Source organism: Neoarius graeffei, chromosome 12 (assembly GCF_027579695.1).
Source record: "Neoarius graeffei isolate fNeoGra1 chromosome 12, fNeoGra1.pri, whole genome shotgun sequence".
NCBI classification, from domain to species: domain Eukaryota; kingdom Metazoa; phylum Chordata; class Actinopteri; order Siluriformes; family Ariidae; genus Neoarius; species Neoarius graeffei.
Window position 1 is genome coordinate 63,909,534 of NC_083580.1, and position 72,089 is coordinate 63,981,622.

The 72,089-nt window shown below is 42.3% G+C and overlaps 6 protein-coding genes across 6 annotated transcripts; 5 read left to right on the plus strand and 1 right to left on the minus strand.

The window, feature by feature from the left end:
- Nucleotides 1–1,435: 1,435 nt before the first annotated feature.
- Nucleotides 1,436–3,307, plus strand: cldnb (claudin b). Its single transcript, XM_060936200.1, has one exon. The coding sequence runs from the start codon at nt 1,528–1,530 to the stop codon at nt 2,170–2,172; it is 645 nt and encodes a 214-aa protein (XP_060792183.1). The 5' UTR covers nt 1,436–1,527; the 3' UTR covers nt 2,173–3,307.
- Nucleotides 3,308–5,472: 2,165 nt separating this feature from the next.
- On the plus strand, nt 5,473–6,576 carry LOC132895501 (claudin-4). Its single transcript, XM_060936201.1, has one exon. It carries the CDS (start codon nt 5,797–5,799, stop codon nt 6,430–6,432), a length of 636 nt encoding a protein of 211 aa, XP_060792184.1. The 5' UTR covers nt 5,473–5,796; the 3' UTR covers nt 6,433–6,576.
- Nucleotides 6,577–12,265: 5,689 nt separating this feature from the next.
- On the minus strand, nt 12,266–13,807 carry LOC132894797 (general transcription factor II-I repeat domain-containing protein 2A-like). Its single transcript, XM_060934910.1, has one exon. The coding sequence runs from the start codon at nt 13,805–13,807 to the stop codon at nt 12,266–12,268; it is 1,542 nt and encodes a 513-aa protein (XP_060790893.1).
- Nucleotides 13,808–18,485: 4,678 nt separating this feature from the next.
- Nucleotides 18,486–19,121, plus strand: cldnd (claudin d). The gene has a single exon (XM_060936202.1). The coding sequence runs from the start codon at nt 18,486–18,488 to the stop codon at nt 19,119–19,121; it is 636 nt and encodes a 211-aa protein (XP_060792185.1).
- Nucleotides 19,122–23,959: 4,838 nt separating this feature from the next.
- On the plus strand, nt 23,960–50,251 carry LOC132894798 (claudin-4-like). The gene is made up of 2 exons (XM_060934911.1): nt 23,960–24,716; nt 47,919–50,251. Exons 1-2 carry the CDS (start codon nt 24,158–24,160, stop codon nt 48,614–48,616), a joined length of 1,257 nt encoding a protein of 418 aa, XP_060790894.1. The 5' UTR covers nt 23,960–24,157; the 3' UTR covers nt 48,617–50,251.
- A 20,335-nt stretch (nt 50,252–70,586) lies between these two features.
- Nucleotides 70,587–71,675, plus strand: LOC132895004 (claudin-4-like). Its single transcript, XM_060935160.1, has one exon. The coding sequence runs from the start codon at nt 70,587–70,589 to the stop codon at nt 71,514–71,516; it is 930 nt and encodes a 309-aa protein (XP_060791143.1). The 3' UTR covers nt 71,517–71,675.
- Nucleotides 71,676–72,089: the final 414 nt, after the last annotated feature.

Here is a 72,089-nt window from a genome sequence, read left to right on the forward strand (position 1 = left end):
GTCTAAATATTGAATGTGTAATTTTTGGAATAACAGCTAATGGTTTAACTGATGCTTTCAACATTTTCTTAATTATAGCTAAGTATCACATTTGCACCAGCAAATTTTCTGAGCAAAAGTTTCATTTTGATCTCTTTTTTTTTCTTCAGAACATTTTTGTATCTATTTAAAACTACAGTAAGGATTGTGACCCTCTTAAATGTGTAACATCTGTAAATTTTTAAAAATCAAATAACCTTGCCATGCCCAGATAGCACACCTACGTCAGCCCAACGTCGGCCCACCGTTGGCTGCGCTGATGGTCCATCAGAGGTATGACCAGTGGGCCTTCATCGGGCCAACGTCGGTAAGCCGATAAAGGGAAAACAACAAGATCTCATTATTCTCGCATGTCCTGCCACCCGTGAGCCATTGGTAGTCCGATAACAAACTACCAGATGTGTTTGCTGCTCACTGTCGCTAGCGGGCTGCCGGATTCTGAAAATATTCTGCAGATTCTGAAAAGAAAAAGTTATAATACTACCCTGCTGTTGTTATAATTGAATAATCTTTAGAATAAAAAAATATGAGAGCAGTTAAACTGAATATCTGCATCCTTTTTTTTTCCTTTATCGGCTTGCTGACGTCGGCCGGACAAAGGCCCTCTGGCCATACCTCTGATGGACTGTCAGCACAGCCAACAGTGGACCGACATAGGTGTGCTATCTGGGTAGTATATGATATTCTCCTGTTATTAGCTTCTTTTTTTTTTTGGTTGGTATAGTTGTCCTGTAGTTGTAAATGAACTAACTGCATAGCCAGATAGCCATGAGGATAGTATGAGGAATAACAAACACACATTTGAATAAGCAATGCTTTTGAATGCCTAAAGGCTTTACCTGAGTTTCTGCCACAGTATGAACGCCAGACAGTCTGGGTGAGGAAAGAGTAAATGATTCTTCAACTTTTAGTCTGGTTTTTAAAAGAATAGCAGTGCCTCATTTTCTTATCTAGACACGTGTGGCTTTATTAAATGTCTTCAGTGTTCGGCAGAAAAGAGCAAGTAAAGAGCACATAGAAACTCAGTCCTTCATTTCATTTGTTTATATCAATTTCCTGTCTAGCAGAATTGATTGAAAGGTTAAAGCTACTATCAGGACCTATTTTGTCTAGCAATAATATTTCTGTCTTTAAAAATATCACTGGTCATTGGATTACTTACAACACCAAAATACTTGCGAACATGACTCACACACTCAGTTTCTGATGTAAAAAGTTCAGCAGTAAAAAGATTTGACTATATGTTGAAAGTAGGTAGGAAATTATCAGATGAGTCACAGTCTCATGGGGGGGACGTTACATCCTCGCAATGAACATGACAAAACAGCCAAACCAGAAGAGTGAGTTGTGAGGTGGTGCTTGTGTCACAAACCCCACCCCCTTTCTCTTTTATAGTATCTGCCCTCACTGTGTTTGTCAGAAGCTTGCCCAGAAAACACAGAGTGCTGTCTGAATAGCAAACAAGGAAGCCAAAAGAAGTAGAGCAAAATGGTGTCAGCTGGATTGCAGATGCTGGGTGTTGCCCTGGGTATCATTGGCTGGATTGGGGTTATCGTGGTCTGTGCTCTCCCTATGTGGAGGGTCTCGGCATTCATTGGCAGCAACATTGTCACGTCGCAGATCCAATGGGAAGGCATATGGATGAACTGTATAGTCCAGAGTACAGGGCAGATGCAGTGCAAAGTGTACGACTCCATGCTGGCCCTGACCTCGGATCTCCAAGCCGCACGTGCTCTCACTATCATCTCCATCATGGTGGGCATCATGGGCATCTTGCTGTCCGTAGCTGGAGGAAAGTGTACCAACTGCGTGGAAGATGAGAAGGCCAAGGCAAAGGTTGCTGTGGCAGCGGGCGTGGTCTTCATTATTTCTGGGATACTGTGTTTGATCCCTGTGTGCTGGACTGCCCAAACCATCATCCGTGACTTCTACAACCCACTGGTCAACCAGGCAATGAAGAAGGAGCTGGGGGCATCGCTGTTCATTGGCTGGGGAGCTTCTGCCCTGCTGATCATTGGAGGAGCTCTGCTGTGCTCCAGCTGCCCACGTGATGACACTGAAGGATACACAGCCAAATACACAGCCGCTAGTCGCTCCAACGCCTCTGCACCCTCCACCAAGGATTACGTTTAAGATCAAACAATGATTTTACTCCATGCACAAGTACTGAGCAGTTGTCATGAGGACTTGATGGACAGTTGTAAGAGATAATGTTACTTGTTTTGTTTAATTTTGTTTTAAATATACACAACGTGCAGTAGATACTCCTGCATAATGTTTTTCCAAAGTTTCTTTCTTAATTGGAAATTTAAGTATATCATTTTATCTCTTTCCATTTTTCCTCATTCTCTACATTTTTAGGAATTCATGGTTTTGTAAATACATATTTTTGTACAGTCTGCATCATTCTTATTTTTCTCAGGTATCTAAAGAGGAAAAAGACTAAAATCAAAATTGTATGTCTAACACGGACTTTTGTTTTTACTTTGAAACTGGAAAAATATTAATCATGTGTTTTGATTAAAGGTGTCTGGACTTTTCATGTGTTTGGATTTTTACAGAGAAATTCAAGTCAGTGACTGAACAAAACATTTCCAAGGGGAGTTGTCTTACCTTGACAATCCAGTTCAGGTGTGGCTCAGTTGAAAAAGAATCCAGGTCATGTAACACGTAACTGCATGACATGTAACTACAAATATGTTAGAAAAACCTTTCAAAAGACAAAAGTATTTTATCTATTTATCAAGGCACTATGTATTACTGACAAGAAAGTGAACAAGAAAAACACCTGACTAGTTATGACTTCCATACACCTTTTTTAGTAAGTAAATCATAATTTTTGCTTGTGTTGTAACATCAAGCACATCTAAGATAGCACCTTTTGGACTCAGTTGATGCTTTTTACAAGACACACATACACAAAGGCAACGATTATATTGTAGCATGAACTACACAATCGTTCTTTTTATACCTGTGTATTGTTAAGTTGTAATCACTGTTAGAGCTGTCGGAAAAAAAAACATTACTAATAGTCCTGGTACTCTAAAGTAAAAGCAGGTGCTCTTGGAGGGTAACTCAGCTAAGCTTGTAGATTAAATGCACATAGATAGTGCTGATATCAACTAATGAATATATTGTATGTGATCAGGTTTTTCCAAGGAGACTCCAAAACAAACATTTTATAATGTTTTTATTATATTTAAAGTTTATTTGTAATGTTTTCCAATGTTTTCAATACAAATATGAAATAAATAAAAAGTCCAACTTATGTATACATGTTCTTTACAGTACCTTTAAAAAGAGAGCCCATTTCTTGTTGAAACAAAAACTCTTAAAAAAAAAAAAAGTGGTCCAGAACTTTTTACTGGAAGTTTTTCTGTTAATGATCTTTCTGGTCAAATGACAATCAATCAATCAATCAATCAATCTGTTGGTCATTCAAGCAACCAAACAACATATCAATCAACAAACAAACAAATAAACCAACCAATCAATCCATCAAGCAATCACTAACCAACAAATCAATCAACTAATCAATCGCTAACTAACCAACAAACCAATCTATCTATCCATCAATCAATTAATTAATTAACCAATCAACCAATCTGTCGGTCATTCAACCAACTAACCAACATATCAGTTAATCAATCAATCAATCAATCAATCAATCAATCAATCAATCAATCAATCAATCACCAACAAATCACAATCAACTAACAAAATAAACCACTAACCAAAAAAACCCAATCACTAACCAAAAAATCAATCAGTCTATCTATCAATCAATTAACCAATCACAGAAATCAATCAGCCATTCAACCAACTAACCAACATACCAATCAATCAACCCACCAGTCAATCAATCAATCAATCAATCAATCAACCCACCAGTCAGTTAATCAATCAATCAATCAATCAAAATATCTGCATGCCATTAAAAAAAATGCGAGCTGGCCTAGTGGTTAGGATGTTCACATCTCAACCGGGAGCTCATGAGTTCTACTCGCAATCAGGTCATACCAAAGACCATTATAAAAATGGTACCTACTGCCATCTGGTGAGGCTCGCTGCAATATAGATGCAAATCAGGAGCCAAACTCTCATGGTTACCAGAGGACCGGCCCCCCACTGTAACCCTAGCTTTGTAATAGGTGAGAGGCCGAGGGCTATGGAAACGGAGATCAATGCCACCCAGTGTGCCTTAAAAGAATGGTTAGTACTAGGACAGGAGACTGCCTGGAAAGACCAGGTCCTGGCATGGGAGGGACTTTGGTAAAACCAAAAAAAAAAAAGTAAAACAACATTTTAACATAAACCATCAAACTTTATTTTCCAACTGAGCTGAAAAACAGTCACTGTAATAATGATGTTTTGATGCTGTTTTGTTGCCATTGTTGTATACCAACGAACTCATGAAAATCAAGATTATATTTGAAAATCTACAAACAAAAATCCAACTGTGGCAGTGGGGCGTGGCCTAGCATCAGGTTGCGAATGGAGGGCGGGGCCAGGGAAGGTGAGTGGCAAAGTCAGTGCACCTGTGGTTAATTAATGTTGTTTGTCTGTGTTGTTGCAGTGACAGAGGATAGGAAAGGAGGGAGAGAGCAGAGAGGGGGAAGCTCTCCCGACCAGAATGTGTGTGTGTATGAGAATGTGCGTGAGCAGTGAGTGAGTAAAGCTGAAAAGCAAGAAAATAAGTAAAATAAAGAGTGTGTGTGAACATCAGCTCCTGCCTGCTGTGCTTCTGTACTCCACTCACATCAGGGACATATTACACCAATCAATCATTAAGTTTAGATGGACTGCCAGATTGTAGACACACTTTCCTGTACTGAGTACTTTTTTTTCCAGTACATTCAAAATGCACTTATATTGCTGTCAAAAAAGTTTTAAAAATGCAACTATATGAAGCAAATTTTATAAATATAAAAGTAAAATGGACTTTAGTGAACAGCTCAGCAAAACTGTCTTTAAATATCATTAGTTTTCTTTTGTTTCAGACATGTAAAAGTTTTTACCTTTACCTGACATGTTTCGACGGTGTAACTTCCGTCTTCATCAGAGGGTCACCTTCATAAGGTGACCCTCTGATGAAGACGGAAGTTACACCGTCGAAACATGTCAGGTAAAGGTAAAAACTTTTACATGTCTGAAACAAAAGAAAACTAATGATTTGATTTAAGAAGAAGACATAATGAATGTAATATATTTATTTGTCTTTAAATAGCTTTATCCAACGTTCCACCAATGGAAGATTACAGTAAAATGTAGTAAAAGGTTTCATGGTATCCAAGTGCAGTCAGGCATGTGTGCTTTGCCTAAATGCTTATTGAACTCAACAACAGGCCTTTTGATTCCCATCATTAGTGAATTTTGTGTACAGGCTTTTTTCTCAGCACAGGTCTTGGAAAAAGTCTAGATTGAAAAGCACTGAACTATTCCTTTAAGTAAAAGTAAGTAATTGCATACAAATATGTGTGTACAAATTACTAGTGGTGAATATAATTTTAAAAATGTCAACTTGAGTACATGCATTTTAGAGTCTGCTAGGGTCGCTCAGGTTGTAGGTGGAAACAGACTTTCAAAACAGTGGATGGAACAGATATTATGTATCAAATATCTGCTTATTCTGTTCTTTGAATGAGCAGAAGAACTGCACCCTTTAAGTATGGAGTATAAAAACAGTGTGTTAAGAACAAACGCAGACACATTTCTGAAAATATCCCAAGGAGCACTGATTGCAGACCGTCAATAACAATGGCATCTCAAGGACTCCAGATCCTGGGCGTTATGCTATCTGTAACAGGGTGGCTGGGGACAATCGTCACCTGCGCTCTGCCTATGTGGAGAGCGACAGCTTTCATTGGAGCTAACATTGTCACGGCGCAAGTCATCTGGGAGGGTTTATGGATGAACTGTGTGGTTCAGAGTACTGGACAGATGCAATGTAAGGTCTATAGCTCACTGCTTGCCCTTCCTCAAGATCTTCAGGCGGCCCGAGCTATGAGCATCATCTCCATCATAGTGGGCATCTTTGGTGGGCTAATGGCTGCGATTGGAGGAAAGTGTACCAACTGTATGGAGGATGAATCAGCAAAAGCTAAAGCCTGCATTGTCTCAGGGGTGATCTTCATCATCGCCGCCTTCCTCATCATCATACCTGTGAGCTGGTCCGCCCATAACCTGATCAGGGACTTCTACAACCCTCTGGTGGTAGAAGCCCAGCGTCGAGAGTTAGGAGCTTCTCTGTATATTGGCTGGGGATCTGGAGCTCTCCTGCTGCTGGGTGGAGGACTGCTTTGTTGGAATTGCCTTCCAAAGGAGAGCCAGTCGTATACAGCAGCCAAGTTTTCCCCTGCTATATCACTGTCCCCAGGGATGAATTATGTGTGAGCAACATGATGCATGTTTCCATGAGAACTCCAAACAAAAGTAGATTCATCTACCATGATTACTATGTCTATGGAAAGGCATGTATTCCTTTACTTTTGAAATCACATATATTTTCCAATCACATGATTGTAAAACTTTGATAATGATGAGATGGACACTTGTTTTAATAAACGACTGTGAACAAATTCTGTACATAAATGAAAATTAATTGCCTGAAAATCTTGTTCATTTGAGATTTTGTAATTAAAAGTCTGAAACAAAGTAATATGTGAGTCTTTAATTAGCACCTCTACTGAAATTGATATTTAAAAAATCAAATTATTTTACCTATTAGAAATCTATATTCTCAGTTCTTTAGCTGCACAAAATGACAAATTGTGATATGAAGGCAAATTTTGTCATGATTTTGTCAGGCATGTTTCCTTTGCACGCACACTTTTTTTCTTCTTAAGATATAAGCATGAATTATAATCCTCACTGTAGTAAAATACAAAGAGAAGCGTGACAAAAAAACTATTATCTTGGATGAACAAGGGGGGGGGGGGGGGGGTTGTAACCCTGTATGTTTGAATTGTGCCACTGGTTTAAAAAAAAAAAAAAAAAAAGTGCTGTTATTGTATAGAGCAGAATACAATATACAGAAAATTGCACTATGGTAATCTCCCTGGACAACAGATTTATTCACTTCCAGCGAGCCTCATTCTTCAACATCAATAGACTGTGCACATCAGGTCTGTAACAGAGTAAAAACTACTTTGTATATTATATAGCAGATAATACTGTGGTAAGTTCCCTGGACAAAATATTACTCAGTTCCACTAGTAGCAGTGTTTCGTTCTATATTCACACCCAATAACTTTAACTGAGTGTAAAATGAATTTTGTCCAGGGAGCTTATAATGTACACAACTGTCTGAAATTCATTTGAAATGGAATGTAGGAATAAATAAATAAAATTATGAGTGTAATGCTTGTGAGTAGTACATAATCTCATCTCATCTCATTATCTCTAGCCGCTTTATCCTTCTACAGGGTCGCAGGCAAGCTGGAGCCTATCCCAGCTGACTACGGGCGAAAGGCGGGATACACCCTGGACAAGTCGCCAGGTCATCACAGGGCTAGTAGTACATAATCCTATACTAAATAATAACATCCTTTGGCTCCGTAATGGTATCATCTTGTGCCAAGTCAACATATGGTTTTTAACAATGAGAAATATATACTGTATTAAAATATCGCAGATTAAATTTTACTCACTTATTATGATAAATCTATTTTTGGCAATTGGAAAATATCTGAAAATGGTGTTTTAAGGGCACAGGAAACAGAGACAGCTGGAAGTGGTATCAAAGCACAAGCAAATGGAATCAAAATGGCCACCAGTGCGTCAGTCATGTGACCAACTGAAGACGCGATTGCTCTTACTCTTTTAAAATATTACATCATTCTTTATCACATTTAAGGTGAAAGTGGTAAGTGGCTATAAAAGGGTATGTCACTGAGAGAGGGTAAAAGATGCTTTGGGGAATAGAATAGAATAGAATAGAATAGAATAGAATAGAATAGAATAGAATACTGTTCTTAGGAAATAACAAGACTGATATCGTAATTATCCATCCCAAATAGATTTTATCAAGCTTATGCATTACACTTAGAGTTACTACCGACTCTGCGCCACCTGTCTGATCTGTGGCTGCTGATAATGGGAATAAACTGAACAAAGAGTTGTCATCTGTAATGAGCAGAAAAACAGTATTCAAATATTCATATGTATATCCCTCATGATTCACTGCGCTGTAAGCAGGCATATCAGGTGAAAATTTAAATTCAATTCAAATTGCTTGAAAGTCTCATTGCACTCATTGAATTCAGAATTAAATGCAGAACAACATACTTTTTTTTACAGAATTAAAATATGTTTATCCGTTCTTGAGATATTACAAATCAAAGATTGAAGAAGCGGCTTAATTTTTAGAAAACAGCCATAATATTCTGTATGAGGATCACATGGTCCAAAAGGGGTCTCATTAACGAATGAGATCAAACATTTTTTTTTCTTAATAGCTTTTCTATTTTTCAAGATATTTACATGGAAATTGGCAGGCACACAGATGGTAGTATACTGAATACACAATTATTTGGAAAAATGAGTAAAAACAAATTATGCAAATTAGTATTTAATTAGCATTAATTATGTTAATTAGGTAAACCCGTTAAATTGGTAAACTCAATAAAAAAATAATAAAAGATTATTTCTAATACCCTCTTTGTGCTCTGTAGGCCTTTGCATTTCTCAAAAGTAGGGCCTACTAGTGTTTATATGAAAAAAATATAAATGATAATAGTCACAGCTTTCAAGTCTAACCTCGAAAAAACTGTGTGAGTTACATCCAATAAACACTTCTAATTAACTGAATTGAAATTGACACTCGTGTTTCTGACTTCCGTTTTTTTTTATCTCATTCCGACCACTAAGATCTCAATATTTTTCATCAAAACAACTACAGTTATATTCTAAAATAGTTATTTATTTACATGAATCAGTTTGATTTGAAAAAATAAGTAGGTAAAGCTATGAAAACTCACTTCAAAGTCTCCCGTGAATCGTAACTTCAAAACTAGCTGACGGAAAATTTTGCCGAATACTTCATCAGAAACAGTGAGAGCGAGAGAACATCCCTATAAAAGTTATCTGATTGATATTCATGAGTAATTCAGTCGGAAACCGATCAGAAGAAAGAGCACTTTCCTGTGACTCAAAAAGCACCAGCAGTTTCCTGACGTCCTGCGAGCAGAGAGTGCACTCTGTTGTATCAACTTCAACCTGCTGTTACTCCCAAAGTACTGAACAGATCTTAACAAGATAAATTTCTTTGGAAAGCAGAGATTATAAACTTTTTAATGAGAGTACTCATGATAGAAAATATTCAAGCATTAAGCAATGATAGATTTGGAAACTCAGATGAGCATCTGCATGAACAATTTTCACAGCACGGCCAGCGAGCATCTGATATGCCTACTGTAAGTTACTTACTTAAAATGTGATGTCATGAAATAGCATAACCCTTTCAGACATAATGTGTACAATACAGATTAAGTTCCATAGCATTTTTCCTTGTGTCCGAAGGGGATAAAATAACAAAAAGAGCCATCTTTTCTTGTTTCCAAACAGTTCCACGTTGATAGAGATATTTGTTCGGTATGCTTGCAACTTGTGTTGGCTAGTTCAACCTGAAACTTATCTTTGCTCACACATCTGCTTCTTGTTTTTGATAAGCCTATCTTGCTCAGTACCTTTCATCATCCACTGAAACTATCCTACCACACTTAGCCAACTCGGCTTCCTGAAATTACATTTTCCAATCATATTGCTACACCACACTCGAATGTGGATATATATTCATATTTATCCTTCAATAAACTGAGAAACATCTCTGAACACCTGTGTCTGAGTCAGTGCCTGTCACTTCCAGATCCGTGAGGCAGAATCTCCTAGGCAGCAGACATCTTATTCCATCTTATTCCCCGATTCCAAAAAAGTTGGGACAAAGTACAAATTGTAAATAAAAACGGAATGCAATAATTTACAAATCTCAAAAACTGATATTGTATTCACAATAGAACATAGACAACATATCAAATGTCGAAAGTGAGACATTTTGAAATTTCATGCCAAATATTGGCTCATTTGAAATTTCATGACAGCAACACATCTCAAAAAAGTTGGGACAGGGGCAATAAGAGGCTGGAAAAGTTAAAGGTACAAAAAAGGAACAGCTGGAGGACCAAATTGCAACTCATTAGGTCAATTGGCAATAGGTCATTAACATGACTGGGTATAAAAAGAGCATCTTGGAGTGGCAGCAGCTTTCAGAAGTAAAGATGGGAGGAGGATCACCAATCCCCCTAATTCTGCTCCGACAAATAGTGGAGCAATATCAGAAAGGAGTTCGACAGTGTAAAATTGCAAAGAGTTTGAACATATCATCATCTACGGTGCATAATATCATCAAAAGATTCAGAGAATCTGGAAGAATCTCTGTGCGTAAGGGTCAAGGCCAGAAAACCATACTGGGTGCCCGTGATCTTCAGGCCCTTAGACGGCACTGCATCACATACAGGCATGCTTCTGTATTGGAAATCACAAAATGGGGCTCAGTAATATTTCCATAGAACATTATCTGTGAACGGGCGGCAGGGTGGTGTAGTGGTTAGCACTGTCGCCTCTCAGTAAGAAAGTCCGGGTTCGAGCCCCGTGGCCGGCGAGGGCCTTTCTGTGTGGAGTTTGCACACCGTTTGCTCCCCGTGTCCGCGTGGGTTTCCTCTGGGTGCTCTGGTTTCCCCCACAGTCCAAAGACATGCAGGTTAGGTTAACTGGTGACTCTAAATTGACCGTAGGTGTGAGTGTGAATGGTTGTCTGTGTCTATGTGTCAGCCCTGTGATGACCTGGAGACTTGTCCAGGGTGTACCCCGCCTTTCGCCCGTAGTCAGCTGGGATAGGCTCCAGCTTGCCTGCGACCCTGTAGAACAGGATAAAGTGGCTAGAGATAATGAGAATGAGAGATTATCTGTGAACACAAATTCACCGTGCCATCTGCCGTTGCCAGCTAAAACTCTATAGTTCAAAGAAGAAGCCGTATCTAAACATGATCCAGAAGCGTAGACGTCTTCTCTGGGCCAAGGCTCATTTAAAATGGACTGTGGCAAAGTGGAAAACTGTTCTGTGGTCAGGTGAATCAAAATTTGAAGTTATTTATGGAAATCAGGGACGCCGTGTCATTCGGACTAAAGAGAAGGACAACCCAAGTTGTTATAAGCGCTCAGTTCAGAAGCCTGCATCTCTGATGGTATGGGGTTGCATTAGTGCGTGTGGCATGGGCAGCTTACACATCTGGAAAGACACCATCAATGCTGAAAGGTATATCCAGGTTCTAGAGCAGTGGTCGGCAATTAGGAGCCCACAGGCCAAAACTGGCCCGCCATCAATTCTATCTGGCCTGCGAGATGACGTTAATTTATTGTTTAAAAAATATGATTTTTAATATATTTTTTAAACCTCATGTTTTATTTAAAAAAATACAACAATTCCACCGATTTCGTAACATTTATTGAAGTGTAGCTGATAAGTAACGTGACAAAAGCAACAGGTAGAACATCCTTGCAGCCTGTTTAGCCTTACTTGACGCACAGGTCGGAACGGTAATTGGCACGCGTGTGCGCGTAATCTTATGGAAAACAAAAGTGTCCTGTCTCCCTCTCGCAATGGACAAGGTGAAAAAATAGCCTATGTTTCATTAGGCTACATTAAAAAAAACATAACAAGGTCGGCTCAAATATCAAATAGCCTAATTTAAAAAAAAAGAAAAGAAAAAAGTGAATGCACATCAGCGGCGTGGAAGAAGGATCTGCGCTGCTCCTGAATAAAGAAAGAAAAAAGAGGAGATTACGATTTAAATAAGATCAAACAATATGACTATTTAAAAAGACTATTAACAAGGCCAGTACTCACTTAATGGGAAAAGTGACACTTCCCTTCGGTCACAATTTTGTGGATGTCGGGCGACAGGGATGTCACTTTTATCCTCAAGCAGTTCTCCAGGTTTGTATTGGTCAGACGGTTCCTCTCGTGTGTTTTGATTGCGTTCATTGAAGAAAAGCTTGACTCACAAGTGTAGGTAGATGGAAACATCGTCAGCACATAAAGGGCAAGTTTCTTAATCCCCGTGTACTCCTCCGAGCATCTGATCCAGAAATCCTCCACGGAATGCTCACTAAATGCATCACGGACGAGGGAGCTTGTCTGGAAATCAATGAGCTCCAACTGAAACGTTGTCTAGTCTAACAAGCTGATGGTTTTTTTCGCCAGTGAGGAGAATTCCTCGCTTCGGATGGAGAATGGGTCGCGGACAAAACCAACAATTTCCCTTGGGACACAGTAGTGTTGGAACCGTGACTGAAAGTTGGCCTGTAGCTTTTCGATGAATTCAGTCATTATTCCTGTCACTCGCCCCCCTCCCTGTGATTTTAATGTTGCGAAGTGCAAGAGCCTTCCACTTGATATATCTGACTGGAACAACTCCAGTTTCCTTGTAAACGAATCCATCTTCTCAATCAGGTCCACAATGGTTTTCCCTCTCCCTTGTAGCTGCAGGTTCAGCTGGTTCAGGTGGCCAAAAATGTCCGTTAAAAACGCGATGTTTGAAATGGACATTTCATCTTCTAGAAAAGCCAGGTGGTCGTCTGAAGCACGCATCTTGCTCAATCGCAGGAAGGCTTTAACTTGCTCTAGTAGCGCACAGAAGCGCTCCAGCGCTTTTCCTTTACTTAACCAGCGCACATCATTGTGAAGCAGCAGATCCTCGTAGCAGGCCTCTGACTCAGCCACAAGTTGGCGGAAAAGACGGTGCTGAGTGCTTGATGCACCCCGGACAAAATTAATGACTCGCATCACTTTATCCATAACACTCTTTAGCCCGCCACTGAGTCTGGCGCACAGAACACTCTGGTGAATTAGGCAATGCAATGCGTGCATTTGGGGTGCTATCTCCTTCAATCGGGCCACCAGACCTCTGTGGCAACCAACCATGGCAGGTGCCCCGTCTGTCACGATGAGGTTTATTTTCTCAAATGGCAATGCATGTAGTTTAAACAATTCCTCCACTTTGGCAAACATAACATCCCCAGTGGTGTTCCCTTCTAATGGAATTAGAGACAACAACTCCTCCCTGAACTCCTTCCCATCAAAATACCGCACGTAGATGCACATCTGGCTTATATCAGTGTTGTCTGTACTCTCATCAATGGCAACTGAAAAGTAATTGGCCTGACTCAGGCCACTCATAATTGATCCCCACACAGCGTCAGACATGCTTTCTATGCGTCGGGAAGCTGACCTCACAGAGAGCGGCATCTGTTTCACTGAGGCAATCACGCCATCCATCGACTTATCAGTGACCAGCTCCTCCAAAACAGCCACCATCACTTCCTTAAAAACCTCTGTGTCAGTAAATGGTTTGTTGTGACGGGTAAGAACCCATGCTGCTTTAAGGGATGCACTTGTAACCTTTTGCTGCTCGGTGAGTGACTGAATCAGGATCTTGCTGCTGTGTGCATATCCAGCCTCCAAGGCTTTAATTTTCTGTGTTCGCATCTCTGTCCCAGGAGGATATGCGTTTTTGAAGTGGCCATGCTTTGTCTCATGGTGTCTTCTAATATTGTATTCTTTACAAACGGCAACAACCTCGTTGCAAATGAGACACGTCGGCTTGGCATTAATAAATGCAGGCAGGATGAACGCATACCTTTGCTTCCATTCTTCTTTGTAGGTCCTGCATTCGGAATCAACTTTTCTTTTCATGGCTTTTGACAACGACATTTTGCATCGATAGCTAGCAATCTTCAGCTAATCATTTACATGTCATCCAAAAGAATAAACAACCGGCAATTGTATGCATTAGTTACGGCAGGTTGCTAGGCAGGTCGCCTGTTTCATGAGAAACGCCAGGAGATGCAGCAGTAGGCATAATAACAGCGCATAGAAGCAAATTAATGTTTTAAATGAAATTAAATTAAATGCATTTTAAAAGTTAAATAACGTTTATTTTTAATATAATAGAAAAAACATAACAACTTTTTTCCCCCAATAGAAAAGCATGGCCATGGCCTGCGATGCCATTGTCAGAAAAAAATTTGGCCTGGGTCCAAACTTAATTGCCGACCCCTGTTCTAGAGCAACATATACTCCCATCCAGACGACGTCTCTTTCAGGGAAGACCTTGCATTGTCCAACATGACAATGCCAAACCACATACTGCATCAATTACAGCATCATGGCTGCGTAGAAGAAGGGTCCGGGTACTGAACTGGCCAGCCTGCAGTCCAGATCTTTCACCCATAAAAAACATTTGCCGCATCATAAAACGGAAGATACGACAAAAACGACCCAAGACAGTTGAGCAACTAGAATCCTACATTAGACAAGAATGGGTTAACATTCCTATCTCTAAACTTGAGCAACTTGTCTCCTCAGTCCCCAGACGTTTACAGACTGTTGTAAAGAGAAAAGGGGATGTCTCACAGTGGTAAACATGGCCTTGTCCCAACTTTTTTGAGATCTATTGTTGTCATGAAATTTAAAATCACCTAATTTTTCTCTTTAAATGATACATTTTCTCAGTTTAGACATTTGATATGTCATCTATGTTCTATTCTGAATAAAATATGGAATTTTGAAACTTCCACATCATTGCATTCCGTTTTTATTTACAATTTGTACTTTGTCCCAACTTTTTTGGAATCGGGGTTGTATTTCTATAATGTTACAGGCATTTAGTAGACACTCTTATCCAGAGTGGGCAGCCCGGGGAGCAGTTGGGGGTTTGGTGCCTTGCTCAAGGCCACTTCAGCCATTCCTGCTGGTCCAGGGAATCAAACCGATGACCTTTTGGTCCCAAAGCTACTTCTTTAACCTTTAGGCCATGGCTTCCACCAACTCATACTTTAGCAATTCAACTTTCTTCAGTACAGACAAATCAAAACCTATCACACATTTTGTAGCATTGTCAACTTTTCTAAAATAAAAGTGCCCATGTGGCTTTTCTCTGGGTTTTCTGGTTTCATCCCTGCTCCTAGAAACATGCATGTGATGTATGAAGATGAATTAATGTAAAAATAAATAATAAAAAGTATGCTTGTTTATTTTGGCCTATTACATTTTGATTGCATCCCTGATAGATAGATAGATAGATAGATAGATAGATAGATAGATAGATAGATAGATAGATAGATAGATAGATAGATAGATAGATGGTGGCACGGTGGTGTAGTGGTTAGCGCTGTCGCCTCACAGCAAGAAGGTCTGGGTTCAAGCCCCATGGCCGATGAGGGCCTTTCTGTGCGGAGTTTGCATGTTCTCCCCATGTCCGTGTGGGTTTCCTCCGGGTGCTCCGGTTTCCCCCACAGTCCAAAGACATGCATGTTAGGTTAACTGGTGACTCTAAATTGACCGTAGGTGTGAATGTGAGTGTGAATGGTTGTCTGTGTCTATGTGTCAGCCCTGTGATGACCTGGCGACTTGTCCAGGGTGTACCCTGCCTCTCGCCCATAGTCAGCTGGGATAGGCTCCAGCTTGCCTGTGACCCTGCAGAACAGGATAAAGCGGCTAGAGATAATGAGATGAGATAGATAGATAGATAGATAGATAGATAGATAGATAGATAGATAGATAGATAGATAGATAGATAGATAGATAAACCATTACCATGTTTCATCAATTGGACATTAAATTATTCAGATTCCATATTGCAGTTTCCCAACCTTGGTCCTGGAGTACCCACTGTCCTACACATTTTAGTGTCTTCCCTCCTCCCAGCACACTTGATTGAAATACTCAGGTGAGTAACAGCCCTTCCTGAGTTGACACTGATGTTAGAGCAGGGAAAACAGGACAGTGCATACTCCAGGACCAGGGCTGGGAACCTGTACTTATGGGATTCTATGAGAGTGTGGGATTTTTCACTGTTCTATTTCGAGATTACCAAACAGGACAGACGAGCTCTCCAGAGAGTGGCGCGATCAGCCGAACGCATCATCCACACCGAGCTCCCTGACCTGGAATCTATTTACACCAGGTGGTGCTGGACCAAAGCCAGGAAGATAATGAAAGACCTCAGCCACCCCAACCACGGACTCTTTTCTCTGTTGAGGTCAAGGAAGCGCTTTTGCTCCCTTAAGGCCAACACGGAGAGAATGAGTAGGAGCTTCTTCCCTCAGGCCATTCAGGTTCTTAATCAGGACAATAACAGTAACAATAATGAACAATAAAGGACAACAACAGACAACTACTAGGTATCGTCACCACTGCACTCTCACCCCCTCCAACTCTTACATCCTCCTCACATAAATTCATCTAACTATTGTACAATATATACAGTACATTTCTATCACAGTTATACCTCTTTGTTCAACCTAATTACAGTGCAATATACATTTCAGTTTATTCCATCCAAATTCACTGGATATGAGCAATCACGCGTTCTGATTGGCTAATCTACTACTTGGCTATCAGCTCATATACCGTTAGTATAGAAAAACAAAATGGTGGAGCGTGTTGCTGAACCAATTGAGAATGAAATAAAAACTCTACTTGAAAACAAAACTCCCAAAAAATACATATTGAATGAAAGTATTTGATGGTAAGAACATCCATCCATCCATTATCTGTAGCCTCTTATCCTGCTCTACAGGGTCGCAGGCAAGCTGGAGTCTATCCCAGCTGACTATGGGCGAGAGGCGGGGTGCACCCTGGAAAAGTCGCCAGGTCATCACAGAGCCGGCACATAGAGGCAAACAACCATTCACACTCACACCTACGGTCAATATAGAGCCACCAATTAGCCTAACCTGCATGTCTTTGGACTGTGGGGGAAACTGGAGCACCCAGAGGAAACCCACGCAGGCACGGGGAGAACATGCAAATTCCGCACAGAAAGGCCCTCGCCGACTGCTGGGCTCGAACCCGGGACCTTCTTGCTGTGAGGTGACAGTGCTAACCACTACACCACCATGCCACCCCAATGGTAAAAACATATCTTTTTTTATTTTCAAGAATTACTATTATTATTATAGCATTTTTCACAAATTGCTACTGTTATTTCACCAGTTTGTTTGCATTCTAAGCAGAAATGATTTTGCCGGATGTTTTGTATAAAGTTTTCATTTATTGAATTTGCAAAAAAATAAAAATAAAAAATGCTTTGTTTCTCAAAAGCCAGTGAATGTGGATAGAATAAAACAGTTATTCCACTCAATCTCGTCGTACATAGCTAACTCGGTGCTACATGCCTCATCAGCTACTAGCTCATATACGACTCGATTTCTTGGAATAACTTAAATATTCATTAGAGTGCAATATATTTATTGTGTGCAATACATTTATACATATTCTGTATATTGTATATTCTACAGTGTATATTGTAGAACTATATATATGTGTATACATATTCTGTATATTGTGATTATTCAGGGTGGCACGGTGGTGTAGTGGTTAGCACTGTCGCCTCACAGCAAGAAGGTTCTGGGTTCAAGGCCGGTGGCTGGCGAGGGTCTTTCTGTGTGGAGTTTGCATGTTCTCCCCGTGTCCGCGTGGGTTTCCTCCGGGTGCTCCGGTTTCCCCCACAGTCCAAAGTCATGCAGGTTAGGCTAATTGGTGGCTCTAAATTGACCGTAGGTGTGAATGTGAATGGTTGTTTGTCTCTGTGTCAGCCTTGTGATGACCTGGCGACTTTTCCAGGGTGTACCCCGCCTCTCACCCATCGTCAGCTGGGATAGGCTCCAGCTTGCCTGTGACCCTGTACAGGATAAGTGGCTACAGACAATGGATGGATGGATGGATGGATGTGTATATTCAAGTTCAAGTTCAAAGTGTTTATTGTCATATGCACAGTAAGGACATGTCCTCTTGCACAATGAAATTCTTAGTTTGCTGTCCACCATGAATGCCAATTACAAATAATTAAATAGGTGGAAGAAATAATACAAAGTAAAGGCAATATAGTGTAAAAAAAAACACCTATAGTACAAAATAAAGGTGAATGTAGTGCAAAATAGGTTGTGTAATACAAAAATAAGGCAATGATCGGACGTAGCAGCAAAAAGGGCAGCTATTCTGCAAGCGCTCCACGTTCTTATTTTTTAAATTATATTTATTACATTCTATTTTACTCCCTCTCCTTTTTTTTTTACCACCCAACAACTATCCTCACAACCTAAGGAGCAGGTTCACTGCATGTTGTCCTCTGGATGATTATGGATGCGACAAATAAAATTTGAATTTGAGATTACGAACAAAATGACAAATCCTCCACACTATATAGTAGTGAGTGCGCTTTGGGCTTGGGCTTTAATTGGTAAGGGCTGAATGCAGTCACGTGGTACAATTAGTCATAATGATTAGCACCTTTGCATGATTACCATGAGGTGTACAAAAAGGGCACAGACACACGCAGTTAATCAGGCCTCTGGGAATCTTTGTGTTTATCAGTCAGTGAGAAACGATGGCGGCTTCAGGTCTACAGATTCTGGGTTTGGTTCTGGCGCTCCTCGGCTTCCTGGGTGAGATCCTCACCTGCGCTCTGCCCATGTGGAAAGTGACAGCCTTCATCGGGCAGAACATCGTGACCGCACAGACTTTCTGGGAGGGCCTGTGGATGAACTGTGTGATGCAGAGCACAGGACAGATCCAGTGCAAGGTCTATGAGTCCATGCTGGCTCTGCCCCGGGACCTGCAGGCCGCGCGCGCGCTTATAGTCCTTGCCATCCTCGTGACGCTGCTCGGTGTCCTGCTCGCGGTCGCCGGTGGGAAGTGCACCAACTGCATCGAGGATGAGCAGAGCAAGGCGCGGGTGTCCGTGGTGGCCGGAGTGTTCTTCCTGGTCAGCGCTGTACTCTGCTTGATCCCTGTGTGTTGGTCCGCTCATACGGTCATCAGGAACTTCTATAGCCCGACGCTGGCGGCTGCTCAGAAGCGCGAGCTCGGCGCGTCGCTGTTCATTGGCTGGGGCGCCGCCGCGCTGCTGCTGCTCGGGGGCGGGCTCTTCTGCGGCCACTGTCCCAACAAGGAGTCTCGGGGTTATTCAGCCAGATACACAGCGCCAAGGTCGAACACGCATGCGCGAAGCAACTATGTGTAGCTCTAACCGAAGCACTACACTGGACTGTCGAGTGGGGTGGTTTTGTTTTCTTTTTTTAAGAGTGTCTTATTGGACAGTTTTTACGAAATAAACCTGCTTTTTTTTATGCAATCTGTCTTTTTGTCTTCTCTTGTATGGAATCAACTTTGTGCCAAAATGTTCATACAATCGTTTTGAAATATCAAACGAAAACGACAAATCAAAGTGGTGGCTTTTTTTTTTTAGACTGGCAAACAAATTATTCGTGTAATCGTGCAAAATGAGTATTACTCTTCAGAAACCTTTTTTATTCCGCGTCTGTTTTGCTTGACGTAATTTTATTTTGGTTGCGATTCCAGCTTTCTCGTTTGCGCTCCCTGACTTTTTGGTGGGCTGTCCAGGAACGCATTCCTATTGGCTAACTTTTGTTTGACTGACAGCTACGCTCAGCCATTCCCTACTCGGATTCTGGCGGACTGTTTGACGAGTGACCGATCCATTGACTAAACAAGGATCGAGTGGACTTCAGTGGCGACTATGATATTGAATTAATTCAACAAAGTGTAAATTCAATATCATAGTCGCCACTGAAGTCCACTCGATCCTTGTTTAGTCAATGGATCGGGTCACTCGTCAAACAGTCCGCCAGAATCCGAGTAGGGAATGACTGACAGCTACGCTCAGCCAAACAAGTTGGCCAATGGGAATGCATTCCTGAACAGCCCACCCACACGAAGTTTGTGCCAAAACTGCAAGCAAAAAGTCAGGGAGCGCAAACGAGAGAGCTGGAATCGCAACCAAAATAAATTACGTCAAGCAAAACTGAGACGCGGAACAAAAATAAAAGGTTTCTGAAGAGTAATAGACTATTTTGCACGATTACATGAATTTGTTTCAGTCTAAAATTGACTTTTGTATTGATTTTTCGTTTGATATTTCAAAAGTATCGTATGAACATTTTGGTACAATTGCTTCCATACTCTTGGGGATTGAAACTTCATGGAAAGAAGGCACAACTTCATTGTGTGTGTGGGTTTCCTCCCCAATCTGTCCCTCTAACCTGTCAGTCCTGGGACTGAGATGCTGACCTCTTCTGCTTCTTGGACCTGCTTGGTGCCCTGTGTCTGGAGTCTCATCGCATTGCTCCTGTGGAGGGTGGCCCCATGTGGGCAGTTGGGGGTTGTGCCTGGAGGATGCTCTGGACTCTTGTAGGGTGCTTTTGTGGCTGCGGCTGACTTTAGGGCTATGGTTGTTGACTGGTTTTGTGCTCAGGTTTGTCGGTGGGGGGTTTATAGCATCAACGAAGCTGACTTTGTTAGGACTGTTAATGCTGGTCATGTTGTCTGTTGCCCAGATGGGGATGGGTTCCCTTTTGAGTCTGGTTCCTCTTGAGGTTTCTTTCTCAGGTCATCTGAAGGAGTTTTTCCTTGCCACAGATATGCTTGTTGGATTGATTAGGGATAAAATTAGCTCATTAAGTTCAAATTCTGTAAAGCTGCTTTGCAACGTTTTGTTTAAAAGTGCTATACAAATTGACTTGTGCATTTAACCCCTCTGAAGTGACAGACATGCTAACAGCACCCAGGGAGCAGTTGGGTGCCTCACTCAAGGGCACCTCAGCCCAAGGCTGTCCCATATTAACCTAACTGCATGCCTGTGGAGGGAAACCCATGCAGACTCCACACAGAAGGGCCCTCACCAGCTGCTGAGCTTGAACCCAGAACCTTCTTGCTGTGAGGTGACTATGCTACCCAAAGTGGAGTAGGCTAAAATGGGCTAGATAAAGAGCTATGATATTCCTGGAAAAAAAAAAAAACTCAGCACTTTCATTGGTTCTGAAAAAGAGCCACCTCTTTTGCTTGCTCAATGCAATGGTATAGATTGTCACATGATGCTCTGATTTTGTTTGCTATCTTTGCAGGATGGTATCCATGGTGACTGAGGGGAGTACACTGCTGTACGGATCCACCCTGAGCATGCTTATCTTTATCTGACCTTGTCACTATTATTCAATTTGTGGTAAAACTGCAAAAAAAAAAATTACAGCTCACCAATGAGTATGAAAATGTATGGATGTGGCTGAGTGTGAATTACACTGATGACTAACCTAGTGTTAACTGCTAGCTTTCTCACTGGAAAGTATGCACAAGTTTACTGTAAGGATCTAGTAGGTTCCTGATGTGGGCAAATGTTACCCAAAAAAAATCTAATTACTGACCTAAGGCACCATTTTACTGGGGCTTTGTGCATGCATTTGTAACTGCAATATAAATTGGAGTAGTGCTTACATGCATCTCATCTTTATATTTTGTCTATGGTTCACATAAATGGTAGAAATATAAATTTGGCATAAATTATGAAATGATCTGCACACACTTGTACAGATTTGTAGCTGGCCTCTGTCAAATCTGTTTAGATTTGCAAGCCACTGTTTGTCATCTATGGGTTATAGCTTCCAGTTGGGGGGGGGGTTCTTGCATTTAAACAGTGGGTAAACTAAATCTGAATCCAGCCTTAGCAGAACTGTGAGCAGCTGATAACTGCACAAAGTTGCGTTTTGTATTAACGTGCTTGTTGCTACGCATGTGTTATTCCACAAAGATGGACACAGCTACGTAGATCAGAGGTCATGTGCAAATGTTCAATTGTGCATGTTAAGGCAGCTTACTGTAACTTGGTTCTTTTAATGCTTAGAACTGTGTGTGGTGTGGTTTTTTTTTTTTTTTTAAACAAAAATGCAGTGCTACACTCTAATTTGGGTGACCTAGCAATTTACTTGCCCAACGATTTCTAAAATTAAATAAACTAAAGTGCAACTTAAATTTATGGTAATTGTCTTCCTGTCATTCTGTGAGGTTTTTTTTTTTTTTTTAAATAAGTAGTCCAATTTTATAACCCCAATTCCAAAAAAGTTGGAACACTATGCTGTTGGGTGGCATGGTGGTGTACGTGGTTAGCACGGTTGCCTCACAGCAAGAAGGTTCTGGGTTCGAGCCCAGCAGCCGGCAGGGGCCTTTCTGTGTGGAGTTTGCATGTTCTCCCCATGTCTGTGTGTTTCCGCCGGGTGCTCTGGTTTCCCCCACAGTTCAAAGACATGTGGTTAAGTTAATATGGGATGGCCTTGAGTGAGGCACCTAACTTCGTGTGTGTTTTCACTGCTTCAGATGGGTTAAATGCAGAGGGGAATTTCATGAGCGTGTGATGAATAAAGTTGTTGTTCTTAAAACACAATGTGGTGATTTGCAAATCATGGAAACACTATATTTCATTGAAAATAGTACAAAGACTTTGTATTATTTATGTGTATCAAATGTTGAAACTGATATATTTCTTAAATATATGCTCATTTTAAATTTAGTGCTATTTAATACAGTTCAAAAAAATTTGGGACAGGGTCAACAAAAGCCTGGAAAAGTTGTACAATGTTTAAAAAAAAAAGGCAACCTAATTAGATTAATTGGCAACAGGTCAGTAACATGATTGTGTATAAAAAGAGCATCCCAGAGAGGCAGAGTCCCTCAGGAGTAAAGATGGGGAGGGGTTCACTGCTCTGTGAAAGACTGTGTGGGCAAACCGTGCAACAATTTAAGAACAACATTCCTCAGTGTAAAATTGCAAAGAATTTTTGGATCACATCATGTATGGTACATATCATTAAAAGATTCACAGAATCTGGAGAAATCTCTGTATGCAAGAGACAAGGCCAAAAACCAATATTGTGATCTTCGGGCCCTTGGGTGGTACTGTATTAATAACAGACATGATTGTGTAGTGGAAATCACTGCATGAGCTCAGGAACACTTCAGAAAACCATCATCTGTGAACACACTGTATCCACAAATGCAAGTTAAAGCCATATATAAACAATATCCAGAAACACCGCCACCTTCTCTGGGCCCGAACTCACTTATGATGGACTGAGACGAAGTGGAAAACTGTTCGTTGATCTGATGAATTGAAGTTTGAAATCTTTTTGGAAATTGTGGACACTGTGGCCTCCAGGTTAAAGAGGAGAGGGACCATCCAGCTGGTTATCAGTTCACAGTTCAAACGGCGGCATCTGTGATGGTATGAGGGTGCATTAGTGCACATGGCATGGGTAGCTTGCACTTTTCGGAAGGCATCATTAATGCTGAATGATATATCTAGGTTTTGGAGCAACATCCTGTCATTCAGACAGCAAATACTAATCTGTGTGAGATGATTTTGATCTATAAAGTGATGATTGAATTAAAGCTGTATTTACCATTTGAAAGAATCCATCAAAGTTTGTTTAAAAAGGTAACAAACTGGCATAATTTAGTTTGTCATAGCCCTTTAATGTAGATTAGTTTTGATGATCCCATAAATAAAAATGTGAAAATATACTTAAGACTATTAACATCCAGCTACCATGAATAGCCATGTTTGTTCTTGCATACTAGTTATTAATCACAAATGTGTTTGCATTCAGTCTTGGTCAATGAAAGGCCATGTTTGTTCAGCTAATATGCACAGACGCGTTCCCATATCAGTCATTTTAAGCACTAGGTGAGATCTAGCTTGAAATAAATGCTTTAATATTACAATCTCCATCCATGTAAAAAAACAAACAAACCCTGCTCTGTTCATAGTGGGCTTCGTGCTTTGGTTAATGGTCATCCATTTTCAGGTCACAGGAACACTGGAGAGGAATTTTGATACCTGCATTAAGGATGAACAATGAAGTCTTTTCATTCAGCTCTATGTCCACCCTCCTCTCTGAACTACTCTTGTGTTCTTTTTTTAGTGCGCACATACTTGTTTGCCGTCTCTCTCTCTCTCGCTCCTCCCCTCATCTCTCTTGCGCTTTCTCTCTAACACAAACATGCAACAAAGAATCAAGTCAAGCAGGAAACTGGAATCCTGATAAACAAAACTCCACCCCTTCTTTCCTTCAACATTCAAAACATCTATCAGGCACAACAAGAATATTTTTCAAAAGTGAATCGTTCTCACTGCTACGTGGTTTTTTTTTTAGTCTCATGCATTGATTTTACTGTAAAAACTGAAAGGGTAGGCTGAGATATTTGACAGAGATGGGACGGCAACTCTTGGCAGCCTTCCTGGCTTTGGTGGGCTTCATGGGTACCATCCTGATAGCTGCTCTGCCCATGTGGAAGATGTCGGCTTTCATCGGCTCCAACATTGTGACGGCACAGGTTTTCTATGAAGGCTTGTGGATGAACTGTGTGTTGCAGAGCACTGGACATATGCAGTGCAAGGCATATTACTCAATATTGGCTCTGCCTCAATACCTCCAGGCCACTCAGGCCTTGATCTGCGTCTCCCTTGCTGTTGCCGTTTTTGGCATTGGCTTAATGGTTGTCGGAGCCAGATGTACCAAATTCTTCCGTGACGACTGGAATAAGAAAGCCATGATTGGTATAATAGCTGGGGTGGTCTACATCATCGCAGGGATTCTGTGTTTGATTGCTGTGAGCTGGTCAGCATATACCATCATCCAGAGCTTCTACAATCCTCAAGACATCTCGGCAAGGAAGGGAGAGATGGGGGCCTGCATCTATATTGGATGGGTAGCTGGATTCCTCCTAGTTCTGGGTGGTGGACTATTCATCAGCACATACAGCAACAGCTGTTGAGCTTTAGAACAGACACACATTTTAAATGTGTTCGTAAAGTACTGGAAGAACAAAGGAGCTGAATTTTGTCACAGAACTGACTGGTTTAATGAAATGGTACTGATAAATCTAAAGCCTTAATCAAAAGGCTTGAACATTTTGGCTCTTTATGGGAATCTATCAAAGGGAACTGGACCAATGAATATAATAATGGACATATACTGAGACTTCATTCATTTATCTTCAGTAAATGAACATCTTCAGTACTTTTTCCTGATCAGGGATGTGGTGAATCTATCTGAGGCAGGAATACACCCTAGATGGAAAGTCAAGAGACATCACAGGGCAAATATTGAGACTTTATAAAGACATTTCAGCATTTCTAATTCAAGTTAAATGACAAAAAATCACTTTCTATCAGTTTTAAATTGAAGCATAGACCTGAGGACAATTTTAAATGGCTCTTTCATGGTTTCATGGAGAAGTAAAGGTTCTTGCCTTCTTAAAAATAGTATTACTTAGAAACCTTTCTGTTAGGAAAACATTCTTTTGTAAGGTTTGACAGAGAATCATTCAGGGTTCCCTCAGGTTGGGACAACCTCGATTTAATTTAAAGCATACATCTTAAGGAGTTTTTTCATGTTTTTTTAATGGTTTCTTGGATAATTAAGGGTTCTTGGTTTCTTTTAAAAAAGTTCCCAGTTCCCCACAGTTTTAAATTGAAGCATACACCTTAAAGGTAGACTGCCTTTCAGATTTTTCCAATTATTTTTGTTTAGTGGACTGAAAGCTACTGAATACGAATTACAGACTTCCAATTTTATTAGTTTTTTTTAAATAGAACAATTAATGAATTTAGAGCCACATGGCCCTAAATTCTCCGCTATATTTTCCTGCTTCACCATGACCCAATTCAAGCTACTACATCATGCATCACGTGGTGGGCTTTCCCTGTTCATGTAGAGCATTGTGGGATACAAATTTGAAACAGGAGAGAAAAGTTGAGGTTGTGAGTGTGCGAATGAAATGTGAAAGACTGACTACAGTAACAGAAAGTGAGAAGAAAAGACGTTATGTTGCGAAGGAAAGGAAACACAGGACCAAACTAATAAATATCAGCAGTTGGCGAGCACCTTGGTGTGATCAGCTGTTCGTTTAGCAACAAAATGATATAACTGTCAATGCGTGGTCAAGGTAAACCTGTGCATGCACACACGGACTTCCTCTGTCTGCTTGACTGCGCAAAGTGAGCGATTTAACCTCCTAAGGCCCAAGCTGTTTTTTTTTACATGCATTTTTTATTTCTCTTTGCTATTTGGGCTTATTAGAACCTGATTAGAATAAAACTAAGCATCATCTTTTGATAAGATGTACTTTTAGAGAAAAAGTATGTCCACATATGTGGATTCTTGTTCCGAATTTCCATAAAGTGCTGTCCACGCATGTGACCGCTAAGCCCTAGGAGGTTAATGCACATTATTTGCTCGGGAATCCCCTCAAATTAAATAACTTCCCAGCCACAGAATAGCCTGATATTTTGTGAGATATTACAGAAATAAACATATATCACAATGACCGAATTTCAGAGGGAACTAAATTTCACCGATTTTATGAAATCGAAAGGCCGTCTAGCTTTAAAAGTTCTTTAATGTTTTTTTTAATGGTTTCTTGAATAATTAAGGGTTCTTGATTTCTTTTTTAAAAAGTGATACTTAGAAGCCTTTCTGTTAGGTAAACACTCTGTTCTAGGGTTCAGCAGAGAAACTTCAAGGGTTCCCACAGGGGGGACAATCGGAGAACCCAGCTCTCCAGTTGGGGTTCTCCATTTTAACTGTTTTTTTTTTCTAAGAAAGTCTCTTTATGTGGACTATAATTGCAAGTGGGACCAGTTGATGTCACTTGCAAGTGTGGATTTGTAATATTTAGCAATATTCTCCTCATATTCTGATACTTAAAGGGATTGGCTGTACAAATTACTTGTATGAATATTGTCATTCCATAAAAAAAGCTTGCTTCAGCTAACATCCACAAAATCTCAGACTACACCTTTAAGGCCTTCAACCATATATCACATATTGTCAGTATACTGGGTACGACGATTCACTCAAGTAATGCACTCAAGGATGCGTCAATACCATTTTTTCCCCCAGACTGAGTATGAGTGCAAGTTCATGCTTTTTGGTACTTGTTAATATTAATACGAATACTGATACCAAAAATAGTAGCCTACATTGTATTAAAGCTAGAGTAGGTAATATTGGAGAAACCAACAAGAGTTTGGATTTTGAAAGTGTCCATAGGGAAAAAAAAACACCTGTCACTTCAGCCCTCCCTCCAAATCCACTCCTCCAAAACACATGAATGCGCACTGCCTGACTACTGCTGGAGATCGAGTCCATGACAGAGAGTGTTGGGGAGGGGGAATGTAGCACGTCATTGTCATATCCAACTACCTCATGTCTCATTCAGATGTAAGAAAACATCTAACTTTTTCCATAATGAATGTAAACAATGAACATGGCTATTGTTATTACTCACAGCTGTCAACTAGCTCACTAGATTTAGGAATATGACTGTGATATGTCTGCCTAGCCTTGTGGAAATCTCTGGTCACACAGAATGGGTGCATGGGCAGAGTGCATGCAGGTTGGCAGGTAGGCCATCCAGTCGTTTCATTCGGACTGAATGAAATGATTACACAGGCTTTTTACAGCCCTGTGACTACCACAGATGACAGATTTTTATTCTTTTTATCGTAAGAGCATTTGATTTATTCGTTCCTGTCAGGATGTCAAAAGAATTTCAATAAAGATAATAAAAAATACTTGTAAAAAGTTACCTATACTAGCTTTAAGCAATTAGGAATATCACGGAACATTTTATTTTGCTCTGTTTTTTTTAATGTTAAAAATTAACACAGTGCGTCATGAATTGCACCTTGATTCTCAAGCAAAGTGTAGATGGTGGAGATCAAGGGGAAAGGAAATGTGCTTGTCTCAGTGATCACAGAACTGAAGTGTTTTTATGTGTTGCAGTTTCTCTGCATGCTCAGTTCATTACACCATGCCTGTGAATACCTTTGTGGGAAGACAATTCATGGAACTTTCATTTCTTTTAATGTCATTTTAGTGTTTGCACAACAGCTACGAGGCAACAGTATGTTATGAGCACAATCTCACCTACCGGTAAATTATATTTCTGCAAATGCATCCCGATATTTTCAAAAACATACAGTGCCTTTCACAATTATTGGCACTCCTTGTAAAGATTATTTAAAAGGGTTAGAAAAAATCCACCTTCTGGTGAAGTCGCTTCATCTCACACTGAAAAAAAAAGAGAAAAATCCAGCTTTCAATTGAAATAAATTTATTCAGAGAAAAACAAATCCCTCATCAAGAAATAATTATTTTCAACAAAACACATGTACCACTATTATTGGCACCCCTGGAAATGATAATGAAAACAATGTAACCGAAGCATGTTTCCCATTTGTACATGTTTGAGTTGATTGGAGTGTGTAGGAACTTTCAAGCTGTAATCCATAACTTCCTGATTATCTGGGGTACAAATATGAGGTGACACAGAGGCCAAATTCCCTTAGTCATCCATCAACATAGGAAAGATAAGAAAACACACAAACCAAATGAAGAAGTGTGCTGACCTTCATAAGTCAGGGAATGGTTATACAAAAAATAGTGACTCACCTGAAAATGTCCATTTCTACTGTTAGTGCAAGAATAAAAAAGTGGACACCGAATGGAACTGTTACAAACTTGCTTGGAAGAGGACCCAAGTTTATTTTGCCCCCACAAAACAGTGAGAAGGATGGTTAAAGAAGCAAAAAAAATCCCCAAGGATCATTATTGATGAAATACAAGAAAAAGTTAAATCTTGGGGTTTCCAAGTCTCCAAAACCACAATCACACACCATCTTCATGGCAACAGACTAGCAAAGATTTGGATATTTTCCCAGAAAAAAAGCCTTTTCTGTCAGTTAACCGCAAACATAAGCGCCTGAAGTTTGTGAACCGGTACTACAACTTTGACTGGAACAATGTTCTATGGAGCCTTTTGGCAATAAACACTCAAGGTGGGTTTGGTGTAAAAAGAAGGATGGCTATAATGAAAAGAACCCTTTTCAACTGTAAAATATGGTGGAGGTTCTGTGATGTTTTGGGGCTGATTTTCCTCCAAAGGCCCTGGAAACCTTGTTAAGGTACATGGCATCATGGACTCCATGAAATTCTAGGACATTTTAAATCAAAACCTGCCTGCATCTGCCAGGAAACTAAAATTTAATCATCATTGGATCTTCCAGCAGGACAGTGATCTGAAGCATATGTCCAAATCAACACAAAAATAGTTCGCTGACCAGAGAATCAAGCTCCTGCTATAGCCATCTCAGCCCCCTGACCTGAACCCCAGTGAAAACCTGTGGGGTGAGCTGAAGAGGAGAGAGCACAAGAGAGGGCCGAGGACCCTGGATGAGCTGGAGAGATTGTGTAAAGAGGAACGGGCTCAGATGCCCTGCCCTGTATCTCCAACCTTATAAAATGTTATAGGAAAGTCAGTGCTATTTTACTGGCAAAGGGAGGTTGTACAAAGTATTAAATGCAGGGGTGCCAATAATAGTGACATGGTTTTTTAAAATAATTATTTCTTGATAAGGGATTTGTTTTTCTCTGAATAAACTTATTTCAATTAAAAGTAGACATATCAGATGCTCGCTGGCCATGCTGTGAAAATTGTGCATGCAGAGGCTCATCTTTGTCTTATCTGACCATAAATCTTTCCTCTAGAAGGCTTTCTCTTTGTCCGTGTGGTCAGCTGCAAACTTTATCTGAGCTTGAAAGTGTCAATTTTGGAGCAGGGGCTTCTTTCTTGGACAGCTTTATTGACAGCCTCTCAGTCCATGGTGATGTAAAACTTGCTTTACTCTAGACAGTGACATTGGTGTTCCAGCAGCTTCCAGTTCATGCCACATGGCAGCCCTGTGACTTGGTGGTTTCTGGGTTGTTCCTGACCATCTGAACCAATTTCCTGTCAGCTGAAGGTGACCGTTTGAGTCTTCTTCTAGACCCAATATGAACAGCTGTAGTGAAACCAGAGTGTCAATATGTACAAATACTTCTGGGGGCCCTGTCATGTGAGGTTTTGAGAGGACAACAGGAAATCAGAGTCCCAATTACTGTAAGGTGAATTTCTACACATTTCTCTAAATTTTATCAATTGTTTTTCCTCTTATCTTAAAGGAGAACTCATCTAATCTCATTATCTCTAGCTGCTTTATCCTGTCCTACAGGGTCACAGGCAAGCTGGGGCCTATCCCAGCTGACTACGGGCGAAAGGCGGGGTACACCCTGGACAAGTCGCCAGGTCATCACAGGGCTGACACATAGACACAGACAACCATTCACACTCACATTCACACCTACGGTTAATTTAGAGTCACCAGTTAACCTAACCTGCATGTCTTTGGACTGTGGGGGAAACCGGAGCACCCGGAGGAAACCCATGCGGACACGGGGAGAACATGCAAACTCCACACAGAAAGGCCCTCGCCGGCCACAGGGCTCAAACCCGGATCTTCTTGCTGTGAGGCAACAGCGCTAACCACTACACCACCGTGCCGCCCTAAAGGAGAACTGAAAGCAAATTTTTTATTATCAAAATTCTATTTATCTCATTTTATTAAACATAGGAATGCATTTTTGATAGCTATTGTTTCACTGCTATAGCAAGTTATGAGTGTTTGAAATATGCCATGTAATATATCAGTCCATATGTCAAAGCAATGGCCGTAAATGAGACTCGTTGAGACCTGTGCGAGACATCTCATCTCATCTCATTATCTCTAGCCACTTTATCCTGTTCTACAGGGTCGCAGGCAAGCTGGAGCCTATCCCAGCTGACTACGGGCAAGAGGCGGGGTACACCCTGGACAAGTCGCCAGGTCATCACAGGGCTGACACATAGACACAGACAACCATTCACACTCACATTCACACCTACGGTCAATTTAGAGTCACCAGTTAACCTAACCTGCATGTCTTTGGACTGTGGGGGAAACCGGAGCACCCGGAGGAAACCCATGCGGACACGGGGAGAACATGCAAACTCCACACAGAAAGGCCCTCGCCGGCCACGGGGCTCGAATCCGGACCTTCTTGCTGTGAGGCGACAGCGCTAACCACTACACCACCGTGCCGCTGTGCGAGACATCATAGGGCGGAAATAAAACATACAGCGGAAATCAAAGTGAATGTAGCAGTTCGTGTACGGTAGGTGGGTGGAGCACAGAAGGATGGCAGGACAGAACTGAGTTCACAAAACTCTTTTATTCAGCTTTTCAGCTTTTCAATCTATTCCCACACACTCAGACACACGCACACACATCAGCCGTCTGGTTGTGGAGAGAGCACCCTCTGCTCTCGCTCTCTCCTTAAATAGGGCACGGTCACTGGGAAGACACACAAACACATTAATTAACGACAGGTGTAGTGATTCTGCCACTTACCTTCCCTGACTCCGCCCTCCCGTCACAGACCGATGCTAGACCACGCCCCCGCTGCCACATACCCCCACCGCCCGACTCAGGCTGGGCAGCCGTCCGGCCCGCAGCCGACTCCCCCCCCTTGACGGGAGAGGAAGTCCGCCACGACCATCTGTGCCCCCGGCCTGTGGATCACCTTGAAGTTAAAGGGTTGGAGTGCCAGATACCAACCGGTGATCCACGCGTTGTCATCCTTCATGCGGTGGAGCCACTGGAGGGGCTCGCGGTCCGAACAGAGGGTGAAAGGGCGTCCCAGCAGGTAGTACCGGAGGGCAAGGACCGCCCACTTGATCACCAGGCACTCCTTCTCGATGGTACTGTAGCGCCCCTCACGCACCGACTAATGTATAAGACTGGCCAATCCTCCCCCTCCACCCGATGGGACAAAACGGCCCCCAGCCCTCTGTCCGACGCATCCGTCTGCAACATAAAGGGGAGAGAAAAGTCAGGGGAGTGTAAAAGTGGCCCCCCACACAGTGCAGCCTTTACCTTAGAAAAAGCCCGCTGGCATTGCTCCGTCCACTGGACCGGATCTGGTGCCCCCTTTTTAGTCAGATCAGTCGGCGGGCTGGTGACGTCCGAATAATTAGGTATAAACCTACGATAGTAGCCAGCCAGCCCCAGGAACTGTCTCACCCGCTTTTTGGTCTTGGGCCTCGGGCAGGCAGCAATCGCTGCGGTCTTGTTAATCTGGGGACGCACCTGCCCATTGTCCAAGTGGAAGCCCAGATACCGTACTTCCACCCGCCCAATCGCACACTTCTTCGGGTTGGCTGTGAGACCCGCCCACCTCAGCGACCTAAGGACGGCCCTCAGGTGTTGTAGGTGCCGCGGCCAGTCATTACTATAAATAATGATATCATCTAGGTACGCGGCCACATAGGTGGCATGGGGGCAGAGGACCCTGTCCATCAGCCGCTGAAACATAGCGGGTGCCCCAAACAGCCCAAAAGGAAGTGTGACGAATTGGTGTAAGCCGAACGGTGTGGAAAAGGCCGTTTTTTCCCGGGATAATGGAGTCAAGGGGATCTGCCAATAACCCTTTGTTAAATCCAGTGTCAAGTAAAAACGAGCCATGCCTAGCCGATCGAGCAACTCATCAATACGAGGCATTGGGTACGCATCGAATTTAGACACCGCGTTGACTTTTCTATAGTCCACACAGAACCGGACCGACCCGTCGGCCTTGGGTACCAAGACCACCGGGCTGCTCCAGTCACTGTGGGACTCCTCGATGATGCCCATTTCGAGCATGGCCTCGAGTTCTTCCCGAACCACCTTTTTCTTGTGTTCGGGTAACCTGTAAGGGTGGCTACACACTACCACCCCCAGGGGCGTCTCAATGTGGTGCTCTATGAGGTTAGTGCGGCTGGGCAGGGGTGAGAACACGTCCGAAAACTCGGTCTGCAACTGGGCAACCTCCGCGAGTTGGGTCGGGGAGAGGTGGTCTCCACAGGGGACCGGAGAGGGACGTGATGCTAATGTTCCTTTTTGAACCTCCGGCCCCAGCTCCGCCTTCTCCGGAACCACCGACACCAACGCCATGGGGACCTCCTCGTTCCAGAGTTTGAGTAGGTTGAGGTGGTAAATCTGTAGCACCCCACCCCTGTCAGTTCACTTCACCTCATAGTCGACGTCCCCAGCTCGCCGTGTGACCTCAAAGGGTCCTTGCCACTTGGCGACTAATTTAGAGCTCGATGTGGGCAACAGTACGAGTACTTTCTCTCCCGGTGCGAACTCTCTAAGGCGCGTACCCTTGTCATACAGGCGTGTTTGCCGTTCTTGGGCCTGCCACAAATTCTCCTGGGTTAGGTGTGTGAGTGTGTGGAGTTTTGCGCGCTAGTCAATAAAGTATTGAATTTCATTTTTGCTTGGTGAAGGTCCCTCCTCCCAATTTTCTCGCAGCACATCTAAAATGCCGCATGGCTTACGCCCATATAATAATTCAAATGGGGAGAACCCCGTGGAGGCTTCGGGGACCTCTCGCACTGCAAAGAGCAAGGGTTCGAGCCATTTATCCCAGTTACGCGCGTCCTCACTTACAAATTTTTTAATTATGTTTTTAAGGGTGCGATTAAACCGTTCCACTAAACCGTCCATTTGTGGGTGATACACGCTGGTGCGGATCGGCTTAATACCTAATAACCCATACAGTTCGTTCAGTGTTCGTGACATAAATGAGGTGCCTTGATCAGTCAGAATCTCTTTCGGGATTCCAACTCGGGAGATGATGTGGAAGAGTGCCTCCACAATACTGCGTGCTGAGATATTGCGCAGAGACACTGCTTCCGGGTATCGCGTTGCATAGTCCACTAGAACTAATATAAAGCGGTACCCTCGTGTTGACCGATCTAATAGCCCGACGAGATCCATCCCAATTCTTTCAAACGGGGTCTCGATTAACGGTAGAGGGCGCAAAGGCGCTTTTGGAATGGCCGCTGGATTTACTAACTGGCATTCACGGCACGCCGTACACCACCTACGGACATCGCCGCGAATCCCCGGCCAATAGAATCGGGCCATTATTCGGGCTAGTGTTTTATCCTGCCCTAAGTGTCCAGCCATGGGATTAAAGTGAGCCGCCTGGAATACCAATTCCCGGCGGCTCTTCGGAATTAAAAGCTGCGTGACTCACTCTTTAGTTTGAGTGTCCTGCATCACTCGGTATAATCTATCCTTCATAATCGCGAAGTAGGGGAAGGACGTGGTGGCGTTCAGCTGGAGCATTTGACCATCGATTACTCTCACTTGGTCAAACGCATGCCGCAGAGTCTCGTATCGCGACTGCTCTAATGGGAAATCCGCGAGGGATTCCCCAATAGAGAGAGGAGGAGCCGGCGGCTCCTCACCCTGACGCGGAGATGACGTAGACGGCTCTGTGACAGCTGCTCCCGCCAAAGTGACACCGGGACCTCCCCCTGTCAAATGGCAGGACCCACTCTTTACTAAGTGTGTCATTAAATCCCGAAATCCCGGCCAATCAGTCCCCAAAATTAAAGAGTGGGTAAGGCGAGGATTAACCACCGCCTTCACTATAAATTTTTCCCCTCGGAAAAAAATGTGGACTGACACTAAAGGGTAGTTGTGAACATCCCCGTGCACACACAACACCTTCACCCATTGTGCTCCCCCCAATGCTTCGTCTTGCACCTGGCTTTGGTGGATTGAGGTCTGATTACAGCCAGAATCCACCAACCCCTGATATGTATCCCCTTGGATACTCACCGGTATGCGATACGCTCTGGCCCGATCAAGGGCGGCTCCTGGCGCGTTGGGGATCCGAACCACCGCGCTCACCTCCATTACCGAGCACTGCTGTTGGAGGTGGCCAGGTTCCCCGCAGCGCCAGCAAACCGGCCCGGGCTTCCTCTCTGCACTAGTGCTCTGGGGCTCACTCACCTGAGGGGGGGAGAGACAGACCCAGAGGGGAGACACGGAAGGGCACCGCGGGTGCGGCGGGCCGGCTGAGGTAGCGCCGGCCCCCGCCTCTGCGGTGGGGGAATGGGGTGAGGAGAAGACACAGGAGGAGGAGAGAGAGAGAAGAGAAGAGGTCGTCTGCTGTCCTGCCGTCGGGACAGCCGCCAGATGATCCTCCGCCAGCTCGATTGCCTGATCCAGCGATGCCGGGCGGTGGCACTGGACCCACTCTGCGGTTCCCGCTGGTAGACGCGCGATGAACTGTTCCAGTACCACCTGGTCGATGAGTCCCTCGGCGTCGCAGCTGTCGGTCCTCAACCACCGCCAGCAGGCGTCCCAGAGTTGCTGGCCAAATGCGAACGGCCGGCCGACTTCCTCCAAGCGCAGAGCGCGGAAACGCTGATGTTGCTGCTCCGGGGTGTGTCCCACCCGCTGGAGGACGGCCCGGCAAAGGTCCACGTAGGCCAGCCGGCGGTCGGCGGGGAGCTGTAGCACGGCCAGCTGCGCCTCTCCCGTTAGCAGGGGGAGGAGGCACGACACATGCTGTTCCACCGGCCACCCCGAGGTCTCTGCTACCTGCTCAAAGAGCGTGAAGAATGCCTCGGGGTCGTCTTGTGGGCCCATCTTCGTGAGGGTGAGGGGGGAAGGGCCCACGGCGGTGGAGATGGTGGACCCCGCCGACACGAGGAGGTGCCGGAACGCCCGACAATCTTCCTGTTGCGCCAGCACCAGGTCCTCGAACTGTTGTTCTTGCTCCTTTCGGAGGGCGAGCAGCGCCTGGTGCTGGCTCTGTTGGGCCGTGGTGAGGGCGTGGATCAGGTCGGCGAAGGTGGAGGACTCCATGGGGCTGTTGTCTTCTGTGCTCGTCCTGGGTTTCAGCACCACTGTAGCAGTTCGTGTAGGTGGGTGGAGCACAGAAGGACGGCAGGACAGAACTGAGTTCACAAAGCTCTCTTTTATTCAGCTTTTCAGCTTTTCAATCTGTTCCCACACACTCAGACACACGCACACACATCAGCCGTCTGGTTGTGGAGAGAGCTCCCTCTGCTCTCGCTCTCTCTCCTTAAATAGGGCATGGTCACTGGGAAGACACACAAACACATTAATTAACAACAGGTGTAGTGACTCTGCCACTTACCTTCCCTGACTCCGCCCTCCCATCACAGACCGATGCTAGACCACGCCCCCGCTGCCACAGTGACCAACATCTGCATCAAAAGATGCACGCGCCCTCTTTTGAATGCTGATGTAATCAAGCCGGAAGTTTTGTTTGTTTTGATAGCAATCAGGAAAATTTGAAAAAAGTCGGCAGTAATCGTCATTTAAACTTGTTTTGTGCAACATTTCGTTTGTAAAACAGTTTTCAAAATGGCGGCACTGACACCTGGCTGACACTTCACGTTTCGAAGTCTCGCACAAGTCTCATGAAGATCGTGCAGATAAGTGACACCTGCTGTGGACCAAACAAACTAAATTCAACATGGTTAAAAACTGAAGAGGCAGATAAGTATAATATTTAATTGCAATTAGTTGCCAATACGAGTCACGATATAAGGTTACTAAAACCAAAAACCTAATTGAATAACATGTTAATTAAGAAATAAAGCAAGTTTAAAAATGACTTCAGTTCTCCTTTAAGCAATTAAAGTGAGTTGTTGTTTTTTTTTGCTAAATTGCGAAACAAGCATTTTCTCTTGAGTTCATTTAAGAAAAAAAAAAAGTCTTGACAAATAAATCCAGTCTAGCAGATTTGTGGAAGTGTACTTGAGAAAACTCACCTGTGACATTTTCATTTTACTGGGGAGCTAATTTATTGGGCAAAAATATATTTTGCTAATATTACAACCTTTATTCAAAATATAATTAAAAAAAAGCAAATGAGAGAGTGAGCTTACTCACTACTGTTCTGTTCACTTGTTTCTATAACTATCTAGCTAGCGAGTTGACATTAATAGGCATATGATAATCCACATAATAATGAATTAGATTGCTTTGTTTGGGTGTTTGCTACAGTCTGAATAATAATAGCGCTGGTTATTTCTTATACCACAGCACTATTGAATTTGAAGATGTGGATTAACTTTGTAGCTGTAATTGAAATTATAAGGTTATATTAACGTGTTTGTACTAGTAACTTATATTGTAAGGTGGATGAGCTACATAATCGAGTCTAATACTTAGATTAAGCAACAAAGAGTGTAATGATTGATATGGTGAAGCTTTCTGTAAATAGACATTTATTTAACTTCTATGGAAGTAGTGTTGGGTATCCTTGCTCTGTAAAGAGATCAGCACATTTTCTGCCATAAGCAATGCTCCAGATCAGAGGGCTTTTTATGTTCTGGTTTGTCTGTAACATGAGAAGTTCATCTCATCTCATCTCATTATCTCTAGCCGCTTTATCCTTCTACAGGGTCGCAGGCAAGCTGGAGCCTATCCCAGCTGACTACGGGCGAAAGGTGGGGTACACCCTTGACAAGTCGCCAGGTCATCACAGGGCTGATGCATAGACACAGACAACCATTCACATTCACACCTACGGTCAATTTAGAGTCACCAGTTAACCTAACCTGCATGTCTTTAGACTGTGGGGGAAACCAGAGCACCCAGAGGAAACCCATGCGGACACGGGGAGAACATGCAAACTCTGCACAGAAAGGCCCTCGCTGGCCACGGGGCTCGAACCTGGACCTTCTTGCTGTGAGGCGACAGCGCTAACCACTACACCACCGTGCCGCCCATTATTATTATTATTATTATTATTATTATCATCATCATCATCATCAGGAAAGAAAAAAGAGTCAAGTGAGAGAGCAGTGGTTTCTAGTTGCTATAACAAAGTTTGTCTAGGTGGAAGAAAAAAAGTAATTCATTATAAATTAAAAAGTTATCACTGGCAAATTGCTGTGGTATAAGACTGTTTCACTGAAGCAATAAACAGAAAACACTCAGTAACTAATGTGCACTTCTGATTACCTTCTTAACTTAACCAGCTAGTTAATCAACAAAAATATTAACAAAAAGTCAATACCGATACTGATACTGCCACAATACAAAAATAAAAAGTAGCTAAACTAGTAGTTAAGCTAATTGGCTACATTTAATGATGCAATAGTTGAGGTACATCAGCTGTTTTTATGAATACCATCAACTGTCACTTAGGCAGAGGAGCCTAACTAAAAAAAGCAACTTATTACCTTTCCACTTTTCATTCAAGGGACATTTATGACATCTTGCATCATTAATCAAACACTTGCTGCAATTATAACACCTCCTCTTATTACAGGCATTTAGCAGGTTAAATGTCTTCCCCAAGGGCACTTCAGCTATACTTGCTGGTCCAGAGAATCAAACTGGCAACCTTTTGGCCCCAAAGCTGCTTCTCTAACCATTAGGCTATGGCTTCCCCTTGGACTGTAGGTATTTCTTGATTACAGACACAAAGATAAATCTATCAACAGAAATTCAACAACATCTTTTCACGACAATATTGTTTCTTATTTGGACATCAAATTTCTAATTTGAACAAGGATAGGATAAGTTACAGTGATCATATCTAAACATATTCAAGTTAACCATCCCAATACTCAGCTTAGACCTGCATCATAGCCACAATATGAAGATAAACTCTGTACACATGATGCTTAGTATAAGTGAAGCCTTTCTTGTTGTTGCATGGAATGAAGTTTGACTGCAAAAGCACAAAACTGGTTTCATACTGCAAAAGTAAATGGTCATATCAAAACAAAGACTCCTCCCTATTCATTGAAAAACTGAGTCAATAACTGAGTCGGTCAGTCAATAACTGAGTCAGACATTGCATACATTCACAGATGAACAGACAAAGCTAAACCTCCTCATAAAGCAAAAAGGAAAATGGTATCCCAGAAACTTCAAATCGTGGGCCTCGTTCTTGCACTGACTGGTTTTGTGGGCACCATCCTCATCTGTGGTTTACCAGCCTGGAAGACATCAGCTTTCATCGGCGCCAACCTTGTGATTTTCCAGGTCTTTTGGGAAGGCTTATGGATGGATTGCGTGGTTCAAACCACAGGCCAGATGCAGTGTAAGGTCTATCAATCCCTCCTTATTCTTCCTGCACATCTACAGGCAGCTCGAGGCTTGATAATCACCGCCATTATTGTTGGAATCATTGGAATTATCATAACCGTCATTGGTGGCAAATGCACCAATTTTGTCCAGGATGAGAGTACAAAGGCAAAGATTGTCATGGCTAGTGGAATCATCTTCATCATTACAGGTATTCTCGTTCTCATTCCCGTGTGCTGGACCACAAATGCTGTTGTCAGGCGGTTTTACAACCCTGCCGTTATGGATGGCCGAAAGAGGGAACTGGGACCTTGCCTTTATATCGGCTTTGTAAGTGCTGCACTTCTCATTGCAGGTGGAGCCCTTCTCTGTACTTATTTTCGAGTAGAGTTTTTATTTCATCATCAGTTGGTTCAGGAACACGCACCGCCATTTTGTTTTTCTCTACTCACCGTATGTGAGCTGATATCCTAGTAGTAGATTAGTTAATCAGAGCATGTGATTGTTCATATCCAGTGAATGTGGATAAATAAATAAATAAATAAAGTTGAATGTTTAGTATGAAGTGTTTTATTTATTGAACTTGCAAAAAATAAAAATAAAAAATGCTCTGTTTCTCCAAATCCAGTGAATGTGTATAGAATAAAACATTTACACACACACACACACACACACACACACAATATTGTAATCACAATTGTGACTAAAATGTATTTTCAGAGTTTTTTCTAGATTTAAAATATTATGGTTTTGTCCACACCTGCATTTGATTGCAAGTGAATTAGATTATATGTAATTCTTCAGAGAACCTATTTAAATAATCTTGCATAATTGGTGTTAAAATCAGAAGTGTAAGGAAGTCTACAGTGCCTTGCAAAAGTATTCATACCCCTTGAACTTTTTCACATTTTTCCACCTTACAGCCACAAACTTAAAAGTTTTTCTTGAGATTTTATGTGATAGACCAACACAGAGTAGCACATAATTGTGAAGTGAAACGAAAATGGTAAATGGTCTTCAAAATTTTAAACAAATAAAAATCTGAAAAATGTGATGTGCATTAGTATTCAGCCCCCCTGTGTCAATACTTTGTAGAGCCACCTTTTGCTACAATTACAGCTGCAAGTCTTTTGTGGTATGTCTCTACCAGCTTTGCACATCTAGACACTGAAATTTTTGCCCATTCTTCTTTGCAAAATAGCTCAAGCTCAGCCAGATTGGATGGGGAGCGTCTGTGAACAGCAATTTTCAAGTCTTGCCACAGATGCTCAATGGGATTTAGGTCTGGACTTTGACTGGGCCATTCTAACACATGAATATTCTTTGATCGAAACCATTCCATTGTAGCTCTGGCTGTATGTTTAGGGTCATTGTCTTGCTGGAAGGTGAATCTCCTTCCCAGTCTCAAGTCTTTTGCAGCCTCCAACAGGTTTTCTTCCAGGATTGCCCTGTATTTAGCTCCATCCATCTTCCCATCAACTCTGACCAGCTTCCCTGTCCCTGCTGAAGAAAAGCATCCCCATAGCATGATGCTGCCACCACCATGTTTCACAGTGAGGATGGTGTGTGCAGGGTGATGAGCAGTGTTAGTTTTCCGCCACACGTAGCGCTTTGCATTTAGGCCAAAAAGTTCAACTTTGGTCTCATCTGACCAAAGCACCTTCTTCCACATGTTTGCTGTGTCCTCTACGGTACATGGCTTCTTATGCCTGTCTTTCAACAATGGCTTTCTTCTTGCCACTCTTCCAAAAAGGCCAGATTTGTGGAGTGTACGACTTATAGTTGTCCTGTGCACAGATTCTCCCACCTGAGCTGTGGATTTCTGCAGCTCCTCCAGAGTGATCATGGGCCTCTTGGCTGCTTCTCTGACCAGTGCTCTCCTTGCTCGCTCTGTCAGTTTAGGTGGACGGCCATGTCTTGGTAGGTTTGCAGTTGTGCCATACTTTTTCCATTTTTGAATGATGGATTGAACAGTGCTTCTTGAGATGTTCAGAGCTTGGGATATTTTTTATAACCTAACCCTGCTTTAAACTTCTCCAGAACTTTATCCCTGACCTGTCTGGTGAGTTCTTTGGTCTTCATGATGCTGTTTGTTCTTCAGTGTTCTCTAACAAACCATTGAGGCCTTCACAGAACAAGTGTATTTATGCTGAGAGTAAATTATACACAGTAGGACTCTATTAACTAATTAGATGACTTCTGAAGGCAATTGATTGCACTGGATTGTATTTAGAGGTATCAGAGTACAGGGGGCTGAATATTAATGCACACCACATTTTTCAGATTTTTATTTGTTTAAAATTTTGAAGACCATTTATCATTTTTGTTTCACTTCACAATTACGTGCTACTCTGTGTTGGTCTATGACATAAAATCTCAATAAAAAACTTTTAAGTTCATGGTTGTAAGGTGGAAAAATGTGAAACAGTTCAAGGGGTATGAATACTTTTGCAAGGCACTGTATGTGCTTGATATTTGGGCTTCTCTAGAAGCAGTGAATATATATCAGACTTTTGTGTTCATGAATCAATCAATTGTCTACAACCCCGATTCCAAAAAAGTTGGGACAAACTACAAATTGTAAATAAAAACGGAATGCAATAATTTACAAATCTCAAAAACTGATATTGTATTCACAATAGAACATAGACAACATATCAAATGTCGAAAGTGAGACATTTTGAAATTTCATGCCAAATATTGGCTCATTTAAAATTTAATGACAGCAACACATCTCAAAAAAGTTGGGACAGGGGCAATAAGAGGCTGGAAAAGTTAAAGGTACAAAAAAGGAACAGCTGGAGGACCAAATTGCAACTCATTAGGTCAATTGGCAATAGGTCATTAACATGACTGGGTATAAAAAGAGCATCTTGGAGTGGCAGCAGCTCTCAGAAGTAAAGATGGGAAGAGGATCACCGATCCCCCTAATTCTGCGCTGACAAATAGTGGAGCAATATCAGAAAGGAGTTTGACAGTGTAAAATTGCAAAGAGTTTGAACATATCATCATCTACAGTGCATAATATCATCAAAAGATTCAGAGAATCTGGAAGAATCTCTGTGCGTAAGGGTCAAGGCCGGAAAACCATACTGGGTGCCCGTGATCTTCGGGCCCTTAGACGGCACTGCATCACATACAGGCATGCTTCTGTATTGAAAATCACAAAATGGGCTCAGGAATATTTCCAGAGAACATTATCTGTGAACACAATTCACTGTGCCATCCGCCGTTGCCAGCTAAAACTCTATAGTTCAAAGAAGAAGCCATATCTAAACATGATCCAGAAGCACAGACGTCTTCTCTGGGCCAAGGCTCATTTAAAATGGACTGTGGCAAAGTAGAAAACTGTTTTGTGGCCAGATGAATCAAAATTTGAAGTTCTTTATGGAAATCAGGGACGCCGTGTCATTCGGACTAAAGAGGAGAAAGACGACCCAAGTTATCAGCACTCAGTTCAGAAGCCTGCATCTCTGATGGTATGGGGTTGCATTAGTGCGTGTGGCATGGGCAGCTTACACATCTGGAAAGACACCATCAATGCTGAAAGGTATATCCAGGTTCTAGAGCAACATATGCTCCAGTGGCGGCTGGTAGTCTTTCAAACAGGGGAGGCTGGTCGGTTACGATATTTCCAGATTTTAAAAGAAAAAAAAAAAACATCAATTTTGCCCATACTCTTGCCTCTGATCTGGCTGATTGTTGGCAGGGTCACAAACTGTGAAATAACAGGTTCTTTTGGCCCATTAGCCTACTGTCCAATATACATGATGGTGGTGTTGGGGGGGGGTATATTTTAACATTTTATATTTTAAAATTGTGGCAGGTTGTTTAAAAATTGATCATTATTGAAAGCAGCTCTTTGTCAGGAACCTCAGCAGTAACAGCAGAGTGTTCTGGAATAGGCACAAGCACTGACCTTGGGGAGCCAAACATAGAGCTGGGTGCCACACATTTCATTCAATGACACTTTCCCTATATTTTACTTATTTTGACTGAGAAATGTTTTGACAATTTTGATAACCCTTCACTTTTAATCCAGGTCTGTAGTGTGAAATGTTCTCGGCTGTGTTTTTGTTTAAAAATGTTTTCCAAATTGTAGCTGTGTTTAATTCATATCCAGAAAAATATATATTCCAATATAATATACTCAGCATAAACATTTTAAATAGATTCTATATTTTTGGTCCATCCATGACATATTACTAAAGTAGCCTATTTACTGTTGTTGATGTGGGTCAATTGCTGTTAGCCAATTCACTTTCTGGAACTAAGATAGCAAACTTGACAACACTATATTTACACTTTATTTACAATGAAAATATATACAAACTAAAAAAGCTGGTAGAAACTGTATGTAATGAATGAAATCGAAATATAAGCTGATCTCTTACAATACACCACAGCACTTGCGAATCCGCATGGGACTGAACTGAGATTCACCGCTGCCTGTCTATATTTGAAACGAGCTGTCAATCAAAGAAAATATCTGGCCGCTTTCACCAATCACCAGTCTCCTCGCGGAAAGCTTTGCCATGTCCCTCCCACTGTGAGGCTGGGAGTCCGTGGGGCGGGCGTTTTCGCAGTATTTGTCCAATAACCATCTTGCATTTTGAGATTGAAAGCGCATAGCTCCCAAATGCCATTGAAGTCCACTGAGGCTGGGCTGCATCGCGTTGTCACGAGGGGGAAAAACTCACGCACACATTAATTAGGCGAACTGGGGAAAGTTATAACGGAATGATTTCGCACTGTAGTTGGGTTGAGCACATATATTTCTATGATTCTGGATCTGAAATAGCAATGTTATAAGGTCGGCTATAACATAAGCCTAGCGCAATTCATCCTACACGATGTTCGTCATTTTTAGAGGAGGCTGAGCCTCCCTCGTTGTCTTAGAGCAATCGCCCGTGATATGCTCCCATCCAGATGATGTCTGTTTCAGGGAAGACCTTGCATTTTCCAACATGATGAGGCCAAACCACATACTCCATCAATTACAGCATCATGGCTGCGTAGAAGAAGGGTCCGGATACTGAACTGGCCAGCCTGCAGTCCAGATCTTCAGATCTTTCACCCATAGAAAACATTTGGCACATCATAAAACGGAAGATACGACAAAAAAGACCTAAGACAGTTGAGCAACTAGAATCCTACATTAGACAAGAATGGGTTAACATTCCTATCTCTAAACTTGAGCAACTTGTCTCCTCAGTCCCCAGACGTTTACAGACTGTTGTAAAGAGAAAAGGGGATGTCTCACAGTGGTAAACATGGCCCTGTTCCAACTTTTTTGAGATGTGTTGTTGTCATGAAATTTAAAATCACCTAATTTTTCTCTTTAAATGATACATTTTCTCAGTTTAAACCAGGGCTTTGAACCAGTTCAAGGAACGAAAACGAAAATCGGGAACTTTTTCTATTTCACATGGAACAGAAACGAAACCAGAAACTTTATTATTTTTTATGTTCCGGAACAGAAACGCTTATTAAAAATAATGGTAACCGGTTAATACCGGTTTTTATTTCGTTCCTCAAAGTTTCCGTAGCCTACAAATAAAAAAGTAATTCTTCTCCTGCGCAAGTTTCTATGACCCGCTGGGGTTCACTTCCTGTGTGACGTTCACTGACTGAATGGAGAGAGCGGGAAGGTGGACTACTATCACGTCTCCACATCTTAAATAAGAGGTAAATATTGCAGTCTATCGTTATTCAAAAACGTCAATTTCAAACGCGATATCAATATATTTGTCCACGTTAATGAGAGGCTTGCGAACATTAAATGACGTTAACCTCTGTTAGCCTATCAATGCATAGGGCCTGACTAGCCTTTGGTAACACACTAATCTTTCATTTTTGGCACTTTTTCTGTTTGTGTAGATGGGAAGACATACTGAGAATCCAAATCGCCAACATTTGAAATAATGTTTCAATAATTTGAAGGTTGTAATAGAATTAGCCTACATTTGGCTTAAGCTGGATGAGACAGAGACATAATTTTATAGCCATTTGTTAAACAGCTGACAGGGAACGTAATTAACCGTTCCGGGAACTAAATTTTTTTGTTCTAACTGGTTCGGGAACGTCTATTTAATGGTGGAACCCAAAACCGGAAACGTTAAAATTCTGCTTCTGTTCGGAACGAACCAATAGGAAAAAAATTCTGGTTCAAAGCCCTGGTTTAAACATTTGATATGTCATCTAGGTTCTATTCTGAATAAAATATGGAATTTTGAAACTTCCACGGGCGGCACGGTGGTGTAGTGGTTAGCGCTGTCGCCTCACAGCAAGAAGGTCCTGGGTTCGAGCCCCAGGGCCGGCGAGGGCCTTTCTGTGCGGAGTTTGCATGTTCTCCCCGTGTCCGCATGGGTTTCCTCCGGGTGCTCCGGTTTCCCCCACAGTCCAAAGACATGCAGGTTAGGTTAACTGGTGACTCTAAATTGACCGTAGGTGTGAATGTGAGTGTGAATGGTTGTCTGTGTCTATGTGTCAGCCCGGTGATGACCTGGCGACTTGTCCAGGGTGTACCCCGCCTTTCACCCATAGTCAGCTGGGATAGGCTCCAGCTTGCCTGCGACCCTGTAGAAGGATAAAGCGGCTAGAGATAATGAGATGAGATGAGATGAAACTTCCACATCATTGCATTCTGTTTTTCTTTACAATTTGTACTTTGTCCCAACTTTTTTGGAATCGGGGTTGTATATTTTAATGCCGTACTGCAAACATTTGGAAACAGTAAGGATGTTTTTGTTAGCAGGAATCATTAAATAATTACATTACAGAATCATACAGCATTGTTCCAAATCATATCTGACTTTTCATGTATTATTATTTTATTTATTCTATTATTGCTAATTATGGCTTTATACTTTGTATATCAGTTGCAGAAAGACTACATACACCATGCACTTTATTAGGAACATCTGTACATTCATGCACTTCAATCAGCCAGTTAAGTAAGAGCAGTGCAAAGTATAAAATCATGCAGACACAGGTCAAAAGATTCAATTAATGCTCACAGGAAACATCAGAATGGGGAAAAATGTGATCTCAAATTCTTCGACTATAGAATGGTTGTTAATGTCAGATGGGTTGGTTTGGGAATTTCAGAAACTTCTGTATTACTGGGTCTCATCTCATTATCTCTAGCCGCTTTATCCTTCTACAGGGTCGCAGGCAAGCTGGAGCCTATCCCAGCTGACTACGGGCGAAAGGCGGGGTACACCCTGGACAAGTCGCCAGGTCATCACAGGGCTGACACATAGACACAAACAACCATTCACACCTACGGTCAATTTAGAGTCACCAGTTAACCTAACCTGCATGTCTTTGGACTGTGGGGGAAACCGGAGCACCTGGAGGAAACCCACGCGGACACAGGGAGAACATGCAAACTCCACACAGAAAGGCCCTCGCCGGCCCCGGGGCTCGAACCCAGGACCTTCTTGCTGTGAGGCGACAGCGCTAACCACTACACCACCGTGCCGCCGTATTACTGGGTGTATTGTGCAAAACATTCTGTAGAGTTTACTCAGAGTGGTGCTAAAAAAAAACACAGCGAGCAACAGTTCTATGGCCGGAAATGCTTTGGTGATGAAAGACATATAAGGAGAATGACTGGACTAGTTTGAGCTAAGGCTCCAGTTATTCAAATAAACACTGTTCAACTAGGGTATGTGGAACAACAACAAGAAGTTTAATTTATAAATCATCTATGAATGCAAAACATGTCAAGTCTTGAGGTGGATGGGCTACAAGGGCAGATTACATTGGGTTCCACTCCTTGCAGCCAAGAATAGGAGGCTACAGTGGGCACAGGTTGTGAAACTAACACAGTTGAAGTACATTACATTTAAAGCATTTGGCAGATGTCCTTATCCAGAGCAACTTACATTTATATTAATTTTTTAGACTTTTAAACTGAGCAGTTGAGGCCCTTGCTTAAGAGTCCAGCTATGGCAGCTTGGTAGTGCTGGGACTTGAACTCATAACCTTCTGATCAGAAGCCTAACACTGACCTATCGCTCCCCTAATGAGTCACTATTTAAGTTAATGTAGTCTTCCTGTCAGCTCAAACCTGCCTAGCCATTTTGTTCTAACCTCCTTCATTAATAAGGCTTTTCAGTCCACAGAACAGTTGCTCATGGGACCTTTTTTGTTTTACGCACCATTTTGTGTAAACTTTTGAAACCATTGCTTGTGAAAATCCAAGGAGATCAGTAGTTTCTGAAATACTCAAGCACCTTCTCTGACACCAACAACCATGCCATGCTCACTGAGATCATACTTTTCCCTTCATTCATATAAATTTTCCTTTATTTATATCTGTTTGATATAAATTCTCCCTGAAGCTCTCGGCATGTATCTGTATAATTTTATGCATCGCGCTTCTGCCATATGATTGGATCATTGGATGAATGTGGAGGTGTACAGGTGTTCTGGAGGGGGAGTGTATATACACTCCCCCTCCAGAACACCTGTACACCTCCACATTCATCCAATGATCCAATCATATGGCAGAGAACTAAGCAGACTGCCTTTGTTCTTGTCAGCCAGTAAAAGAGCTCTGTGTATCACACCAGAGAAGACTGATGAAACCAGAGAGTACAGATACTTCAAGAGGCCTCATCACATGTTTTTTAAGGGAGCGAGACAATGAGAAACCAGAATTCCATTCACTCCAAGGGGAATTCTTGCGTATCTCACCAAATGTAAGGATTATTCTTCCCCTTCAGTGGTTAAAATGAGCATTTTTGAATCCACATGTGAAACACTCTTTCATTTCCATCAAGACATGAGCCTTATATTGGATGTAGATGTCTAGGCAGAACTTTTGTGTCTGCAAAGACTGTTTCATCCATTTAACTGCTTCCTTTCACTACAACGATGTTGGTACGGGTAAGTCGTAGATCAAATGTCTCATCTGAACAAGGAAACATTTCAGTAATCGGTGATCTGGATATACTCAGGCCAGCCATACCCAGACTTACATCCTTTAGCCAGGTTGTGAAGATTAGCTCTGCAAACCTGATAGTTTGCATCAGTAGAACTGGTCTTTTTATTACTTGACATAACAGGAATCAAGTCTGACTGGAAAAGCACCAAACTAGTTTCACACAGCAAAAGCAAAAGTCCAGATCAAGCATAGACTCCTCCCTTTTCACACAAAAACACACAGTAAGTCAAGACCCATCTCAGATTTTGTATACATTAACAGAGCTATAGAGAACTCGAAACCTCTTCCTAAAGGATACAGCACAATGGTATCCCAGAAACTTCAACTCGTGGGCCTCGTTCTAGCACTGGTTGGTTTTGTGGGCACCATCCTCATCTGTGGTTTACCAGCCTGGAAGACATCAGCTTTCATTGGAGCAAACCTTGTGATTTTCCAGGTCTTTTGGGAAGGCTTATGGATGGATTGCGTGGTTCAAACCACAGGCCAGATGCAGTGTAAGGTCTATGACTCCCTCCTTATTCTTCCTGTACATCTACAGGCAGCTCGAGGCTTGATAATCGCCGCCATTATTGTTGGAATCATTGGAATTATCATAACCGTCATTGGTGGCAAATGCACCAATTTTGTCCAGGATGAGAGTACAAAGGCAAAGATTGTCATGGCTAGTGGAATCATCTTCATCATTACAGGTATTCTCGTTCTCATTCCCGTGTGCTGGACCACAAATGCTGTTGTCAGGCGGTTTTACAACCCTGCCGTTATGGATGGCCGAAAGAGGGAACTGGGACCTTGCCTTTATATCAGCTTTGTAAGTGCTGCACTTCTCATTGCAGGTGGAGCCCTTCTCTGTACCTCATGTCCACCAAAAGATGACACTGACTATCATGTGAAATACTCTCAGGCCAGATCGTCAGTGAGCAGCAACAAGGTTTATGTATAAGATGAACACACATTCCATTTTCAGTCACTTTAATGGACTGGTAAAATGAATAAGCAAGTTAATCAATGAATTTCTTCCCACTGTCTAGCATGTGTATTAGACTAAAATCTGGTCATTTCCATTACATATGAAACATCATTAACAACATCACAGGATTTTTTGCTGACCAACATGGAATTTGACTCAAAATGAAAAACTTTAAATAGTAATCATTTGGATTTAAGCTATCTTGTAAAAGCTCACAAGCAATAAGGACATATGTACTGCTTTTATGGCTTTTATATACTGTACATGCTCACTTATATGGCAGTGTTTGGAAATTCCTGATAACAGCCAAAAATTAGTGAGGGAAATTTGTTTTCTGCAATATTAATATTATAATGTAATATTTCTGTAATATTACTTAAGTCTGTACATGTTGATGTTGACAGAGAACAGATTGTGCAGAAATCCTACTGACCTTGTAATTGTAAGAAACTATATGTCTCTGTTGTTTCTGCTTCTGTCGAAACAAGGAAAATGTTAATGATTTGTGTTTGTGAAGGAATCAGACTTCTTTTTTGTATGAATGAAACATTACAAGCACCTTTGGAAGTAAAAATGTTGTTTTTTTGTCAGTTGGAATCATTAACTCAGTTGGGTGTTCATAATGACAAATAAGACAATGAGGTTTTTTTTCAAGAATATGTTGGTAGTTCTCGTTTATTGTTATTTAATTGTTTTTAGTGTTCATAGTGTTAATAGTATTAATGATTATGGTATGTGATCACAGAGGCATTGTTTCAATAACTTTATGTAGTCATGGGGTATAGCCATAACCAGCTTAAAGGTTAGAGAAGCAGCTTTGGGACCAAAAGGTCGCCAGTTTAATTCCCTGGACCAGTAGGAATGGCTGAACTGCTCTTGAGCAAGGCACTTAACCCCCAACTTTCTAGATGAGAAATTTCTAATGCCAAGTGACAAAATAACACTTTGTGTAATATTCTAAATCATCATGACCAGGCTAGACAGTACAAGCTGCCAGGCTGTCTAGTCTGGTCATGATGACTCATCGTGAGCCATTGGGGTTTTATTTTTCTCTATGTAGTTGTACTTTGTCAGCTCATTTATATGATTGGCTTGTTTTCCTTGGCTGTTTGCTGATTGCTACTTCAGCAGACTATTACACTAAGTATTAATCTGTCACTTGTTCAGTTGGCACTAGAACTTTCTTGTCTAGAAGTTTAGTACTTGTTGTACCTGTCTTTTGCACTTGTTGTACATCACTCTGGATAAAAGTGTCTGCTAAATGCCTGTAATGTAATGTAATGTAATGTAATGTAATGTAATGTAATGTAATGTGATGTCACATAATTTATTTCCATCCAGAGTTACATTCATTTTCCACTAAGATCTTGTATTGCGGGCGGCACGGTGGTGTAGTGGTTAGCGCTGTCGCCTCACAGCAAGAAGGTCCTGGATTCGAGCCCCGGGGCCGGCGAGGGCCTTTCTGTGTGGAGTTTGCATGTTCTCCCCGTGTCCGCGTGGGTTTCCTCCGGGTACTCCGGTTTCCCCCACAGTCCAAAGACATGCAGGTTAGGTTAACTGGTGACTCTAAATTGACCGTAGGTGTGAATGTGAGTGTGAATGGTTGTCTGTGTCTATGTGTCAGCCCTGTGATGACCTGGCGACTTGTCCAGGGTGTACCCCGCCTTTCGCCCGTAGTCAGCTGGGATAGGCTCCAGCTTGCCTGCAACCCTGTAGAAGGATAAAGCGGCTAGAGATAATGAGATGAGATGAGATCTTGTATTGCAAAGTAGCTAACACATGCTCAAAAACTCACCAGATAATGTCACAAGCTAATTTGCATGTTCAGTGAATCATCAAAATCATATCATAATTGAAACACGGTACGTGAAGAAACAGTGTTCTGCTCATCCATAGGGGCAGGTAGGGCAGAGCCCAACCATTTTATCAGCCATTCATCAAATGTTAATCTTTATAAAGGCCTCATTCACAACTCCATACATTTTAAATCACATTGAAAGACTATGTTTCAGTGACCAACAGGTTTAAAAACGTTGCACTTTCACAGACATAACTCTATGTAAGGAAGGTTTTTCTCAGGCAGAGGTAGATCAACTTTTGAATACTTTAGTTTTACCTAATTTTTTCTATGGACTCTATTTATGGTGCTTCCAATTCAGATCTGACACAAATTCAGAACTTCTTAGACAGATGTTATAAAAGGAAATATAGCTCAAACAAAGTAAATATTCATAATCTTGTAGAGAAAGCAGATGTTAATATTTTTAAAAAATGTAATTTAGACCCATCCCAGCCGTTATGCGCTATTTTACCAAAAAGGAAAGAAACATCATATAACATAAGGAAAAGCAGTAGCCATCACCCTCAAATAAATTCCAATAGATTTAAGAATTCTTATGCAAATAGACTCATTTTTAAGTATAAATAGTAACAATATATTTTTAGCATTTTTGTCTTTTTTTGCACTTTGTCTATATTTTAATGTTTTTAGCTGTTTAATGTTTGTAACTTAAGATATGTGTCTTAAGAACTATCTTAAGAAATAAAGATGATGATGATGATGATGATGATGATGATGATTATTATTATTATTATTATTATTATCTCATCCGGCCAACAGGTAATGATCTTATGCCATCATGTGTTGTCCAGCGGCCGTCCAGCGTCATCTATTTATTCTTTTTGGCAGGAAGGTAGGTCTGCCTTGAGTGCATATAGCTTCTACCCAAAACTGCATAACTGCAAATAATAATGAAGATATGGAGTAATTACTGTGCCTTGCAAAAGTATTCATCCCCCTTGGTGTTTGTCCTGTTTTGTCGCATTACAACCTGGAATTAAAATGGATTTTGGGGGGTTAGCACCATTTGATTTACACAACATGCCTACCACTTTAAATGTGAAACTTGTTTTTTATTGTGACGCAAACAATGATTAAGATGAAAAAACAGAAATCTAGAGTGTGCATAAGTATTCACCACCCAAAGTCAATACTTTATAGAGCCACCTTTTGCTACAATTACAGCTGCAAGTCTCTTGTGGTATGTCTCTATTAGCTTAGCACATCTAGCCACTGGGATTTTTGTCCATTCCTCAAGGAAAAACTGCTCCAACTCCTTCAAGTTAGATGGGTTGTGTTGGTGTACAGCAATCTTCAAGTTATGCCACAGATTCTCAATTTGATTGAGGTCTGGGATTTGATTAGGCCATTCCAAGACATTTAAATGTTTCCCTTTAAACCACTCCAGTGTAGCTTTAGCAATATGTTTAGGGTCATTGTCCTGCTGGAACGTGAACCTTCGTCCCAGTCTGAAACCTCTGGTTGACTCAAACAGGTTTTCCTCCAGAATTGCTCTGTATGTAGTGCCATCCATCTTTCCTTCAGTCCTGACTAGCTGTCCTGTCCCTGCAGATGAAAAACATCCCCACAGCATGATGCTGCCACCACCCGGCTTCATTGTAGGGATGATGTTCTCAGGGTGTTGGGTTTGTGCCACAGATGGCATTTCCCATGATAGCCAAAAAGTTCAATTTTTGGCTCATTTGACCAGAGAATGCTCTTCCATGTGTTTGGGGAGTCTGACACATGCTGTTGGGCAAACTCCAAATGTGTTTTCTTCAGCCATGGCTTTTTTCTGGCCACTCTTCCATCAAGCCCCACTCTGTAGGGTGTACAGCTTAAAGTGGTCCTATGGACAGATACTCCCATATCCGCTGTGGATCATTGCAGGTCCTTCAGTGTTATCTTTGGTGTCTTTGTTGCATCTCTGATTAATGCCCTCCTTGCCCAGTCTGTGAGTTTTGGTGGGCGGCCTTCTCGTCAGGTTTGTAGTGGTGCCATATTCTTTCCATTTTGCTATAATGGATTTAATGGTGCTCCCTGGGATAGTCAAAGTTTGGGATATTTTTTAGAACTCAACCCTGATCTATACTTCTCCACAAGTTTGTCTCTGACCTGTTTGGAGTGCTCCTTGGTTCTCATGTTGCTTGCTTAGTAGTGTTGCAGAGTCAGGGTCCTTCCAGAATAAGTTGATTTATACAGACATCATGTGATAGATCATGTGACACTTTGATTGCATACAGGTGGATCTTAATCAACTTATGTGACTTATGAAGTGAATTGGTTGGACCAGCTCTTATTTAGGGGTTTCATACGAAAGGGGGTGAATACTTATGCACACTCCAGATTTCTGTTTTTTCATCTTAATTCTTGTTTGTTTCACAATAAAAAAACAATGTGCACCCGGGGCGTGGCCATGGGGGGGCTGGGGTGGGCACTGCCCCCCCAGGGACAAGTCCTGCTCCCCTGAGAAATGCCCTGTCCATCCAAAGAAAACTGGCCAGAAAAAAGGCCACAATTTATGATCTCTGTTTGTGTCTTGTATTGGTAGAATAAATGCTGGTGTTGATTTAAAAACAGCATATATCTGCAAAGTTTATAGCTTTAATTATTTTTTGTTATTGTGTTTCCCCCCTCCGTAACCTTAAGGGGCAGAACAATCATCAAAACTGCTTTCCAGTTGGTTCGTTTGAATAGGGGGCGTGTCAGTCCTCCTCCATTCAACTAGCAAGCACAACGCTGTGCGGGAGTTTACTTTGCGCCCATACAGTTCCTATTTCGTTCTTCTCTGTCATCTTTTCACAAAGTAGTGGTAGTAGTTTTTGTTGAGTTGAGCTTGTTCATTTCATTTACTTGTTGATTTGTGTAGATAAGTCAGCTAGTTACAGCAGTCTGCCTGTGCTAGCCTGCTATTATTAAGACTAGGAGACTGTGCTAGCTAGTTGAATTGCCAGCCTAGGCAGGCAGCCAGCCACTAAGCATAACCCACACAGACGTTATTAAAACATTTTATTAACTAGTACGTAACACCAAAAGACATGCATAGGTGGCTCATTAAAAAGCAGACCTCGTCCGCCCCTGTCGCTGCGCAAGCTTCTGACTCCGCTGTTGAGCCCAGCACCACTGCTGCCAATGCGGAGCAAAGCCCTTCACAGGATCTGAATAGGTCTGCGCCATCCTGCAGTTCTGTGGCCGCTTCAGGAACTCAAAACCCCTGCATTTCACAAAGTACGCAGTCCTCCCAAACCTCTGATGTGCACGTCCCTTCCGACTTAAATATGGATAGCCCGTCCCAGCCTATTTTAACTAATTACCCCAAGCGCCCATTTGGACAAACCCTTCGGTGCTTTAGTGCAAGCTGGTATCATTCTCGACCGTGGCTCGAGTATTCTGTTATCCGCGATGCCAGCTTTTGCTTTGCCTGCCGCAAATTTAACATTTCACATTCGGACCGCGAGGATATATTTACCAAATGTGGCTTCACAAATTGGAAAAAAGCCCTTGAAAAAGACGCCGGCTTCCAAAAACATGCGTCGAGTCTCCCGCACGTCAGATCAATGTCTGCGTGGCAGGAACACCAGCATCGGGCAGAGACGGGTGAAAGCATAGCTCACCTGCTGGGTCAAACGCAGATAGAAAAAAACAGGTACTATGTGAAGAGCATTGGGGAGGCCGTTCAGTTCCTGGCTGTCAATGAACTGGCTCTGCGTGGTCACAATCACGAGGGTGGGGAGGAGGGACTTTTCCTGAAGTTTTTTGAATATACAGTCAAAAAAGATGAGAAACTGGCAGAAATTGTAAAACATATCCCAGACAATGCAAAATACACGTCAAACGTAATACAAAATGAAATAATTGAAACCCTCACCAAAATGGTGCTAAACAATATCCAAGCCAGATACGAGAAAGCAGACTCTCCTGGACTTTGCATTAAAAGTGATGGTACCAGAGATCACTGTAACATAGAGAATTTGTCTGTAGTAATTAGATTTGTCCAAAACTCTGTCCCCAAGGAACACCTAATTGGATTAATTGAACTACATCAGCTTGATGCTGAATACATTTCCGACCACATTCTTTCACATTTGACTGACCTGGGTTACAGACCAGACAATTTAGTGTGTCAGTGCTATGATGGTGCGTCTGTCATGTCTGGGGGAAGGGGTGGTGTCCAAGCTTTGTTGCAAAACAAAGTGGGGAAGTACATTCCATACGTGCACTGCTACAACCACCAGCTCCATTTGGCAGTGGTTCACGCAATGGAAGCAGAACCCCTGGCAAAGAAGTTCTTTGACTGGTCAAATTCTTTAAACACATTTTGTCACAGACATTATGTTGCACACACATACAACACACCTACACTGAAACGACTACTGGAAATACGGTGGACCAGTCATTATGAGGTCACGAAGTCCATTGTCACCAATGAGGACACAATCAGAGGGCTTCTCTCAGATGTAGCAGAGGATGACACTGCTCCTTTTGACATCAGCACAGAGGCATTGGGTCTTTCGACCCAATGAAAACGGCAGTGTTTCTTTAACACAGGAAAGTTCCTCCTTCAGGTCCTTGGTGCACTGAAACCAGCTAATGCCATTCTGCAGGCCCAAGCAGTGGATATGTGCACTGCTGGGGAGGTGGTGACAGCTTCACTGGCTACTCTGAAGGAGATGAGGAGTGACTCATTCTGGCAGGAGCATTTCCCTCAGGGTGGAAGTAGGCCTACCAATTCGCCCCCACCTAAAAGAAAACGCAAAGTTAATTCACAGCTTGGTGATAGCGTTGTCTTGTCAACACTTGGACATTCTGATGACCAAATAGCTCCTAATCAAACTTTTAAAAGGGCCATGTTAAACATTCTTGACAGAGCTATTGTAGAGATGGAGACAAGATTCTCTCAGAGAAATGTTGAACTGATGAGGTCCACATCATTTCTCCTGCCAAAATCAAAGTCCTTTCTTGAGCCCTCTCTCCTGAAACCACTTCAGGTGCTTGCAGGCACAGAGCTTAACAGCATAAGCTTGCAAAATGAAATTTCTGTGGCAAAAGCAATGTTGCTCAATAAATTGTCAACTGATGCTAACCTCTCTGAAGCATGCAAATGCATTCAGCAGTACAAAGAGGCCTTCCCCATATTGCATTCCAGGGATTCTTGAGATGAGGGACAAAACCTGTCCGGGAGATAAAACTCATTGTAATGATTAAAATGTGTTTAGAAAATGTCAAATAACTTGATTAAACAATAAAACAACAACATATATATACTAAAAAAATGTTAATTAATGTTTTTTTACACATATATTGTATTTTAAATAGCCTAGTGTGCTGCCTGAACCTAAAAATACCCATGTCCGAAAGCACGTTTCATGACTTCACAATACTTAAATAATTGTTTAAAGTACATTAAAACAAACAAAATTGCTACTGTGATCATGTATTTTAAATGAATATTCAACCTGCGTAGGAACCAACCATTTAAAAATATATATTTATGTACTTTTTACGGGACTGAAATCGTGTCCGGACTTTCTGTCAACACCATAAGATTTTTCTAAAAACGCAAAAAATCAGGCATTATAGTGGCCAACTCACATTCTAAGGACCCCTTTTCTGCTCCCTGTGTGGTGGACATGCCATGAGGGCTCTGCTCTGGTAAGTTAATATTTCACATATTTGTCTTAAATTATCTTCTTTTACAAAACCACCTATGTCATAACCATAGAGTGTCAACACCATGGTCGATAAAATTCAAGGTTTATGTGATTTTATTCAGAAATAAAAGTTTAATCTAACTTTATTTTGGAGGCCATAAGCAGCTGGTGAAAAACAAGATGGCTCCTGCAAAGAAAACACATGTTATGATGAAAAGTTGAAGATTTCGTCAACTCCGTAAGACTCCATCAGACGTCAACTCCATAAGAAAATTTGTCTTATGGAGTTGACCACTTAACTTATGGTGTTGACAAATGGGACTTGAATGTATTATTTACCCATTTAATTAAATTTTAAACATTGACATTGTAGTTTTATTATTTTATATTTTAATAACATACATTCATTCAAAAAATTCTGCCGCTGTTTTAATCCAGTTGCACACCACCACACTCAGCATGCAGATGAACATGGGGCTGTTCAGAGTCCTCTTGCGATGTTGGTAGAAGCAATGGAGAAGGAGCCATCCAGAGCACCTGAGGGCTTAATGTCAGCAGTGGGGCTGAGTGATCTCCACACAGGAGATTGGCTCTCTGTGGTTTACGACTACAATTGGTGGCTGGCTAAAGTGCTTAAAACCGATCAAGAACACGGGGATGTCCAAGTAGAATTTTTTCACCCTCATGGGCCAAGCAGTCGTTTCCAGAGGAAACAAGGGGGTCAGGATGTCTGCTATGTCCCATTTGCTGACATCATAGTCAAACACCAATCATCACCAGTTCGTACAAGCCGCTCCAGAGAAATCTATCAGCTCTCCCCAGAAGTCATGGACTTCATAGATGAAGAACTTTTCAATCGGTTGTTGCCAGGTCTTTAAATTCATGCCATGACATTGGATGAGTTCAAGATTTTCAGAGATGTTTACATTCAAAGGCTGAATTACTGAATGTTCTGAATGTTCCTTGTCCATGATCCACATATTTGATGAGATGGAATGTTCAAGAGATTAGAAAAGTCTACTGCCCAGTTACTGTTTTTAAAGTGGGTGTGAGTGCAAAAAAAATGAGTTTTTGAAGTTCAATGGTCATGGTAAATGAAGTTATACCCTGTTCTCTTCTAATCCGTCAACACCGTAAGATGTGTGTCAACTCCGTCAACAGTTCGTCAACTCCATAAGATGAGTTTTCTTTTCATTTTTGTTTTTAAAAGGAGATTTTATTATATTGTCTCAGATTATCTCAATAAAAACACTGCATTTCCTAAACGAATTTGTAATTTTTATATAGCTGAATACCATTGTCTGTTTTTTAGATTAAAAACTAAATGTGAAAATGTATATTTCCCCACTAATAATAAGTGATAGCTCCATAATTTATTTATTTTAAGTAATCATAGTAGTTTGAAAATGTGGATAGATCAGCACAGATTAAAATTATCTCCAATATTCAAAAGAACTGCAATAATTTTATTCAAAATACATATTTTCTAGGTTTCTGTGTGTCTTATGGTGTTGACAAAATTCCATGCTTGTCCAGCAATCATGACAAAAATGTTAAAAATGTTAAACCTGGGAGATTGTATTTTGACAGCATTAAAAGGCCAACATCTGGGGCAACTATAATATATAAATATATTTTGGAAAAATCAACATTTTATTTTTAGAAATTAAAAACCCATTTTATCCCTTGTCTCAAGAATCCCTGATTCAATATATGTCACAGCACTTGTCATTGGCGTGTCTTCAGCTGCATGCGAAAGCTCTTTCTCCACCTTGAACCGCATCCTCACTCCACTACGCAGAACAATGCTGCATTCAAGGAAGAAAAATTTAGTCATTCTGGCACATGAGAAGGAAATCACAGAAAATCTAGACATGAATGAATTTGTTTCAGAATTTGCTAAGTGTAACCGCAGACTTGTACTGTAGATAATGGTCCAGGTCAAAGGTCAGCTATTCATGAAGACCAGTAGATGGTGCATCCCAACATTTTCAATGTCAACATTTAAATTTCCATTCAGCATAGCCAGGCTTTTCAAAAAAAGTTAGTTTAGGTTTTTTTTCTTTACAAAAAAAAACAAACAAAAAAACAAAACAAAACAAAAAACTTCATAAAAAAATTCCACACTCTTAACAAAATTGACGGTCATGATTTATGCTAGTGTGACCATATTTTGATTACCGAATTGAATAATTACTATTATTATTATTATTATTATTATTATTATTATTATTGGACTATTAGGCCTAGTAATTGTAGTAGTGGTTTTCCACCGATTTTTCAGGTATTGTTTTCTGCCCCCCCAGATGAGCTAACTGCCCACCCACACATGCCATTCTGGTCACACCTCTGATGTGCACCTTTAAAGTGGTAGGCATGTTGTGTAAATCAAATGGTGCTAACCCCCCCCCAAAAAAAAAAAATCCATTTTAATTCCAGCTTGTAATGCAACAAAACAGGACAAACACCAAGGGGGATGAATACTTTTGCAATGCACTGTAAGCCCTAACAAACAGTTTCCACACAAATCACTTCTTCTCCCTCAATTCTTCACCAATTTTGATTCTTTCTGGCATGAAGGTAGGGGTACCTAGGGTGCATATACTGTAACTTCTACCCATATTTGCTTAATTACAATTATTAATGAAGTTATGGACTAATTAAGCTTTAATGAGCAGTTCAATAAAAATTGCTTCTTCTTGGTCAATTCTTTCTGGCAAATAGGCAGGTATTCCTAGGAGATATATATATATATATATATATATATATATATATATATATATATATATATATATATATATATTGCTTGTATATAGCTTGCAACATGGTGGCCCACTTTATATCGTTCCTTCTGGACTAGACAGGGCCAGAATGACCTACGCTGTCATTGATGGTCTTATTATTATTATTATGTTCCATTGATTTGGAACCCAGATCTTGTTTTATAGCCAAAATTCTGAACTAAATCTAATCAGTTTCTGCAAACAAAGTGTAAGTGGGTACAGTGTCTCTAAATATCTTCCTTTTCCAATTCCTCTTTTGTTCTGGCGAGTTACCGGTCTTTTGTGTGGTTTTTGAGATGTACTCCAGCTGGAAATTTAGCTGAAACCTGACAACCCTGGTCAGTGCTATTCTTCTCTATGCGCCTCATTGGCAACAGGAAACACCTGCTCTATTGAACACAACTGAACAAAGGTACATCTAAAACCTAAAACCAAAATGAGCTGCGACACTGTATGTTGTTGACTTTCAACTGCATTTTAAGGTGTTACTCTAAAAATTCACTGGATAATAACCTGTCACATAAATCAAGTGTGATAACCTCTTGACGTAATTTTGTTTGAGGCTATGGCATTATTAAGGTTGTCCTTCTCCAACAAAATCAGTGGTCACCAGCTGCTTTGACAACTTTCTGAATAGACATGATGGGAATAGAGATGGAATAACCTTCTTTGATTATTTGTAAATATATTGTCAAGAAGAAAGTTTAAAATAAAGAACAAAAGAGTGTTTGTATGGGACAAAAAATGGTGATCAGTGATTGGTTATTGAATAGTCATTAGTTATTGGAAAGAATAGTGATCTGTGATTGGTCATTGGGAACACTGATCAATGATTGGTCATTGGGAACAACAACTCACACAAGCACAACCCAGTCACATTTACACACTGGCAGTGAGTTGACCAAACCTGTTGGCCTGAGTGCAGGAATGTTGCTAACGTCTCATCAAAAAGTCAGTAGACTTTTTAGGCCCCTGTTGCTAAAGGAAAAATCTAATGACAAAGTCACTAAATTGGCAACACTTGGTGGCGTGGAAGACTCAAGGCATCACACAAATTTATGCAGAAGGGAACTGTAACCCAGTCAAAGCTGAGATCTAAATCCTATCGGAAACCTGTGGAATTACTTAAAGTGGGCTGTGCACAGTAGATCCCAATTTAATAGACCTGGAACTTTTTTGCAAGGAAGAGTGGAATACAATTGTCACGCTCCGCCCTGGACATCCGCTCCTGAGCTTGTGGCTCTTCCACATCAGCTCTGATCCAGATCCGGGATGGGAATTCCATCCTGCCTGCTTCCCCGTTCAGCGAGCGCTCACCTGCATTCACTTCCTGATCATCACCACTGCCTTTTTAAACACTGTTCTCAGCCACAGACAATGACAGAACGTCTCGTATGTAGACTCTAGCCATTTTTTGCCTCAAGAGGTTTTTTTCATGGTTTTTTTTTCCCTCAAGTGTTTTTCATGTCTTTGCCTGCCTCATTTTCCAAGTCAAATTTCATGTTTTCTTTTTATGCCTGGACTATTTTCATTATTGTTTCTTAAATCAAGTTTTGTTTACATTTTTGCCATGCCTTTTTCTGGATTAAACCTACTATGCTTCTTGGATTACTGTCTGGGTGTGTGTTCTGCTTTTGGGTCCTAATTCCCCACACCTCCAGCAACCTTAATAGTACATTCTGGCCAGCATGGATCCAGCAGAATTCGCCCATCTGAGAACAGCTGGCCAATAACAAGGGACTCTCCTCAGGACTCATCAACAAGACCTATGACAAGTCAATCAGAACCTCACCACCTTGTCCAACTCACTCAACCTCCTCTCCATGCAGATGCAGCATTTTTCAAGCCGTGCCTACCCCTGCCCAGCCATCTCCGACTCTTGCTCCCGCCACCGCCTTTCTCCGCAAGCCGAGACTCCCAGCGCCTCAACCCTATGATGGAAAACCAGGTACTTGCAGATCTTTCTTGTCTCAATGCTCATTAATCCTAGAGCTGCAACCTCTGGCCTTCCCCACAGAATGCTCCCAGGTAGCATATACCATCACACTCCTCACCGGCACGGCCAGGGAGTGCGGAACAGTGGACTGGGATGCCAATGCACATTTCTGCTCCAACTTCAAAGATTTCTCCGAGGAGATGAGGTGAACTTTCGACCGCTCTTTGTCCGGCCAGGGGGCAGCAAGAGAACTCATGGAGCTGCAGCAGGGGTCCCAGTCTACCTCAGACTACGCCACTGAGTTTCAGACATTGGCGGCATCGTGCAGTTGGAACAAGACCGCCCAGGTTGACGCGTTCCTGCACGGCTTGTCCGACGCCATTAAGGATGAGCTGGTATCGCGGGAACTGCCATCGGACCTCTCCAGCCTCATGGACCTCGCCAACTGTATCAATGCCCATATCCAGCAATGGAGGAGAGAGAAGACTCGCCCCAGCTTCACCTCCTCTCCATCTCCTGCCTCGTCCGTCGAACCCATGCAGGTAGACCAGGTTCAGGTGTTAGTGGAAGAACAACAGCGCCAGCGGAGCACAGGGGCCTGCTTCTACTGCGGTCAGCTGGGACACATCTGCCGAGCCTGCCCGTTAAAAGGATGAGCCCACCAGTGAATCGAGGGGCCCTGGTGGGCAACGCTCGAAACCAGTCTCCCACTGATCAACCATTACTCCCTGTCATCATTATCCTTGACATCCAACATCATCACCTCCAGGCCCTCGTCGACTCAGGGGCGGACAGGAACCTGATCTTCTCCGCCACCGCCAAGCGTCTGGGAATCCCGCTACTCACTCTCGATGTTCCTCTCACCATCCTGACACCCAATGGTACTGGCTTAACCACCATCACCCACCTCACCGCCGCACTCACCCTGAGGATTTCCGGTAATCATTCTGAAACCATCCAACTTCACGTCATGAATGACCCCCACGTACCCATCGTTCTAGGATTACCTTGGTTAACGTAGCACAACCCCCACCTAAACTGGGCCGATAACACCATCTTAAGCTGGAGCCAGTCCTGCCTAGCTTCCTGCCTGAACTCCACTCTGCCTCCCACCAAACCACCGCAGCCTTCAGCCAGCGAGTTTCCCGACCTCTCTCACATACCTCTGGAATACCTGGACCTAAAGCTTGTCTTCAGTAAGACTCGAGCAGTGTCCCTCCCCACTCACAGACCCTACGACTGCGAAATCGACCTCCTGTCCGGGACGGCGCCACCCAAAGGATGATTCTACTCTCTCTCTCCCGTCAAAAGGCAAGCCATGGAGAAGTACATTTTTGAGTCCTTGGCAGCTGGGATCATCCGCCCTTCCTCCTCCCCAGCAGGGGCAGGATTCTTCTTCATGGAGAAAAGACAAGTCGTTCTGCCCCTGCATTGATTATCGAGGTCTCAACATCATCACGGTCAAGAATAGCTACCCACTACCACTCATAACCACGGCTTTTGAACTACTCCAGGGAGCCAAGGTATTTACCAAGCTGGATCTATGTAATGCTTACCATCTCGTCAGGATCAGGGAGGGAAATGAGTGGAAGCCAGCCTTTAACACCACCACAGGTCACTACGAGTACCTCATAGTCCCCTTTGGCCTGACCAATGCTCCCGCAGTCTTCCAGGCACTTGTGAACGACGTCTTAAGGGACTATCTCAACATCTTCATTTTCGTGTACCTGGATGACATCCTGATCTTCTCCTGCTCCCAGGAAGAACATCGGGGTCACGTCCATCAGGTCCTCCAGCGCCTGTTAGAGAACAAGCTGTTTGTCAAGGCAGAAAAAAGTGAGTTACACCAGAGCTCCGTCTCGTTTCTGGGGTTCATCATCTCCCCAGCAAGGATCCAGATGGACCCCCTCAAGCTTGAGGCAGTCGCTGACTGGCCCACCCCATCCTCATGGCAAAAGCTCCAGCATTTCCTGGGATGCGCTAATTTCTACAGGCGCTTCATCCGTGACTTCAGCACAGTGGCCAGACCTCTCACGGTGTTGACCTCGATCAAGAGCCCATTCAAGTGGGGGGAGGAAGCAGAGAAAGCCTTCTCCATGCTCAAATGCAAGTTCACCACAGCACCCATCCGCACCATACCTGACCTGGCCAAGCAGTTCATTGTGGAGATCGACGCTTCCGAGTCCGGGGTCAGAGCCGTTCTCTCTCAGAGGGCCAATGACAACAAGGTCCACCCCTGCTCCTTCTTCTCTCGCTGGCTGTCCCCTGTTGAGCGGAACTATGACATCAGTGACAGAGAGCTGTTGGCCGTCAAGCTGGTCTTCGAGGAGTGGAGACACTGGCTAGAGGGGTCAGATCTCCCCTTCATTGTCTGAACCAACCACAAAAATCTTGAATACCTCAAGTCTGCCAAACATCTCAACTCACGTCAAGCCCGATGGTCTCTCTTCTTCTCCCGATTCCGATTCACGCTCTCCTACCACCCAGGCTCCAAGAATGGCAAATCTGACGCCCTGTCCAGGGTATTCTCTTCCCACCAGGAGGAGCCTAGAATGCCCGAAACCATCCTCCCTCCATGCTGTCTGGTGGGGGCCGTCCTACTTGAGGTAGAGGCGTTAGGGCAGAAGGCCTTGGAGCAGGACCCCAGGGCTGGTAACTCTAGCAATATACCATGTAACCATCTGTTTGTTCCCTGTTCTGTGTGAACCCAGGTGCTGCAGTGGGGTCATGGCTCCAAGTTGGCTTGTCACCCGGAGGCTGCTCGAACCCTGGCACTCATTCAACAACGCTTCTGGTGGCCATCAATCAAGGAAGACGTCCAGGAGTTTGTGGCAGCCTGCGACACATGTGCCCAGAACAAGACAGCCAATCGACCCCCTGCCGGCTTGATGAGACCCCTCCCGACTCCTTGTCGACCCTGATCACACATCGCCCTGGACTTCGTCACAGGACTCCCCAACTCAGGTGGCAACACATGCATTCTCACAGTCATTGACCGTTTCTCTAAGTCAGTCCACTTCATCCCTCTGCCCAAGCTTCTCACAGCTAAAGAAACTACCGAACTACTCATCCTCCACATCTTCCGCATACACTGACTCCCTTCTGACATTGTCTCCGACCGGAGTCCTCAATTCACTGCGCAGTTCTGGAGGCCCTTCTGCAAACTCTTTGGGGCCACCTGTAGTCTCTCATCAGGATTCCACCCTCAAACCAATGGCCAGGCAGAACAGGCAAATCAAGACTTGGAAGCAGCACTCAGATGCATGGCATCCAGGGATGCCAGTTCTTGGAGTAAGTACCTACCTTGGGTTGAATACACTCACAACACTCTGCCTTCATCTGCCACAGGTCTCTCACCCTTCCAGTGCTCCCTAGGCTACCAACCACCACTCTTCCCCAACCAAAAGGAGGAGGTCGCCATACCCTCAGCCAAGACCTTCATACGCCGCTGCAGGAGGACGTGAGTGTTGGGCCAGAAAAGACTCCTATGCTCCACCCTAGCATCCAAGAGGCAGGCCGACAAACGCCGCTCTAAGGTGCCCACCTACCGGGTGGGGCAGCGAGTCATGCTTTCCACGCGCCATCTGCCTCTCAGAACTATCTCCCACAAGCTGGCTCCCAGATACATTGGACCCTTCCTCATCAGTAAGGTAATCAATCCATGTTCCGTCAAACTGGCATTACCACTCACCATGTGATGCATTCACCCCATGTTCCACGTATCACAGTTGAAACCTTTGCTCTCCAGTTCTTTGTGGCTGTCTCTCATTTCCTCATTTTCTAAGAGTCATGAGAGTGCTACATCAGTGCAGAAACCCAATACATGGCCATTCCCACCCTGTACATGGACTCTTTACACTACTTTCATCTGGTAGACACAATCGTAGCATTAAAACCCAATCAGCCAGGCTGTGCAATAGCTTTTCCCGCAAGCCATTAGGCTCTTCAACACACTGCCAAACATCCCCCACCCACCCACCCACCCACCCACCCATGCACACACACATCTGTGAAACTGTGTGTGGCAGCGGGGGTGTGGTCAAGCATCGGTCTGTGACAGGAAGGCGGAGTCAGGGAAGGTAAGTGGCAGAATCACTACACCTGATGGCAATTAACCTGTGTTTGTGTGTCTTCCCAGTGACCGCACCCTACTTAAGGAGGGAGAATGAGAACAGAGGAGACTCTCCCCCAAACAAGATGCCAGTTGCGTGTGTGCGCGCGCGTCTATGATTATATGTTAGACTGAAAAGTGTAACAATAAAAAAGAACGCTTTACGAACCGGAACTCTGTCTTGCCGTCTTCCTGTGCTCCGCCCCTGTGTGGGAACCTCTACACTGTGAAACTCTATATTGTCTCAACAAAAAAAACATGTAGACCTGTAATTATTTTCCATACAGCTTGTCCTTTGTGGCTGCTGATGCAACATCTGCACAATTGCCTGGTGTAAATACTACTGCTGTACAAATTGCGCATTCTTTTTTAAATTTATATACTTTATTTATAAATATACATTCTGTGTGCCTTATATCAAACTGGAGCCACACCGGCTTGTCTCCCTGTATATGTGTACAAAGCTGAGATGAAAATAAAGTTTACTTTGAATGTGACTATTAAGTTCTGGAACTTTAAGGTTGGAAGGGTGTCCAAGGTGTCGTCTCACAGCAAAAAGGTTCTGGGTTTGAGCCCAGTGGTTGACGGAGACCTTTCTATGTGGCGTTTGCATGTTTTTCCCACCGTCCAAAGACATGCAGGTTAGGCTAATTGGTGGTTCTAAATTGACTGTAGGTGTGAGTGTGAATGGTTGTTTGTCTCTATGTGTCAGCCCTGCGATGACCTGGCGACTTGTCCAGGGTGTACCCCGCCACTCACCCATAGTCAGCTGGGATAGACTCCAGCTTGCCCATGACCCTGCACAGGATAATCGGTTAGAGAAAATGGATCCAAAAATAATCCAGACAACAATGAGGTAGACAAAGACAAAAGTGCTAATATGAAAAAAACATGAAAAATAGTTCTGACAAAAACTGGAGACAAAAAACGTAGTGCAAAAAACATGAAAAACTGACAAAATGTGAGTGCAAAGAACTGTGGCTAAGACTAGGCAAAACAGAGAGCAAAAATCCAGGAAGCAAAAAATGGCACAGAGACAATGTGAGAAACAGACAAGCGTTCTGGCAAAGTCCCCTTCTGAGAACGGCCTATTTATACACAGCAGAGCAGACCAGGACGTGAATGCCGGCAAGGTGGAAGTCCCGTCCTGGATCCGGATTGTGCTGAACTGGGAGATAGTAAATCTCCGGAGTGGAAGTCTGGGGTGGATCATGACAGTTGTCTTGTTTTCCATTTCAAAACTCACCAAAATATATAATTTAGCAATGTGTATGAGTGCCAAACTTTTGTATACAAGTGTATCTGTTTATTGTTTAATTATTTTATAATAACAATAATAATAATTACAACAACAACAATATTAATAATAATAATAATAATATAAACCATTGCAGTAAAAGGAATACTGAAAGTCAGAGGGTTAATACACATTGTTGACACATACTGAAAAATCATATCAACACATGAGTTTAGAATGCTGACACTAGTATGGTGGAAAGGTTGCTGCCTCACAGCTCCAGGCTCCCCACTCCGAGCTCAGGCTAGGAGTATCGTCTGTTGAATATGAGGGCACTAATTTTGAAATTGAGCCATCATTAATGTGCAAAATGACTTTGCACATCTTCTTAAGTATTCAGCAACCATGGACAAGGCAAAAGCTGAACTCATCCTCTTTAATGTGGTAGCAATTAATCCACATGTTCATCCATACATAAGACTTATGTTGTATGAAGATGCATACACATTCCTTATATGGAGAAAAACATATCTCACATTTGCTTATATAAGGGTCATTCTAGAATTCAGGGTACATTTCATGTCTCCAAGATAAACCTTTTGTTATTTTCCACAAAATAAATTTTTACTGAATCAGTTTTGAAAAATAATGCAAATTATATGGTGGTGTAGTGGTTAGCATTGTTACCTCATAGTAAGAAGGTCCTAGGTTTGAGCCCAGTGGCCAATGAGGGCCTTTCTGTGTGGAGTTTGCATGTTCTGTCTGTGTGTTTTTCCTCCGGGTGCCCCGGTTTCCCCCACAGTCCAAAGACATTCAGGTTATGTTAATTGGTGGCTCTAAATTGACAGTGAGTGTGAATGGTTGTTTGTTTCTATGTGTCAGCCCTGCAATGACCTGCTGACTTGTCCAGGGTGTACTCCGCCTTTCGCCCATAGTCAGCTGGGATAGGCTCCAGCTTGCCTGCGACCCTCTACAGGATAAGTCAAGTCAAGTTTATTTGTATAGCGCTTTTAACAGTAAACATTGTCGCAAAGCAGCTTTACAGAATTTGAATGACTTAAAAAATTAGCTAATTTTATCCCTAATCTATCCCCAATGAGCAAGCCTGTGGTGACAGTGGCAAGGAAAAACTCCCTCAGATGACATGAGGAAGAAACCTCGAGAAGAACCAGACTCAAAAGGGAACCCATTCTCATTTGGGCAACAACAGACAACATGACTATAACATTAACAGTTTTAATTGTTTTCGTTGATGTTATAACTCTTCATTGATGGAAACTTGAGTGCAAAACGGTTCATGACAGTCCTAAACTTAGCAAGTCAACTGTAGTCCTCAGCCATAAAAGCATTACTGTAAGTGTCCAGAGCGTCTTCCAAGTGTGACTTTCAACTGTCCATATGGGGCCGTCCTCCACAGGAGCAATGTGATGAGACTCCGACCAGACATAGGGCATCAAGATGGATCAGGCAGGTCCGAGGAGCAGAAGAGGTCAGCATCTCGATCTCAGGATTGACATGTAACTCAGAGGGACAAATGGGGGGGGAGAGAAAACACAGGTTGTTAGGTATGCCCAATGTCACCTGAATAAGTAGGAACAGTATACATTTTGCACTGAGTACAAGCAGGGACTCCAGCAAAACTAACTATGACAGCATGACTAAAAGGCTAAAGCCAGAAGGTAACACAGGCATGAGGGAGCCCCGGGACATAAAGCAGCCAGCCACTACACTGTCAAGAAACTCGAGTGAGCAAGCGAGTGGGGGACTGACAGCATCCATACATCCCAGTTTACCAAAACACTATGTCTGAGGACCCTCCAGATCTACTCCTTTACCTCATAAACACCATTAACCCCTTCAGTGCCCTTGGACAAGTCACGTACCTCATGAAATCTTTTACTGCTGTGCCTTATGATGTACGCTACTCCTCATAAACACCTCCTTTTACCGTATGTACCTTAAATGGCACATTACTTTTACTTCACAATAGCACAATACCACAAGTTAGCCTAGTGGTTAGTGTGTCTGCCCCTTGATTGCGAGTTCCATGCATGGTTGGGCCATACCAAAGACCATCATAAAAATGGTACCCAGTTACTTGGAATACGTGTACACTGTGTTTTCAAGTACTAGTAATTCATGTTTATGGACAGGTTCTCATTGACAAGACCCGCTGTTTTGGCGGGGGGTTTTTTGGATGTTTTTGAAGTTGTTTTTGATTACTAAAGTTATTTTTACTCTACAACAGTGCTTTTTGTGATTTTTCTATACAAATATTAAAAATATAAAGTTCTGAACAAGTTAGAGAAAGATTATCAAAATATCCCAATTTTGACCTATTTTTGTCCTATATGCCCAGCACATTACAATTAATTATAGGTGGCAGCCAAAGGGTTAACAAAAAGGCTTGACTTAACAGATATATTTTCAGCCTAGACTTACATGCTGAGACTGTGTCTGAGTCCCAAACACTACTTGGAAGGCTGTTTCATAACTGTGGGGCTTTGTAACAAAAGGCTCTGCCCCCTGATGTAGCCTTCACTATACGAGGTACCAGCAGATAGCCTGCACCTTTTGATCTAAGTAGGCATGGTGGGTCATAAAGGACCAGAAGTTCGCTCAGGTACTGTGGTGCAAGACCATTCAGTGCTTTAAAGGTCAATAGTAGTATTTTATAATCAATACGAAATTTGATTGGGAGCCAATGCAGTGTGGATAAGACGGGGTGATGTGGTCATATGTTCTAGTTCTAGTAAGGACTCTTGCTGCTGCATTTTGAACTAACTGGAGCTTGTTTATGCACTTATTGGAACATCCAGACAGTAAAGCATTACAGTAATCCAACCTGGAGGTAACAAAAGCATGAACTAGGTTTTCTGTGTCATGTAGTGACATTAAATTTCTTATCTTAGCAATATTTCTGAGATGAAAGAAAGCTATCCAGGTAATGTTATCGATGTGAGTTTCGAATGAAAGACTGGGGTCAATAATCACCCCGAGGTCTTTTACTGCTGCACGTGAAGAAACAGAAAGGCCATCCAGAGTTACTGTGTAATCAGATAAGTGACTACAGATGATGGATGCAAATTATGACAAACTTTCACCAATAGCAATGCTTGATGTACGTTTTAGACCCAATTTATCCATAAAACATTAGCGAAATGACTCCCACCCTTACCCCACATTATTGGCTGTCTTCGACTCTTGATTCATCTATTCAACTTGAATAAACATGAAGTGATTCAGTCTAACAAATGCTTTTGGGGGCTTATTCTATTAACTGTTATAAAATCAACTGCATAGAAAGTCTATTTTTCTGTAATATGTGAAATTCCAGTCATAAAAAAATATATTTTTATCCATTCCAATGTTCTTGTCAACTCTGTTATAAAACTGCATAAAATCCACAAAGACTTTTAATAATACGCATGGCACCTGCACCGAGAGCTGTCGCTTCCACTGGCGGGAAACTTCAGAAGGGCAGTGAGGCATGTTATGTTTCTTCTCTCATTAATTTGAACAAAATATTGAGGATTATACACCAACAGTAGATTAATTATTCGTCAAATCTGTTATTGTGATATTGGAGTGACTCTCTCATTCATTTTTTTAAAAACAATAACATGATTAAAATCCATAAAATTCGCCACGTGGTAGCTAGTTTGAGGTTAGCATGTGGAGTCAAGACACAAAATGGTGGGAAATGTCAACTCTGTCGTCATCGATTCTGTTAATGGATTGCCCAGTTTAACGGTAACAGAGTTGACGACGACTAACAGAGTCAACACTTGAAATGTACACGCAATTATAGAATGGGCCATAAACCAACAAGGAAAGAGGGATGTGTGTGTTTGTGTGTATATGCAAGGCAGTGATTCTAACAAAATATAAAATCTGAGAGAAATGTACAGTAATTCTTCAGTACACTGAGTGTAAACTACTTTTCCTGCTCGCTTGTATGGTTTGGTCAGGTTTAGCTTCCTGAAACATGACCAAAATAGGTCTAGGACAAACAAAAAGGTTGGACTTGTGTTTACAGGTGGCTCAAATTAATACTGTTGTGTATATTGTCCTTGACTGAACAGAGAATCTGGTTTGGCTAGTTTAGAATCATGAAAGGATGGTCTTCTCAGGAACACGCACCTCCTCTCTTATTTTCATCTGAGCTTAAAGTTTGGTGTGAGTGAGAGAGCTATTAAGGTAGGTAAAGAGGATACAACGTTCCAGTGAGAGAGTTTCTGAGTCACAGGAAAGTCAGAGAAACAGTGAAATAGAAAAGTCTTGATAAAAAGAGGATTATAAATCAAGGTTTTAGTTAACTGCAGTTTAGACCAGAAGATGAATTTAACAGATTATTTAATTTGAATCCAGTGATCCAGAGCGAAATGGTTTCACAGGGGATACATTTGGTGGGTAGTGGGCTTGCTCTGCTTGGCTGGGTGGGTGCCCTTCTCTCCTGCATCATACCAATGTGGTGTGTGACTAGCTTTGTGGGTGCAACCATTGTCACCTCTGAGACCATATGGGAGGGCATCTGGATGAACTGTGTGGTACAGAGTACAGGTCAGACGCAATGTGACCCTTATGACTCCATGCTGGTGCTCAGCTCTGAACGGAAGGCAGCTCAGGTCCTCACAGTAGGCTCACTTCTGGCTGGCTCACTGGGTATCATACTGGCCCTCATTGGAGGAAAATGCACTCGCTTTCTGGACTACAGAAATGGAACTGCAAAAGATAGAGTTGCCACTGCTGCTGGTGTGATACTGATCATTAGTGGCCTGCTCTGTCTGATTCCTGTCACATGGGCTGCTAGCACTGTGGTCCAGACGTTTTACAATCCACAGATAACTGACGCCCAGAAAAGAGAGATTGGTCCAGCTATCTACATTGGTTGGGGTGCTTCTATCCTTCTCTTTTTGGGTGGTGGCATGCTCTGTAGCACTTCCTGTTGCCAGAAGGCAGAAGATGACAGCCCTTCAGTCAACTACAGGGTTGTATGTTCATCTAGAGCTGCATCTAGCATCAGAATGTCACAGCAGGTCCAGGTCCACAGTCCAAGCCAGAAGACAAAGATACCAGCAAGGTCTGAGTGCAGTGATGGTGCTCCAGCCAATCAGCAGCAGCACAAAATAAACTCTGGAGGATCCAGGAAGAGTAAGATATCAACTACAAAATCGGAAGAGCCCATGACGGAGTCTGAGCAAAGTGACGGGCCGTCTACAAAGTCCCAGCTGAATTATGCAGGTTCTGATCGCAGCCTGGAATCTTCTGAAAGTGAGGTCCCTTCTGCATGTCCTGAGAAGACCTACCTCTGATCTGGAAAGACCCCGCAACAGCATCATAGACATATTTGCATTCAAACGGAGTTTAATAGAGACACAATCAAGAAATTGGACATTCTAATAAAGCATTGTGTATTGATTTGCACCATAGATGATGTTTCACAAGTCTTCACTTGTACCTCAGGGTGTATTGAGGTATCGTATTATTGATATTTCATTAATTAATCTACATTTGGAACCAAGATATATGCTAAAGCAATAACATATACATGGTGAATTCAGTTCAAAGATTTTCAAGTTGAACTGATAACTATACTAGGGGGTTCCAGTTTTATACATGGAGCTGATATGGCTGCAGACTTTAATTTTACCACATATGTATGTATGTATGTATGTATGTATGTATGTATGTATGTATGTATGTATGTACTAATGCCATTTCCAAAAAGTTGGGATATTTTCCAAAATGCAATAAAAACAAAAATCTGTGATTTGTTATTTCACACAAACCTTTATTTAACTGATAAAAGTACAAGAAAAAGATTTTCAATAGTTATACTGACCAACTTAATCATATTTTGTAAATATAAACGCATTCTAAAAGAA

Coding starts and splice junctions, on each gene's coding strand:
- cldnb (XM_060936200.1), top strand. CDS start 1,528: ATGGTGTCAGCTGGATTGCAGATGCTGGGTGTTGCCCTGGGTATCATT.
- LOC132895501 (XM_060936201.1), top strand. CDS start 5,797: ATGGCATCTCAAGGACTCCAGATCCTGGGCGTTATGCTATCTGTAACA.
- LOC132894797 (XM_060934910.1), bottom strand. CDS start 13,807: ATGTCGTTGTCAAAAGCCATGAAAAGAAAAGTTGATTCCGAATGCAGG.
- cldnd (XM_060936202.1), top strand. CDS start 18,486: ATGGCGGCTTCAGGTCTACAGATTCTGGGTTTGGTTCTGGCGCTCCTC.
- LOC132894798 (XM_060934911.1), top strand. CDS start 24,158: ATGGGACGGCAACTCTTGGCAGCCTTCCTGGCTTTGGTGGGCTTCATG. Junction 24,717..47,918: donor CAGCACATACAGCAACAGCT/GTTGAGCTTTAG, acceptor GACCCATCTCAG/ATTTTGTATACATTAACAGA.
- LOC132895004 (XM_060935160.1), top strand. CDS start 70,587: ATGGTTTCACAGGGGATACATTTGGTGGGTAGTGGGCTTGCTCTGCTT.